The sequence below is a fragment of the Ctenocephalides felis genome, unplaced genomic scaffold, assembly GCF_003426905.1.
Source record: "Ctenocephalides felis isolate EL2017-DRISC unplaced genomic scaffold, ASM342690v1 CF-g0.4_SCAFFOLD_03572, whole genome shotgun sequence".
Taxonomy (NCBI): Eukaryota; Metazoa; Arthropoda; class Insecta; order Siphonaptera; family Pulicidae; genus Ctenocephalides; species Ctenocephalides felis.
The window spans coordinates 31,885,419-31,957,507 of NW_020539726.1; positions in this window are offsets into that span (position 1 = coordinate 31,885,419).

Genomic DNA, 72,089 nt, shown 5'->3' on the forward strand with positions numbered 1-72,089 from the left:
TTGTGATTGATTATTCAGAGTTTACAAACAAAACAACTATCTACATAATGTAGACATTAAATTCGTTAAATTTATTAAAGACAATAATCGTTTCCTCGGCGCTGACAACACGTACTGGCTGTTGAGTACGCAAATTGCGTACAAGCGTTTCCTATTTTCTTAGAAACTGCGACCAAATTCTCTTTCGAAATAGATACGGAGCTAGAAGTATAATTATTACAGTTTTTATTTATTTATTGCTGTATTTTTACGCCCAGTGGCGTGACTATAGGGTGGCGTGGGTGTCAAAATGCCACGGGCCCCCGACCGAAAGGGGCGCCGGCCCTGAAAACCGCGGACTCAGAAACACATTTTTACATTGTACATAAATTTTATTTCACTTGAAACTTATATTTCATATATTTCAAGTTCAAAGTCGGAGTTAATTATTCAACCAGGCTTGCATCGAACTTACATTCGGCCGAATATTTAGTTTGTTTAAACCAAAGGTGTCACCGCCGCACAGCGAAAGTATGGTGTTCTATCTTTTATGCGATAAAGAGCTGCGATGAATCTGCATTGGAAAATCTTTAGTTTATATAATATGATATCAAGAATGAATTAATGAATTTATTATTATATATATATATATAATAATTTATACTTTATCTAGCCTAGTTACGCCACTGTTTACACCCTAAGACAACATGAATCCACCAAAACGGTGATTACTGCTGAAAAATGTATGTAAATAAATTTATTTATTTCAAGTTTTATTTTTTAATCTAAACTTTTTAGAATTTTGTATATTAATATTATTCAAAAAATATTTTTATAGTACGTATTTTAGATATTGCACTTAGTCCACACGATTATTTTTTTCCTGGCTGATTAGCAAAAGAATTTCATATATATGAAAATTTTATGATGAACTAATGCAACTTGCTAATAAACAGGATTTCTCAACAAATTATGTAAATGTGTTTATACAATCACGTATTTCTTGAAAGACATCCAACTGGAAATCTTATTGAATAGTTTTTAGTGAAAACAAAAAAATAATTTTGAATTAATAGTTGATTATTTTACCCATATACCAGAATCTCAATTCTTGAGATTTCGTTTTTGAACATTTTCGCAAACATAAGAAAAAATGTATGTGTGTGTATACGTGTATGTGCATGTGTGTGTATGTATGTTCGGATACAATTTTTTGTCGACAATTTCAAGAACAAAGATCAACCGATTTGAATGATTCAAAAAGCTTTCGATTTCTATTAAGAAGGAAACGTGCTGATTAGTTTTTGGCAAAGGCAGGTCTAGCCGTTTAGAAGATACGGGGCTAAACTGGTAGTTGTTTTTTTTTAGGGAATGAAGCGCTTGATTTGTATCATTCAAAAAGCATTTCATTTGTATTGTTGAAATTTTTTGAAGGCAGGTCCAGCGGTTTCTGACATTCAGAGAAAAGTGAAAAATGCAAATCGGCAGTCAAAAATGATCATTAGACATATGCACATCAAATTATCAAATATTTCAATAATGAGTACTAATTTTGTTCGCATGGGTTCCAAAAGAATGTTTATTTGTTAGGCTGCAACGCGGCGCTGACGCGCTTCGATATTTTATTTCTAAAACAGCTACGCAGCGCGATTGCTTAAAAAAACAGTTAAAATTTTTCTAAAAACATCAATTTTTAAAAAAATATTTTTTTTTAAAAAAAAGTCCATTTTTCTAATGAAAATTTGAAATTCTCACAAATTTAATTTCTTCAAGGTTTTCAAAAAAAATTTAAAGCTTTTTTGAAAATTGAATTTTTTGGTACGGAAAGTCTCGGCAACTTGCTTCAATGCACGATGCCGTGCACTACTAATTTGTTTATGCTTTATATGCATTATGGAAGTTTATGCAACTTGCCTTAAGGTCAAATTTTACATACTATTTTTAATGGTTAAGTCTGAGGATAAAAGATTTAGATTTATTAAAGCGCCTCTAGTGATTCTCTTAAACCGCACGACTGTGCATCAATTAAACAACCTATTTAAGGTATCAAACTATTCCAAGTGGGTAATCTAAATAAGTTTTTTTATTGTTAATTTGTTGACTTTGTATACGCGTACATTAGTCTTATACAGTTTATAAGCTATCTTTGAATTTTTTTTTTATTTGAGTCTATATAATTATATAGCGCACCATATTTTTATTTGTCAATAATGTTATAAAATTGGTTGGTAGGTAGATTTTTGCTTTACTATCTCACATCATAGCTCTTTCTCACCCTTTTCCCATTTTTTGCACTTGTATGGCAAACATACGATACCAAGCTATGGCCTGATCGAGGTAGCAATGTTATGAGCATCCCATAAGAAAATACTGGAATTAGGACATTTTTTGAGAGTAATAAAGTTTTGGTAGAGTAATAAACGTTTCTCCTTTTTTTGTCCTTTTTATATGTCTGAAGTATTGTATGTATATATCGCTGAATGAATTGTTAAATTATAAATTTTTGAGTGAAATACCTGCGGTTAGAAAAATTCACATTATAAATTATAGTACATGAATCAATTGTAATTTATACTTTAAAATAAATCTTCTAGCTCTGTCTGTTTCTCTGTCATTTTTTGCACTCCATAATGGCGCGCTCAGCATCCGCCTTAGTCACTCCACCCAAACACTAGCAATTGAGATCGGTATTGATTCCAAATGAATAAAAGTTGAAATCATTTTAATATACTGGCAGTATTTTTCATGGAATGTATAAATGAAATTATAGAAGGTTCCAATTTTAAAATCCGAGACATGGGCCCTTTGTCTACTGTATCTAAGCAAGCAAGAAGAGAATAATACAAAGACATAAGAGAGTCTCCTTTCGCTGCTTTCTACATCTTGCTTGCCCGTGTGCCGTGGATGCTGCCCGTCTTTCAATTATGAGTTCCATTAACATTTTCCATCCCATTAGGACATGCGACATCATAATAATGCGCGACTTGAATAAATAAAGCAAACGACAACCGAACACAACTGAACCAACTGAACAACACCAGGCGTAGCGAGGCCAGAGGAGAGTCGAATAAGGCCATCGGAGCACTTTTTACACAATACACGATGTTGCGATATCTAAAAATCACACATTCATGTTTTTGTAATTATATATATATATGCATTTGTAATCTAGTGGCCCTAGTGATCCTAGTGGTCTAGTGATCTTACGGTTTAGATATTTCTGGAAAGAAAACATGTAAAGTATTATATATCGTTAGAAAGGTCTCAAAATTCTTAGTTTTTTCCCATATATTAAAACTTCGAATTCCGCACGGTGTGACCTACAGGCAAGTTGCTATCGATAAATTCCAATTTTTAAATGGGCCACCCTATATTGAATGAACGTAAATGGCACTGCCTAAGGCAACGAAACTATATGAAAGTGGCATTTTGCCTTAATACAAGTTTCAAAAACTTCTCTATAAGTATAATAATTGACTTCATAATTTAAAATGAGATTTAGAGATTTAGATAAAATTTTCAAAAGTTTATTTCAAAAATCAAGTTTTCGCTTTCAATTAAATCTAAACATTGCAATTTCCAGTTGAATCTTTTCAAACACATATAATATCTGTATTTACATTAAATATAGTGCACAAACATGTGATTTTATATTCTAATATTATAACTTATTATTTTAAATTTAATTTATATAATGCAACCGTAGGACTATTTAGTGCATGAACTCAAATATTCATAAACATAAATTTCATAAAAAAAACATCGAAACATGTTTTTTTAAGAAACTTGATAAATTGTTTTCTGGTATACTAATTAAATTAGCATTTTCTATAAGAAATTACTGGCACGATTACGTATATCGTTTTTTTTTTCTTTTTTCAACTCTGTTTTATTTCGCAATCAGAAATACATAATGATTCCTATGAGCTAAATTGACAATATTTGAGAGCGATGTAAGAAGAACTTAAGTTAATTAACAGTGACATTTTTACACAACTAAATAACACTTAGGTTCTCACTTACTTTTTTTGCTAATTCCAAACCCATTTCTAATAACTTGGCTCAAATTTTTGTATCAGAAATCGGGCTCTTCCTTATAGAATTTAATGCAATAGCTTTAGAATTTATGAAAATAAAATTTTGGCTTATCACAATAGCGACTTCTGATACAAATTTTGATTATAGTTTTTCAAACTTCGATTAATTTTTGAAATCAAATTTCCTGTCGTAGGTTCGTAATAATTTAGTATGTTCTTTTGGACCATGATATACGATATGTGATACATGATATACGATATGTGATACATGATATCGTATATCAACATAAATAGTTAAGTCGTTTTTTTTTCAAAAGTTAATTACCAAGGAAAAATAATCAGCACGATTAACAAATAATATCTTTCAAACAGTTTTGAAGTTTTGAAATCGATTCAGTATTTTTGGTTAAAACGTGGACACACAAACTAAAAAGTTTTCACATTCTTGCTAATTACAAACAAACAATCGGCCAATCATGTCACAAAACTGAGGACCAATAGTCCTTATCGAGATCTATCAAATGATTTTAGAATTTTTGTAATCTATTTAGAAGTTTTTGAGAAAACATCGATGAATGATGTAATTCTAATAAACGTCAGGAAAACTCTGGTCAATTTTTTCCAGCCTTTGATAAGTTTTTAAAATTGAACGAAATAACTTGATGTAGAGACGTAATATTTTAGTGTGTTTTAGAAGACCATGACGTCTATTGCCAAAAAAAGTTTGGTCAAACTTTAACAAAAACTAATCAGTATCTTTCCTAATCAATATTTTTCGAACAGTTTTTGAATTTTTTAAATCGATTCAGGAATGCGGCTAAAACGTAGTTTTCACTTTTCTGCTATTTACAAAGAAACGACTTGGCTGAACGTTGTGCAAAACTGACAAAACCACCCTAGTTCTAATCGAGTTTCATCGAATGGGTTTTAAAAATTTTAAATCGGTACAGGCGTTTTTGAGAAACCGTTGATGAAAAGTCAAAAATCGGCTCACATACACACACACATACTTTTTCTAAATTTCATCTCATTCGATTCAGAATGACTTAAAACGTCGAGAAAATATAAAATTAGCGAATCGGATTTTTTTGTGCGAACAAACTTTTCCTTCGGGAAGTTAATAATAAAAATTTTGATAGCCAAACATTTTGATTAAATTAGCAATTTTGATGAAAGAGGCTATAAGAGGTGAACAAGCTTATTTTCGACTTTAAAGAATGTTACGTTTTTTTTTTAAGAAATCATAAATATTTTTTCCTTGTTAGTGTACAAAGGGCCTTAGGACCTATACCAATACAGTCTCGTTAAAGTCGCTTGATCTCATTGTTGTTAAAATGATACGAGCAGGATGTCGCCGTAAACAGTTAACTAAAAATATAAAACGTTCAGTTTAAGGAAACGGAACGGAACGATAATGTTCCTCCGAAAACAGATAATGAGAAATAACCTACATCCCGTTTAAACAGCTTATTTCAAAATACTCCTTTATTATATGATATAAAGGCCAAAAATAGGTACATGAAATGGAGACATAATGTCGACGTTGATGCACTTAAGTGGGGAATGCAAATTTTAGGCGGTATTAATACTGATATTTATTTTGGAAATAGTTGTTGGCATGTTAATTGACACTTGATTAACAAAAATAAATTACAAAAATAATGTTACTTGAGATTAAGTTTCGCGAAACCATTCTAATTTTTAATCTAATAATCATTCAGAACAGATATTTCTTGAGGTCGTTTTATTGTTTAAACATGTATCAAAACATATTCTCGACTTGTCATTAAATTATTTCTAGCTTTCCCAAGGACTTTATATCATTTCTCAAGAAACTAGTGGGTCCATGGCATCGTGCTTTAAGGCAAATTGCTGGAACTTCCCGTACCAAAAAATATTTTTTTTTAAAAAAGATTAACATATTTTAAAAAAAATTACTCTGACAAAATTAGATTTTTGAAAAACTATACATTTTTGACAAAAATTTACTTTTTTTTTGAAAAAGACTTTTCAAAGAAAAATTTATTTTGAAATATTTTGTAAATTCTGAACTTTTTTCAGAACAATCGTACTGCCTTAACTGCATAGAGACGAAATATCGAAGCGCGTAAGCGTCGCGTCGCCGTCTAACGGATACAAATTGGTACGGAACACCGGAATGTAAACAAAATTTGTACTTATTGTTAAAATCTCTATAAAATATCTGATAATATTATGTGCGTATGTCTAATGATAATTTTTGACCGCCAAATGGCATTTTTTTACTGCTTTTATTAGATCTCCGAAACTGCTAGACCTGCCTTCATGAAAAAATGATCAGTTCTTCATCTTGTTAATAAGAGTAAAATGTTTTTTGAATTATTTAAATCGGACGCTCCGTTCTTTCAAAAACTTAATTATTGTTTTTGGCACTTTTTGCTCCGTATCTTCAAAACGGTTAGACCTGTCTTCGCCAAGAACTAATCAGCACGCCTCCTTATAAATACAAATCGAATGTTTTTTGAATTATTCAAATCGCTTCATCCGTGTTTCCGAAATCGTCGACGTAAATTTGTATCCGAACACACACAGATACACATACACACACATACATTAATTTTTTCTCAGGTATGCCAAAATGTTCAGAAGGTTTTGAAACGTAAATTCATATAAACATTTTCATTTTCGATTTTTTTACGATTACTATAACGGATGTTAATAAATTGAACCAATATTTAAGGATATTTATTTTATCCTATGTGGCGCCAAAACGTTTAACAGCTAAAAAGAATTGACGAAAAAATATCGTGCATCAAATATTTCTAAGACAGTTGTTTACTAAAATAATTTTAAAATAAAATTTAGATGTCGATTAGTTTTCCTTTAATTGTATTTTATCTACTCACCAATAGGTAAAACGTTCATCCTCTCTGATTTTTATCCATTTAGTTATTATACCGATCACCGGATAGAAGTTCCATTTAATAGGATTTTTCCTATATAGGAAAAAATCTAACAATCAAAACTTTTTCACCGTTGTATTACACAAACAAAAGAAAAAAACTCTTTGGATGAAATTGAGAAACAAACAAATGCGGAAATCGAGATTTTTTAACAACAAAAGTATTTTTTGTAACGAAACTTCACGTTTTTTGGGTCACGCGGAAAAATTCTTTGTTTTGCATGTGACATAGAGAGAACTTATTTATATATTTAATATATATATATATATATATATATATATATATATAATATTAATTTTACGTTAGATACATTTTGCAAAGATACAATTAAAATCTTGTTTAATCTTCTATCTATAATTTTTACTTTTTGATAATTCCGTAATTAAATTGCATTAGGTATTTTGATGTAATTAATTAGAATCATCAGTATATTTTGCCTATGTCTTCTCAAAAAAGCTAAATCTTAAAAAATCATTCCATTAATATATTTTTTAAACCCCTTTCCAAAACCATTTGAATTTTTTTCCAAACCGACATTAAAATGCCTCGCAGAAGACGTCTAATCTAAATATTTCTGTATCGATTGTAGGGTTTGCTTTAATCCGACCACTAATCCGATAAATTATCGTTTTTTTTTTCGTAAAAAAAGGTTTTAAGCGCCGCAAATGCCGCGCTCTGATCGCCCGAATAACTTTTCTGATAATCTCTGAAACGAAAAACGAACCCTATCGTTTTTCTGCCTCAGGTTGCCTTAGTCGATCTAACTTTGGATAACAAATGCTTTTTCAATGTAGGTATATATTATAAGAATTATACATATGTATTAAATTAAAATTAAATTGGAAATCATTCCGAATTTATTATTTATTTCACATATATTCAGGAAAATAATAATGTGAACAAGTGGATGATTGATACCAATCATATCAACTCGTTTCGAATGACCACATCGATGACCAATGATAAATCAGAATTTGTGGCGTAACGCATTTCTACAGCATTTTCTCTGAGTTAGGCCCTAGTCGTAACAAAGTCATATAAAAGTTTACTTTAAAAATTAACCACATTAACCAGAACGATGGTAGCAGCGCAGTTATAATTTTCTAATTGCTTCGGATAGATTTTTTATTTTTTTCTCGTGATAGTTAAAATTAATTCTATCATGTTATATTGTAGCGATCAAATCACTCGTGACACCCGGAGATAACAAAATAATAGTTAACGACATTTTATATTTTAGTAAACGATATTTTGTAGTACATTTTTTATCAGTTGCAAATAATTTCTAATCAATTAACACATTTCCACATTGGTGACTAACGAGCATAAACTTAAGATTGCAAATGAGCGTGGATCAAGAAATAGAAAATCTAGACAGTTATACAGTAATTGGATCATTACGCCAACTGAATGTGAAATAGATCAATTCTTGCGGCTTTGGAAATTTGTGATATTTACAAGCATATTTTTTTAGCCAGACCACTAGTCTTCCGTCGGCCTACTTGCCGAGTCTCCCAATCTTTGGGTCATATTTTCTATGACTGTCTACTACATTTGGTTTTTACTCAATTATATACAACGTATTTCCAATCACCTTCGAAAAGGTTTGACGTCAGCACTGAGCGCGGAGTGATGTGGCGATCAAGTCACCGCGCGTAAGGTTCACACGCGATTTATCAAAACTTTTTTGTTATCACAGTACAGCATTTCAATTGTAAATAATTACATCATATAACAATTTTGAATAATGTTTAAATAATTTATTAGTGTCGAACATTATACACATTTATATAATGATAAATTATAAGTTATATATTTATAATGGCAATAAAAATATGTATAATATTTAGAAACAATAATGTGATTAAAGTCATACTTCAAATGTGACATGATTGGTTTGTCATTGTAATTAGCATTTAGAAATGAACCTGCATTAGAGAAATGAAGTAATTGCTGATTAATAACTTCTATAATATTCGTTCATACAGTAGACATCTTTAATATAACCATTTTACATAATTTCATTAACACTAGCAATGAATAAACTGCATAGATGTCCATTAAAAAGTATATCTGTATATAAATGATACACAGCTACACAAACTATTGTTGTGCTTGATCTCTTGTTTAGAGTAATAAATCTGAATATCAATTTATACTTTGTTATTTATAAAAATATGCAACTTTGTAATACTTAATAGCCATCGTGAACGAAAAAGATGTAGATTTTCTCTAAACTTCCAAAAGTGTCTGAGATATAATTCTGAAAAAGATATATCTTCGGCATGTTAAAATAAAGCTGTACTGCTTTAATTTTTTTTATTATCTATAAAGATGCAGAGAATTATTATGTTAAACAATGCCTAAATAAATATTGTTTTCACAATTTCACTCGTCATGTAATTGTGTTTGAAGAAGTTTATGTAATTAAAATTAACATACATTCATTGATTGGTTGTTTTTTTTTTTCGCTGGCGATAAAGTTTCATTCTTTAAACAGTTGTAGTATCTGTGTTGTAATTACCATTTTAATAACCTCAAAAATATATAGTAACCACGAATAACACAAATTACTTCAATAAACTCACGTTTCTTACACGGCACAGATTTTTCATTTGCTTCATTATTTGCACTATAATAATTTTGGGGGACGGGATAAAATATTCTGATCCAGAGATTTTAACTCAAGATTTGTACTAATATTTAACCTTAAAATGTAATGACATCAAACACCGAATAATAGACAATATGCTTCACGCTTTCGGTGACATACGCACGTATAAAGTCACGCATACAAAGAAACCTCGCACAAATATGACGACCAATTAGAATCGACCCGTATAGAAACGATATCATGGAGAGCGAATGACGAAACATTGGCACTTGACTCTTATCTTATATTATACGCCGTAACTCACTTTCGTTGCATCTGTACGGATTTACACCCTAGTCGCGTCTAAAGAAGTTTTACTTCAATAATTAGAAATAATTTATTAACAATTAACACATTTCCATAATATTACCTAATGACATAGTAATAGGTACCAGCATATATGTATTCGAGTCGAATTCCCGATGACATATAACAGATAGTTTGTGCGATATTGCGATATTGCTCTGGCACTATCGTAGAACTATCAACGTTCGTCGGAGGACGTGTGCATAGTTCCGCGCGCTCAGTTACGCGATTAATGTTGAAATTAAATCCGGCGGTTCTGCGAAATACGATCTGATATCAGGTACGTCCGGCCACCGACCTACTACTGATCGCTTACATACAAATGGGTTGCTATTGATCTATTACATTACCGACTACCTAGCATTGATTAATACGTTCAAATCTATCAATGAATAATTTGTCTGTGCAACTTTATTTACAACTAGCTGACCCGCAAACGTTGTTCTGCTTGCTAAGTAAGGTATATCCTAAACAATTTCTAGAGAATCAAAAATATTAATACTTTAAGTGTATAAGAAAGTGCTGTTTGAATGCTATATACAATGAGGTATTATAAACCCCATTAGTTTGTCTATATTTTGTCACTGCAATCAAACTGGAAGTTTTATACACTTTCTATAGAAAACATGGTATAATCCAATTCAAGTCTTTTTTGGTCTTTCGACTTATTGATTACGTTTCAAGTTTTTCAGATTCTTTTTCGATTCTGGATTTTGTGTATACTTGTAAATAATAATACTGAGCTTATACAAAATTTTTGAATTTCTGCGAGGAGAGATAGAAAATGAATTAAGTATTTCTTCTTTGACCTGCTTTTTGAAAAGTTTCAAGTAACATTCGATGTATTAAAGTGAATTTAATAAAAATATATATGTAGAGCAGGTCGAAGTACAAAGGTCCAACTTGACTTTGAGCAAATTTAACCTATATTATGAACACCAAACCAATTATAACACAACAAATAACACATTTCAAACGAACAATTATCTGACTACGTTCAGTAAAACTGCCAGCTACTTCATCATTGAAAAGTGCTTTTTTGATGTCTTCAAAGAATTTGTTATCGAGACAATTTTTTTTGTTAGGTTTAATGTCTTATTTTAATTTTTAACGTATTTTATAAAATAATTACATTTTTAACTAAACTACCAAAGGAAGAAAATACTTCTATTATGGATTTGAAAGATTACCGTTTAATCTCCCGATAGCAAAGTCATAAGAATCAAGGTTATAGCTGGTTATATATCTTTTTTCCTCTACTTTCAAATATTGTTGTTAAACAATGCTAAACTTTACAGGTTTTTGACACATTTGTGGCGGATCTTTTTAACCCCGGACCTTCATATATTACTATCTATTCTGCGATAAATTCTGGGAAATTATAACTGGGAAAATGTTATTCGGCAAAATGTCCCTTTAATCGATACCAAATTTAGGTTCTGAATTTAAATAACATAAATAAAAAATAATATAACATAGAAATTTTTTTATAAATACTAATGAGTATATGATTATACAAATGAGATCTTTCAGAGCACCGTGTTTGAGAAATATATGATTTGCACAAAAAGAGTGCTACAACGCCAAAAAGTGCATTTTCATATTAACATTTCAAAAAAGTTGATATTTTGAGTTTCTAGTAACACTTGCGATCCGTTTAATAACGTTTTTGTGTATAAATAAAACTACAAACATAACTGCTTACTACAATTTAATCATTATTAAATAATATTTACGTAAAACATCCTATTAAACGTAATTGAACATCATCTGTCAAAAACGTTTGACATTTGACGTATTAGCCACCGTCCATTGTTTATTCAAATTACGCTTCTACTAAAATTTTCAAATTAAAAATGTAAAGTTTCTACGCGATTTTAAAATACCTCACATAACTGCTTACTACAATTTAATCATTATTAAATAATATTTACGTAAAACATCCTATTAAACGTAATTGAACGTCATCTGTCAAAAACGTTTGACATTTGACGTATTAGCCACCGTCCATTGTTTATTCAAATTACGCTTCTACTAAAATTTTCAAATTAAAAATGTAAAGTTTCTACGCGATTTTAAAATACCTCACCTTTCCGACAACCTACTGATTATCACGAATTTTTCAAGACTAAGGCTGGCCAAATCGGTTTAGCCGTTTTCTTGTTTTACCGAATCATTTGATCGAGAGCTCCATTTTTATATATAAGATAATAGTAAATAATGGAGTGCATCCGATAAATTCTGATATTATTTTGTCCTCTCGAAGTACCATCTTCGACTCCCTGACAACTTATTCCTCCAATTCGAACTGTTCATTTCTGACCGATCTTGCCATCGTCTGAATCAAACGGACAAAAAATTTGCATAAATCTACATTCGACTGCCGAATTTCACTTCATTCGGTTTTCTCGAACTTGGAAACGGAAAATGCTAATCAGAGGTTTCGAGTGAGAGGACTCTGATAATAAACTGTTGTGGGAACCGAATTTGATTTTGGGATGTGTAAATTAGTAAAAGGTATCGGGTTGTTCTTTGTTTTTGTAGGAAGAAATATGAACGAGATTGTGTTAATAATATAATATAATCTTTGGTTATATTATTGTTTACTTCAATTCATTATGCATGTACAAATAAGTGTGCAAGTTCCACCTAACATTTTTTTTATTTTCCAATTTCTTTTTACTCAAAATACCTGTAGAATATTTTCTATATCGATCCCATGAATTAATTTTATTTCAGCCATCATGCTCAATTTCTCATCCGATGCGAGTATTACTATTTTTTTCCGTCATATATAAAATATTCGAGCTTATTTTTATAAAACTCGTAAAAAGCGAAAAACGCATCGTCCTTCACGTTCGCAGAACAATGAAACATCAACGAGCGCACCAAATAGGATTTGAGGTCGAAAATTCAATATTTTTGCGGAGATTAATCTATTTTTCATTTAAATATCTGCAGCTTTATATAAATATAGACGAGGAGCTTACGATCCAGAAGTAGAAAGGAAAGTAAAGCAGAATTATTGTAGAACTATAAAATATTCAGCGCAAAATTCTCGGATAAAACAAGAAATGTTATGGTAACTCTATGTCACGGGTATATCTTTATATGATTTGATAATGCGATCAAGTTTTACACACAAAACCTAACTTCTAATATGTGTTATCAAAGAGACACCAGAACGTTACACTTCTGATAAAATTGTTATTTGACGTTCGTGCGTTTTGTAGGTTAGGATTTATGTGTAAAATGCCTCATGGCACAGAAAATATGTAGATCTTTGACAGTTCGTAACCACCAAATCATTATCCATTTTATACGAAATTTGCCCCATCGATTTTAGTTTTTTCGTCATTTTTTTCACCAAATTTCAACTTATATACACTGTAAATTTCAACAAAACGATTTAAGCTGTAGTTTAAATGGAATTATTTTCCAGCAGTAATTAGGATTAAAAGTATTTTTAGTTGCGTTACTGTATATAAATACATATAAAATTTTATCCAATTTGTATTTATTTAGTTAATTATTGGTATCTAAATTACATTAGTCTAAATAAAATAAGCCTGATAAATTACAAAATTCAAGGCAAGTTTTAAGTTATTTAAGCAAACAAACTATAAATTTTAATAATAAAATTTTCTACAATTTTTTTCTGATCTAGACTCATTTTTTACTTGAAATTTAGATGCTAGGTTTGTCCCAATATTTGTATCAACATTTATTCATTTTTATTTTGTGACACGTTTGTTTAATATATTACTGACACATTTTTTATATATTTACAAATATACTTGGGTTTATTTCTTACTTGATCAACTTTATACAAAACTCATGTACTAGCTATTTAATAATAGTTATAATAAAATTTTCAAAAATAAATTAAATTGTTAATGGGTCTGTAATGCAATCAGTAATGTTTAAATCTAATGATATTTTATAGATTAATTGTACACAATAAAAGTATCGTAATTGTACTACAAATTAAGTATTAACTATGTACTATAAATCTGCAAATCGTACAAACTCGCAAATTGAATGAACTTTAGTACACATGAAATATATATATATATATATATATATATATATATATATAATTTTATATGTAAAAAGGCTAAAACATCAACCACAGGTCTATTTTTGTTATATTCTGCAACAATTATTTTGTGGTCGTTATTCATTTTGCATAGCTCTCGTTCAACCTCGAGCTTTGGAAAAAAAGACCTGGGCAGCAATATATTGCATATTATATACACACGTTATATAAATATATATATATATATTTATACATATATACTAAAACAAGTGTATTGAGTCAGGCCATATCACCAAGTAAAAAAAACTGAATCAATTAGGAAATCAGCTTTATTAATCCATACGTTTCAGTTTTCATCGAGACCGTCATTCAGAGGAAAACTAAAAAAAAATTAAAATTTAGAAAAGAAAATTGATACAACATTAGACTCAAAGAAAGGTACTTACTGCAAAAACATTTTGACACTACACTACACAAATTAATACAATCGAGGAATATCTTGTAATCATCACAGAGCGAATAGCTGCCAAGTCTCGCTTTATTGTTCAACGATATTAGAGAATCCTCACTAAATCTTCATTTAAAATATTGGATTCAAATTGTAATATACTCAGGTTTAGGAAATCAATGTTATGCTGAAGGTTATTAATATGTTCTGAAAGCATTGTTTTATTTTGATTCTTATTTTTTAAATTATTTCTGTGTCTACTGATATCAACAGTTACCTCTAAAATCTTAATAGTAACATATTGCAATACAAATATTCATTTAAATAAGCCACTTCTTACACTTTGTCAGTTAAAATGCCTCAACCTATAGTAAGTAGTTTTGCAATAAAAATATCATTTTCCTCGATCGGATATTCTACAGTTTAGAAGAAAACCAATGAAAAGCCTTAAAAGCTATAAAGTATCACGAAAACGATACCTACTATTGCAATGTAAGATTCGATGGCAAATCCGGACTATCGAAATTATGTGGTCTACTGGACACGATCTCTCTCTCTCGACCGAATAAACGATCCGACACATTTTGCGAAAACCTCATTTTGCTTATTTTACTGTGCAGAAAAAGAGATTTTAACGATAAGAGGTATGTTTGGATAACGGGGAATAGTAAGAATTGGTAAAGGATAGGTTTATAGATTTTTTTCTATGATATACTTTGTATATAAATATATAAATACTATAAATACTCTATGATGATAAGTCGTAATAAAAAATAATTTTTGTAGAAAAATTATTATATGTTAAATGAAATTAGTACAAAAATGTCAAGTTAATTATCAACCGGTTGAAAGTGGCATTTAGCCTTAAGGCAAGTTGCACAAACTTCCCGAAATCTGTAATAATTGACTTAATAAACCGATATTGAGATTTAAATATTTAGATAAAATTTTCATCTCTCTATTTCATAAATAAAGATTTCGTTTTCAATTAAATCTAAACATTTAGATTTTCTAACTCTTAAATTTTCTGTAATTATATTCATAACTCAAATTTGAAGTTTATACTTCCAAATTTTGATGAATTGACAATGTTTGACTTATCACATCACAAAAGCTTCTGACACAAATTGTGTCTCTAATATTTTTCCAAAGTTCGATGAATTTCTGAAATTAAACTACTTGCCGTGGGGCTGTTGAATTTTAGTGTGTTCTTTAGGACCATGATATATGACAAAGTAAAAAGTTTCATTAAAATTTGTTTTTCAACAGTTAATTGGGCAGAAACAGCTTGGCCGATCTTTGTTCAAAATTATCAGCACTACTCCAAATATCTTTCAAATAGGTTTTGAACTTTTAAAATCGATTCAGAATTTTTGGCTAAAACGTGGACGAAAGCTTTTCATTTTTCTACTAATTACAAAAAAAAAAATGGCTCAGCCGTTCGTATAAAAAAACGAGTGCTTTTCAAGTTTTACCGAACGGTTTTTAAATTTTCAAAATCGTTTACTAGCTTATAAAGCCAATAAAAATAATAATAAAAAAAAAAGTCTAACAAACGTCAAGAAATGCTACTCATTTTGATGAATTTTTTAAAATTTCAATGACTTATCGTAAGGTCGTAATATTTTAGTATGTTCTAAAAGACCATGATATCAATCGTCAAAAAAAAATCATAAAAATCGTCCAAAAAATTTTCAGCAGTTAATTACAAAGACTTGTCTCCTGAATCTTTTCCAAAAACTAATCAGGTCGATTCCCAATTAATATCTTTTGAATACATTCTGAATTTTAAAATCGATTCAGAATTACGAGCTAAAACGTGATAAATTTTCATTTTGTTGCTATTTACGAAGAAACGGCTTGGCTGATCGTTGCACAAAACTGAGAAACGATAGTCTTTATCGAGATACATCAAATGGCTTTAAAATTTTTGCAATCGGTCTAGCTTAAATCTAGTTTTTTGAGAAAACGTCGATTTAAGGTAAAAAATCTGTTCATACATACAAACATACTTTTTCCAAATTTGGTCTCATTCGATTCAGAATGGCTTGAAACATAAAATTAACAAGTCAGATTTTTTATGGAAACAAACTTCTCCTTCGGGAAGTTGAAAATTACAACAACAAATACATTTTATTATTAAATTCCAAAACTAATAATTAATTGTCCAATTTTATAATTGAAAAACCAAGGACACATGAGTGCTTGTGCTCTGATTCGATATATAAATTCTAAGATACGATATCGTACAATATATGACAAATTCCCATAATATTTAATCCTATTTCTTGTCTTTTCGTCTTTTGGGTCCCTTGTTATTTACAAATCGATACCCATTGTAAATATCGTGTTGAACCAAACGACCAATGACGCTCGTGCATGACAGAACACTGTAAGCCAATTTGAGGAAGGCCCCAGACAGGGTTTCGAAACGTTGGAAAAAATAAAAATCATACTTGTACAAACACTTCTACTATTACATACTTTCTTACAATATTACAAAACACTGGTACTCTATATAGAAAATCATTATTCCTACTCGACAATTGTTTATGAAAGTTTATTCATCCTACTTTTTGACATTAAATACTAAGACTTCGAACTTTATTTGTGATGAGTACAGCTTTTTTATAGAAGTAGTTTTTATTCTTGTAATCAAATTAAAAACTTCGATAAAATTTACGTAGTTGAATACTATATTTCAATTCAACAAATAACAATAATCAAATTATAATCTTACTTTTTAATTTAGAAACTAATATTCGTACTTCTAATAGTAATATTTGGCCCATTACTTTTAATAAATTGCACTGTAGTATACAAATGTATAAAAAATAGAACAAAACATATGTGGTTATTTATTCGTAATTTGCTTCAACACTGACAAATATCTATTATTTGTTGTTGCAATATGTACTAATAATTTTCTAGAATCTATAGAAAATTTATTAGAATATTTTTCACAATATAAGTTTTCCAAGCCCTGTGCAAATAAGAATCAATGAAAAAGCTTACTCTTGAAATAAAAGAGCAAACAACTAGATCTGATATAAATTGGAACAAGTTTAAGACATTTGTTCAGCATTTTTAGTCTAGGCTTGTTTCAACAGCATAGATATGATACTGTGATATTATTTTACAAGCTTAGAGAAAACTCTGAAAAAAAAATAAAATCGAATGTCTCACAATCGCATTATATTCAATTATTTGAATAATATGAAAATCGTGAACATTCTAAAATATAAAATTTACAACAGTTAAATTCGAAAATATCAATCGATTTCCATTCGATGCCTTGTCTTTCAAACATATTTACAATATCTACAATTATATAAACTGAAATAATTAGTTAAACACTTTCCATTTAATCTTTTTAGTATTCTAAAAAATTGTTTTGAAAGTGGACGTCAATTGTAATTAGCCACTTCCAAATAAAGAATTTGAATATGCACGATGGCCTTGGTGATAAGAATCGTTTAAGCGCACTGAAAAATCTAAACTTTGATGTTTTTTTAAGTGAAACTTCTTTAGGCGCGACTAGGGTGTAAATCCGTACAAATTCATCCGAAGTGCGTTACGGCAAGGTCGAGTGCCAATGAATTGCCATTCGCTCTCGATGATATCATTTCTATACGGGTGTCGATTGTGATTAGTCGTCGCATTTGTGCGAGGCTTCTTTGTATGCGTGACTTTATACGTGCGTACGTCATCGAAAGCATGAAGCATATTGTTTATTTTTTGGCGTTTTTTGTCATTACATTTTAAGGTTATACGTATAAACGCACGTATAAATATTAGTATAAATCTTGAGATATTAAAAAATGTCTGGATCGAAAGAATATTTTATCCCGTCCCCCATAAATAATTCTAGTACAAATAATAAAGCAAATAAAAAAACTGTACAGTGTAAGAAACGTAAGTTCATTGAAGTAATTTGTATTATTCGTGGTTACTATATATTTTTGAGGTTATAAAAATGGAAATTATTTTTATATGCAAGACAGATACTACAACTGTCTAAAGAATAAAACTGTATCGCCAGCGAAAACCTAAAAAAAAACAAGCAATCAATGATTGTATGTTAATTTTAAATACATGAAGTTCTTCAAACGCAATTTCATGACAAGTAAAATTGTTAAAACAATATTTATTTAGGTGTTGTTTAACATATTAGTTCTCTGTATTTTTATAGATATTAAAAAATAAGAAAGCAGTACAGCTTTATTCTAACATTCCGAAGATATATCCTTTTCAGAATTATATCTCAGACACTTTTGAAAGTTTAGAGGCAGTCTACATGTTTTTCGTTTATGATAGCTATTAAGTATTACAAAGTTGCATATTTTTATAAATAATGAAGAATAAATTGATATTCAGATTTATTACTATAAACAAGAGATCAAGCACCACAATAGTTTGTGTTGCTGTGTATCATTTATATACAGATATACTTTATAATGAACATTTATGCAGTTTATTCATTGTTAGTGTTAATGAAATTATTCAAGATTACAGCTGTTCACTGTGTGAACAAATATTATATGAATTTATTAATCAGCAATTTATTTATTTCTCTGATAAAGTTTCAAGTCCTAAATGCTAATTCCAATGACAAAATTGTCGTATTTGAAGTATGACTTTAATTACATTATTGTTTTCATATATTATAAATATTTTTAATGCTGTTATAAATTTAAATTTATTAATGTATAAGTGAGTATAATGGTTGACATTAAAAAATGTGTGCATCGCGAGTGTTACCATTTTACTAATGAACATTATTCAAAATTATTATTTGATGTATTTATTTTTAACTTAAATGCAATCTCGTACAATAGCTAAAAGGTTTTACTTCAATTGCGTGTGAACCTTACGCGCACTCTTTTTTATGTGTTTACCGTGGACCTATAATATTTTATTATGTTATTTCAGTTTACGTACTACAATGCTATCAAAAATTTATCAAAATCGTCGAAAAATAAATTCAATAAATTATGTAATACACATTTCAAATTTATTTACTGGGTTATTTTCTTTATTTTATTACTTGTTGTTTATCTGTAAAGTAGAGTTTTGTCCACTTTTCTGCCATTATGTTATGTTACCAAACCATTACCCAGAAATATGTTCCGATCGTCCTTGAATGGCCACTGCCTACCTTTCTGTATCAGCCTCCTCAATCTTCACAAACAAAACAGGAAAACGGCAATTAATAAAATAGCGATTATTATGATGCTCGTGTATATCCGTTTAGCGGCAGATTCGCATTAGCAGTCCAGTGGAAACATTGAATAGAAACCGAAAACTATATTAACGGGCCGCCTGGGAAAACGCTATCAAACGAACCTCTAACTTAACTGGTTGGTAGGAGGAGAACGAGAACAGATCCGAGGCAATTGTTATCAGCGTTTTGGCTTCTGGCAACGTTCCAGTATTAATTACGTAACTCAGATATAAATTGAGAGAACTCTATAAATAAATATGTCCGGGTTTGCAGGATTAAATTGCAAAGTTAACAGATTTCAGTTTTTTTTTGCGATACGTCAAAAGGGCAAAGACCCTGATGAATCACTGGCAGCGATCAAATTTTGTTCTGAAGAAGGAGAACTGTCTGACAGTAGTTTCGGGTTTGATTCTAAACTTCGTCAGCTTGATATCCAGCAGTGTGAAACCAGATCGTTAACTTCCCGTAGGGCAAGTTACAGAAATTGCAAAAAAAATTAAAATACCTTACCTTACTAAAGTTGATGTATGAGTATGTGAGTGTAAACCCGTGCGAATACAACTTTTTATCTACAATTTCGGGAGCACATATCAACCAATTTGAATGATACAGGAAACATCCGATTCCTATTCACGCAGAGACTTCTCTATTTGTTTTTGGCAAGGGCAGGCCCAGTCATTTCTGAGATACGGAGCAAAAAGGCAAAGAACACATCATTCGATTCTAAAGGTTTTAAACAAAATTTGATGGAAAGAAAATTTATTATATTTTTGTGATGGTAGGTCCAGTCGTTTCCAGTTGGTTCGAGTTGTGGGAAAAACAGTTACAAAATCAACATTTGGTGGTCTGAATAATGATTCCAAATTATAATTATTGATTCCTATATATTTAAAAATAGTAATACACAGGTGACAGGTGTACAGATATACAGATAGACAGGTAAATAGCTTGACAGGTTCACAAATAGGAATGAAGACATGTAGACAGGTTGACAAATAGAAACGTAGACAGTAAGACAAATAGGAATGTAGACAGGTAAACAGGTTAACAAATAGGAATGTAGATAGGAGGACAGATTGACAATTAGGAATGTAGTCAGGTAGACAAATTCAACAGGTTGACAAAGATCAAGGTGGACAGGTAGACAGGTAAACAAATAGGAATGTAGACAGGTAGGCAGGTAGATAAATAAGAAGGTAGACTTTTTGACAAATAACAACATAGACAGGTACACAACTTGGCCAGTAGTAAAGTACAAGCAAAAGAATACTGATTGATAAATTGGAAAGTAAACAGTTTGAGGAATCAAAAGGTAGACAGGTAGACAGTTTGACAGATAAGATTGTTGACATATAACAATGGTTGTTGAACATGTCTACCTGTCTACCTGTTTACCTCTCAGGTTGATATAGACAGGTTGATGAATAAAAAATAGACATAGCCAGAGTGGCAAATAGGAAGTCACATAGACAGGTTCACAAATGGAATGAAAGATTTATAGACAGGTTGACAATTAGGATAACAGATATAGAGGCAGGCTGATTAATAGGAAGATAGACCGACAAAAACATTGACAAATAGGAATATAGTCATAAGATATTAAACATATAGAGGTGAACAAATAGGATGGTACACATGTAGAAAGTTTGATAAATAGAAAGATAGACATCATATAAAAGGTATTTTATCTATATGTTTATCTTCTTATTTGTTCACCTGTCAGGTTGATATAATCAGATTGTCAAATAAAAAATAGACATATGGCAATTTAAAAATTCAGGTAAAGACAGGTTGACAAATTAAAAAATAGAGATAAAGACAAGTTTAGAAATAGGATGATACGATGATCATATATGCAGATTCACAAATAGATATGTAGAAAAATTGACAAATATGATGATAGGCTTACAGACAGGTTGACAAATAGGAAATTGACATATAAATGGGCAGACTATTGATAAAAGGCAAATATGCAGGTTAACTAATAGAAAGATGGATATATAAAAAGGTTGACAAATAGGATAATAGACTTCTAGAAAGGTTGACAAATAAAAAAGTATATTTATAGACAGGTTAAAAGATAATGTCATAAATATATAGGCAGGTTGACCATCTAGAAAATAAATATAGACAGGTTGACAAGTAGACAAAGGGTCAAATCAATCGGTAGATATTATCACTTTAGACAGGTTAATACTTTTAATGTGATAGATAAACAAATACACTACAAAACTATGAATCATATATAAATTGAATATTTGTTAATTAAATCGATTAATTACACATTTTGAAAAGTTCATGCTACTTGCCTTAGGACAAAATAATGCTCACACCTAGTTAACAATAAATAGTAGAAAATGTTATTTAAATAACTAAATTTTAATTCTTATAAATTATATTTATAAAATGCTTACCTTATATATTAATAAACTCAAAAAAATTGAGCAGCTTGACATATTCAAATAAATTTTAAGTTATTTCAAAATTTTCAATTCAAATGGTAAATGACGAGTATACTCAAACTCAAACATTATTTTATATTATCAATCATTATTTATATTATCAACAATACAAAATTGATTGGAAATTGTAAGTGCATAATAATATTTTTTATCACGATATTAAGTACTGTACTTGAATCATTAATTAAATTGCAATTAATTTAAATTGAATTTTAATTTTCATATTAATTTTTGTCTATGTATTAAATCATTTAAAACTGAACTCTTAATTAATGACAAAAAGTGTTATTTCGATTAAATGAAATATTTATAACAAGTACAAAAATTGATCGTTTTTGTCAAGAGTTTATATTATTAAATAATTTTAATTGTGAACTGTATAATAATTTAAATCGATTTTAAATTATTTGATATCATTTGTATATTTTTAAACATAATTATTAATGATGCAAATATAATCGTCAATCACAGTTAATTGTTTAAAATAAAATTTAAAATTTTATATATAAGTGAAGAATATTGAAGTAAAATCACAATGCAATACAGAAAAATATCTAAATATCTAAACAAATATTATCGTGTTACTAAATGGATCATTTCCAATATAATTCTTGTTCAAAATAAGTAACTCACCCTGTCATTATAATAATATTTTCCCAAGTATTCAAATACTTCAACAATTCCTAAAACGCTTTTTGAATTTTGTTCGGCATGAGGAATGAGTATTGCGATATGAATAATAAAATCAGATTTTGAAAAGAAAATTAAATTAAAAAGGTTTTCAACCTTAACCGTCAAAAGGGCGAAAACATCCACATCTAATGGACCTACAGCCCGATTTTTTCATTTCATGAGGGTTGCAAAGTTTCATACAAAACAAACCCCATTCTAAAAAAAAATCGCACACAATATAACTGTACTTTTAGATTTTTGTTTCACAAAGCAATGGGCGTTTTTATCGTTTGTAAAATTATAAATATATATTTAATCGATATTTCTAAATGGACGAAACGATGATAAAAATAAGTTGAAACGATTTGTATTCATTATCGGAAATATAAATTTCAGAGGGTTGATCGTTAAAGTCTTTTCATGGGCTAAACGGTTATGATGTTTTGATATTTTATTGGAGATGTAAAAGATTTTTATATTATTGGTATAAATTTATATTTATGCCTATAAAATTTATTGGAAATTGGAAGTGGGTAGTAAAATTTTTATACAAACGACTGTTAGTACTGCACTCAAATTATTAGTGCAATTATTTTAAATTGAATTGTGATTTTTATAAGAATTTTTAGGTATATGAAATTTTTTTCTCGATCAGCGATTAAAGGTAGATTTTTACACTAATTTTTTGCCTTATTAAATTATTTATAAAAAAAATTATTTTGGTGCAATAACATCTTTTTTTAGAAAAGCTATGTGTCGTTGCATTTTTCTTTGACAGTTTTTATAATTAATTAAATATGAAAATAAAAGTCTTATAAAATTAATAATAAAATAATAAAATTTATTTTGATTTAATTACAAAACAATAAATTATTACGTTTTCCATTAACTTTTATTCTTTTAATTTTGTGTATTTCTATAATGATTTTAGTTAAATAAAAATTTATTCTGAATCAATGATAAAAAGTTAAAATTTATTCTGGTACAATTAATTTCTTTGTTATAAGCACAACTAATAATTGTTTAATTTCCATAATATTTAGCAATATGAATATTTTTGAAATATAAATCCTATTCACATTTCTGTTGATTTTACATATTATAAAATATCTTATAAATATATACGTATTTATGTAAATAATTATTTGCGAACATAGTGAGTTCAATATATATTTAAACTAATATTTTTAATAAAAATTAATTAAGGCTTCTTGAATTGTTTTATAATTATTTATATTATCAACATAATACAAATTTCATTGAAAACTCGAGGTGCATAATAAAATTTTCTATTATGATTTCAAGTACTCTACTTCAATAATTTAATTGCAATTATTCTGAATTAAATTTTAATTTTCATATTAATTTTGTCTATATATAAAATCATTTGAAACTGAACTTTTAATTAATGACGAAAAGTGTTATTTCGATAAAATTAAATATTTATAATAAGTACAAAAATAAATCGTTTTTGTCAAGAGTGTTTTATATTAATAAATGATTGAATTATGAACAATATAATAAATTGAATAGATTTTAAATTATTTGATGTCATTAATATGTTTTTCTACGTAAATATATAAATAATTCAATACAAATGATACAAGTTGGTTTAATTAATGTTAAAAATTAAATATACACTTATTAAAAATTTAAATTCATTTTTTGATATACATACATCGTTATAGAATTAATATAAATATAAATCATTATAGAACTCTTATATGATATATAAACATTTTTTAAAATTGTTTGCTATGTTCATTGTTCAGATAAATAGTTTTTTTTTAGAATTTCAAATTAATTTAAAGGATAAATTTTATATGGCAATTTTAAACAAAACAATTTTTTAAATTAACAGTTCTAATTTTTTTAAAATAATCCAAAAATCATGTTTTTAGCTCTAATTTATAACTAATAGCTCTAATTTTCTAAAATAATCCAAAATCATTTTAGTACTATTAATAATACTTATAATAATTTATATTTGGAAGAGTCTTATTTAAACTTGAAAAATATATTTACTAACCACAGTAGCCATTTTTAATGTCATTTATATATTTTTCTACGTAATTATATAAATAATTACATGCAAATGATACAAGTTTGTTTAATTAAAATTAAAAATTAAATGTACACTATATGAGAATTAAATTTTATGCTTTGATATATTGTTAAAATATAAATCATTGTAGAAGTTTTGTATAATAATTATACTACAATTTTAAATATTTGTTGCTATGTTCAATATTTAAGTAGTTTTTTTTTTCTAGAATTTTAAATTAATTTGAAGGATAGATTTCTTATGGCTAAATAAAAAATTGAAACTAATATATCTAATTTTTTTAAAATAGTCTAAGAATCATATTTTCAGTAATATTATTAGTGTTAATAATAATTTATATTGGGACTTGTCTATAAACTTCAAAAAAATATACTTACTAACCACAGTAGCAATTTTTAATGTCATTTATATATTTTTCTACGTAACTATATTAATAATACGAATAATTAAATACAAATGATACAAGTTCAATGTTAACAATTAAATGTATACTAATTGAAAATTAAATTTTATGGTTTAATATATTGCTAGAATATAAATCATTGTAGAAGTTTTATATAATAATTAAACTACAATTTTAAATCTTTGTTGCTATGTTCATTATTTAGATAAACAGTTTTATTTAGAATTACAAATTAATTTGTGGGATAAATTTCATATGGCAATTTTAAAATTGGATAAAAAATTGAAACTAACAGTTCTATTGTTTTAAAACAGTCCAAAAATCATGTTTTTAGTATTATCAATAATTCCTACAATAATTTTTTATTGAGAAGAGTCTTTAAACTTAAAAAATATATTTACTAACGACAGTAGCAATATTTAATGTCATTTATATATTTTTCTACGTAATTATATAAATATTTTAATACAAACGATACAAGTTAGTTTAATTAATATTAAAAATCAAATATAAAGTAATTGAAAATTAAATTTAATTTTTAGACATATTGTTGGAATATAAATCATTGTAGAATTTTTATAAAATAAACTACAATTTTAAATATTGGTTGCTTTGTTTATTATTTAGATATATAGTTTTTTTTAGAATATCATGTGAATTTGAAGGATAGTTTTCATATGGCTATATAAAAAAATGTAACAGATCTAATTTTTTAAAACAGTCTAAAAATCATGTTTTCAGTAATATTTTTAATTTTAATAATAATTTATATTGAGACTTGTATATGAACTTAAAAATATATATCTACTAACCACAGTAACAATTTTATACTAATATATTAAACAATTCATATTTATATAAAATTTATTAGAAATTGGAAACGAAAGACATTTTTTTATATCATGATTTTAAGTAATACACTTCAATTATAGAACTATAAAAGTATTAAGGTTAACTTTTGTTTGAGTTTATTCTGTTAATTCATTATCATATAATAATTATATCAGCCAAAAATAAAGAGTATAAATAAATTTTAATTGAATTATTTATATAATACATGCAAGAAATAGATCGTTGTATGAACAATTTCCATAATCAGTTATATAATTGAAAAATATAGTTAATTTTCATTACGATCAATAATTAAAACTGCAACAGTCTCAAAAAAATTAAAAAAATCAATAATTTTATATGAAATAAAACAAAAAAATAAAGAAAGCACGAAGTTTACAAAAATAAGAATAACATATAGAAAATTGTTGGGTTAATGTACAAACATAAAAATACATTAAAAATATGTGATTTGCTACATACAATAATATTATAAATACAATACTTCATTTACTATAACTTTTATTATTCTTTCATCGACAAACGTGTACTCCAACTTTTAACTCATACAGTGTTTCCCTTATGTTTTGCAGATGGAAAGAGAGAGAATCTCGGTTGGCAATTGTCGTTGAAGGCAGAGGTTTTAATCGACTTGTTGGCGAACTGCTGTTAAACTTTAAATGAAGCCAATTACAATGAACACCTATATGATTGCGATTGCTCTGCGAGCGGAATTCTCTCGCGCGTTATATGGGAATGTAGTACGGTGGAGACGCCGGTAGAAACGACCATGGTTGCAGGTGAGCGAAACTGTTGAATAAAATTGAAATTCTAAAAAACAATGCATGATAATTTTATATTTTGTTATCTTATATATAAAAATGGAGCTCTCGATAGAATGATCCGCTAAAACTCAAAAACGTCTAAACCGATTTGGCCAGTCTTAGTCTTGAAAAATTCGTGCTAATCAGTAGGTTGTCGAAAAGGTGAGATATTATTTCAAAATCGCGTAGAAACTTTACATTTTTAATTAGAAAATTTATGTAGAAGCGTAATTTGAATAAAACAATGGACGGTGGCTAATATGTCAAATGTCAAACGTTTTTTACAGATGATGTTCAACTACGTTTAATACGATATTTTACGTGAATATTATTTAATTATAATTAAATTGTAGTAAGTAGTTTTGTTTGTAGTTTTATTTATACACAAAAACGATATTAAACGAGCCGCAAATGTTACTGGAAACTCAAAATATCAACTTTTTTAAAATGTTAATATGAAAATCCCTTTTTTGGCGATGTGACTCTCTTTTCTTGCAAATCATACTTTTCTCAAACGCGGTGCTCTAAAATATCTCATTTGAATAATTATACACTCATTGATATTTACAAAACATTTTCTAGTTTATATTATTTTTTATTTAATAATATATGAAGGTCCGAGGTTAAAAAGGGCCACCACCGATGTGCCAAAAACCAGTAAAGTTAAGCATTGTTTAACAACAATATTTGAAAGTAGAGGGAAAAAGATGTATAACCATCTATAACCTTGATTGTTATGACTTTGCTATCGCGAGATAAACGGTAATCTTTGAAAATCTATAATAAAAGTATTTTCTTCCGTTGGTAGTTTTTTAGCATCAGTTAAAAATGTAATTATTTTGTAAAATACCTTTATAATTTAAATAAGGCATTAAACCTGTTTGCCACCTGGCTGTTCCAAATTACCCCGTCTATGGGGTAAAAAGGTCTAGATAACAAATTTTCGAAAGATATCAAAAAAGCGCATTTCTACAATGATGAAGTATCTGGCAGTTTTACTGAACCTAGTATATTATTAAAAAAAAAAACAAGAAATACTTAATTCATTTTCTATCTCTCCCAACAGAAATTTGAAAATTTTGTATGAGCTCAGTAGTATTATTTACAATTATACTCAAAATTCAGAATCCAAAGAAAATATGAAAAACTTGAAACGTAATCAATAAGTCAAAAAAACCAAAAACACTTGAGTTGGATTATACCATGTTTTCTATAGAAAGTGTATTCCAGTTTGATTGTTTTGACAAAATATAGACAAACTAATAGGGTTTATTGTTTTTATACCTCATCGTATATAGCATTCAAACAACACATTCTTATACACTTGAAGTATTAATTTTTTTGATTCTCTAGAAATTATTTAGAACATACCTTACTTAGCAAAACAACGTTTGCCGGGTCAGCTAGTATTTTATATATCTCTATGAATTAAGCTTTTATTTTTTCCTACTAATAATTTTTTATCTGTAACCACTGTCGCAAATTCTGACTTGCAATATTGTGTTTCTGAGAAACGTTTTGAAACATCGAAAGAAAATATCAAAAATCTTTTGTTTCGACTTGATTATAAATCTTTATTACTTTTAATCGCCTAAGTTGGATATAAATGCATATAACGAGCTAATAAAATTTGAAATCAGTTCAGTAGTTTAACATATATAAATAATTCTTTATGTATATGAGCAAAAGCATTTAAGCCTATTTTCAAATGCATTATTTATTCAAACCTACATAAGTAGGTAACAAATTTTATACAATTATTTTTTGCAATACGAATAACTTAATATTTCGATTCCAATTTGATTTTTCGAGATTTTTTGCAACCTTTACTTTCCTGCAAATCGATAGTATTTTACAAGCAAAAGTAAAGTACAAAGCATAAGACTAATAAGTACAAAGCATAAGGACTCTGAAATTGTGGGATAAAATTCTTGAACTTGACAAATTATAATTTATTAGCCAGAAATTGAAATCTTTAACACAACAAATTTTAAATAGTAAAAACATTATCCGCAAGCAAGTATCATCAGAAATATAAAATATTTCTGAACTTTTTTTCAAATAATAATGTTGTTAATGTTAATAAACATAATATTCTACAATATATTTGTAGGGTTTATTTAGTATGAGAAGAACCATGTATTTTTCTTAAATAAATTTAATTATCTATTAAGGCATCATTTTCTCTTAATTTCTCTACTTGGTAAATTTAACAAATTATTGCAATTGAGAAAAATTGACGCATAAAAAATTGTCTTTTAATTGGAAATCAGATATGTGTGAAAAAATTATTAATACTTAATATTTTATTTGCATGATTTCGATTGAAAGTCCCAATAAATAAATGAAATATGCATTCAAAAACCTATTATCAAACAATATTTTAAATTATCAAAGTTAGACTTTTAATACTATTTATAGGTACTACATAAAGTCATGTTATTTTTTTATACATAAGTAACATTCCAAATTGAAATGAATACTTGCAATTTAAAAATATACATTAAGTTCCCATAATCTTGAAATTTTGACAATTATTATTTTAAGATGACTAAATACCTATTTTAATGAATAGATTATTCATTATTATTTGATATAGATTTGAACTAAAAAAAACAATACTTTTCAGTATATAAATATTTTACTACCCAATCTCTCAGAAAATTTTTGGCAAAACACATTTTATTTTTTTTTTCAAGCCAATATACTTAATCAGTGTTGATAAGGTGATAAGTAAGTTAAAAAAATACTAATACTCGATTTGATATAATAAAATATTGAGAAATATGGGTATTTCCTGCACATTATTTTTTTTTAAACATGATAATGTACCTATTAGACACGAAAAATAGCCATAACTTATTTTCTTAAATAGTTCAACTAAAAAGATGCAACATATCCTAATTCTTTCTATTTAACTGTATTGAACTTAATTTTATTTATCAATCAACTATTTTGTAACAAATAGTTATTTATATCTAAATATTATTTTCAACAAATGTGATAGTTTTCAATATTAGATTCATTTCAATTCTTGAGACATTTTTGAGGAACAAAGTACATACTTTTCTGAAAGTGAAAATACAAATTATTTGACAATAATGTGATTACATTTATAACAACTTAGTATACTAAACAAGAGTAACTAGCTTTGTAATATATGCACGTCAACAAATAAAATTTTATAAATTACATGGAATTACATGAAATCGGAAATCTTTTTTTTTCAAATTTAATGACTAATAAATAATAAAAAAATAACAAATACGTAATAAGAAGAAATACCTAAGTTTGATTTTTAGTATTATTCATAATGTGTATGAAAAATTCTCTGTCATTAATGTTTTCATAATTCATATTGCGTTATAATTAATATTTATAAAAAAATTAAAAAATTCAAATGGTTTTGAAAATTCACTAATTTACTCTATTTCAAAATATCTTGCTATTTGATTGTGCAATTTCAAATTCACTTTATTAATTTTATTAGCATAATTTTTCGAGTTAAAACTAAAAATTCGAGCATTTTTTGCCATATGTTATAATATATTTGCATATATTTTCATCATTCATTCTAAGTAACTAATGATTGTGAAATGAAATGAAATAATATAAAATTATTACTTTATTATAAGTTACAGAAAATCATTTTAGATACCCAAGAAATACCATTCAAACAAAAATGCAAGTTAATTCATAGTATTGTATGTACAGCTCATGTTTGCAATGTAATTGAAATTCATTTTTTGAACAAGTCTAAATTTTCAGAATTTGTAAAACAAAAATTTCCAAAAATAAATAATTTTATTAATATATTAATATTAAGACTATTACGAAATTATTCTATTTTTGCTGAAAAATTGTAAAGTAGTTACAATTGGTCAAAGTAACCATTATGCAATACAATTAGAAAATGGATTTTATTCTTTTTTCATAAATTAATATTTCGAGTTATTATACTTTCGCCCTGGTTTCCTCTATATCTAAAGTTTGCTCGATTCGACATATAGTTAGACTACTAGTGCATAACATACAAGAGAGCATCATCCTTTGGATTTATGACGGTTTGCAATTAACTAGAATGATGTTGAATCTGAATAGATCTCGTGTAATTATGATTATTATAATTAACCCTGAGAGCAATGCCCAATTTCAAAGGACATACTTGAAGACAACTATTGCAGAATGTGACGGAATTGTACTCTGACAAAATTAATAGGTGTTGTTGAACTAACTACCGAAATAGTTTTGAAATCAATAGAAATATTAAGAAAACTAAAGATGTTTTATATAATTGGATAATATAAAAAATGGAACATACTTTTTTTCAATTTCTTCATATTGTGCAAATCATTGCGCATTAGGAAAAAGGAAAACCAATTCTAAATTATTAACTTTCCTAAGGGAATTTTGTGTTTTCGGCACCTAATGAGACCAAATTTAAAAAAAGTTTGTATGTTATGTGATTTTACACCTCAAATCGACGTTTTTCAAGAACGGCGAAAATTTAAAATCCATTCGATGTGTCTCGATGAGGATTAACATTTCTCAGTTTCGTGCGACGATCGTTCAAGCCTTTTCTGTGTAATTTGAAAAAAAGTGTTAAACTTTTTGTCCACATTTTAACTCAATATCCGGTTGTGAATGATACTGACTAGTTTTAAGTAAAGATCTACCAAGCCGTTTTCTTGTAATTAACTGTTGAAAAATATTTTTGCCGATTTTTATGAATTTTTTTTACGATAGATACCATGGTCTTATAGAACTTACTGAAATATTGCTGCCTTACGACAGATAGTTGAGTTTTTAAAATTCATCAAAGTTCAAAAAAATATTATAGTCAGAATTTATATCAAAAGTCGCTTTTGTTATGTCATAAGCCAATCTAGTAAATGAGAAATGGCTTTGGAATTACCAAAAAACTCAATGAACTTTTCTACTAAACTTTTCAGTTTTGTAAAAAATGTTACTATTTATTCAAATCATCATATAATATCTAGGACTACGTACATGAGTTACGTAATATTACAACTATACTTTCATATAGCTTATGATATAATATTTTAAAAAATAATTTATTAACTTTTTTAAAAAATTTATTCGCCATTTTTCATAAAATTTAACACTGCTTTGAAGTTCATTTACTAAACACTCCGACGAAAATGTATTAAATTATATAAATTAAATAAAATTTAGAACTAGTTGGTATTGGTATTTTGCCTTGACGCAGGTTACATGAACTTTCCGATATGTGTTAATAATCGACTTAATCAATAAAATATAAATTAATGTATGAGTGATTAAGAATATTTCGAGTAAATTTATTACACATAATTGAAAACGTACAAGCACATTAACTCGGAGTATTTTCTAAGAGCAAATTTTCAAAAATCAATAATTTTTATAATTGAACCGGTTTCCGTAAAACTTTAATGGTTCAATATGTTCATTAAGACCAAGTACTCTATCATTATACCAAGTAAATCGTCTAATTTTAATTTTAATAAACGTCAAAAAAACTACTCATTTTCTCAAGCTTTGATGAATTTTTAAAATTAAACTACTTATTGGAAGGCCATAATATTTCAGTAAGTTCTATGAGACCATGATATATATATCGCCAAAAAAAGTTCCATAAAAATCGGCTTAATTTTTCTTAACAGTTGTTTACGAGAAAACGGCTCGGTGGATTTTTACATAAAACTAATCAGTACCATTCCCAACTAATATCTTTCGAACAGTTTTTGATTTTTTTAAATCGGTTCGGTAGGATAAACTTAAATGTGGACGAAAAGTTTAACTTTTTTTTTCAAATTACACAGAGACGTTAATCCTCATCGAGATATATCAAATGGTTTTTAAATTTCTGAAATCGGTTCAAGCGTTTTTGAGCAAACGTCGATGAAAGTTCTAATTTTGACAAATGCCAAAAAGACCATACTATTTTGTAGGGCCGTAATATTTTAGTATGATCTAGAAAACTATGGTATCTACCGTCAAAAAAATAACAAAAATCGACGAAAAATTTTTTTAACACCTTGCAAGAAAACGGGCCGGTCGATCTCTACCAAAAACTAATCAGCACGATTCCCAACCAATATCTTTTGAACGGTTTTTGAATCTTCAAAATCGATCCAGAATTGCGGGCTGAAACGTAGACAATTTTTTTTTTTACTTTTCTGCGATTTAAAAAGAAACGGCTTGGCCAATCGTCGCACAAACAACAGTCTTCATTAAGATACGTTGAATGGCTTTTAAATTATTGTAATTCCAGCCGTTTTTGAGAAAACGTTGATTTACGACAAAAAATCTTTTCACACACACACACACATACTTTTTAGAAATTTGGTCTCATTCAATTCAAAATGGCTTGAAACGTCGAGAAAACATAAAATTAGCGAACTGGATTTTTTGATGAGAATAAACTTCTCCTTCGGAAAGTTAATTATATAGAATTGATAGATATTATAAAACTAAAGAATTAAAGGGGTAATCAATATAAATTTGAACAATTATTAAACCAATTGTGCCCGAAAATCATATGCTTAATTCTTCTATGATCATTTGGAATTAGCATCTTATTATTGATACACTTACTTACGCGCTCTGGTACATTATAATAATTCAAATTTACATATTAACAATAGTTGTTCATAACTAAGGTGGTGTGGTTGATGAATCGCTCTGAATCTGAATAATTTTCGCATCCAGTCCTGAGACCTGAGCGAAAACTGACGCATATATAATTACGTCACATAACGCGAACGTAAATCAGGCGAGCGCGCCGCCCGAACACCGCGTTTGTCCCAGTCGCCCCACCTGCACACTATAGTAAATCACAGAGGTATGAATATCAAAGCTCATCCCGTTCCTATACATCATCATGCGAAATAGACGGAAAGCTGAGAATGTTGCTGAAATATTATTATAATTAGATGCGTACTGCGACTTGTAAATTTGCCGACAACTGTGTAAAATTTATTGGAAAATTACATCCATAAGTGCGAGGTGTCAGTGATTTTCATAGAGACAAATAAAACATACAATTCATGAGGTCAAGATATAATTTCATTAATTTTCATTAACTTCTCGAATGAGTTGTTTATGTTTTCATGAAAAAATCCGATTCGCTAATTTTATGTTTTCTCAACGTTTCAAGCCATTCTGAATCGAATGAGACCAAATTTGAAAAAAGTATGTGTGTGTGTGCGTGTGTGTGAATAGATTTTTTACCGTGAATTGACGATTTCTCAAAACGCCCGAACCGATGTCAAAAATGTATCGATGTATCTCTATTGTTCGTCAGTTTTGTGCGATGATCGGCCAAACCGTTTCTTTATAATTAGCAAAAAAGTTAAACATTTTTGACCACGTTTTAGCCCGCAATTTTAAATTGATTTTGAAAATTCATAAACCCTTCGAAAAATATTGGGCGGGAATCGTACTGATTACGACCCTACGACAAGTCGTTTAATTTTAAAAATTTGTCAAAGTTTGCAAAAATTAGTATCGTTTTTTGGCGTTTGTCAAAATTAAAACCTGGACGTTTTCTTAAAAACGCCTGAACCAATTTCAAAATTTTAAAAATGTAATTAGATGTTGATTATCTTTTCTCTGTTTCTTTATAAATAGCAAAATAGTGAAAAAAAATATCCGCGTTTTAGATCTCAATTCTGAATTGATTTTAGAAAATCAAACTGTTTGATGATATTGGTTGGTATGATATTGATTAAATTTTCAAATCTACCGAGTCGTTGTCTTGAAATTAACTGTTGAAAAAAATGCCGATTTTCATGAACTTTTTTTTGGCAATATATATCATGGGCTTATAAAACATACTAGAATATGACGGCCCTCCGACAATTAGTTTAATGTTAAAATTTCATCAAAGTTTGAGAAAATATTGTTGTTTTTGTGATGTGATGAGTCGAACATTATCAATTCATTAAAATTGATAATAAACAACATCAAATTTTGAAATCGCAATGTTTAGATTTAGTTGAAAGCGATAACTTTATTTTTGAAATAAACAGTTGAAAATTTTATCGAGATATCTAAATTTTTATTTCGATTGATTAAGTCAATTCTTACACATTTCGGGATGTTCATGCAACTTGCGTTAAGGCAAAATGCCACTTTCAACTAGTATTGTTTTAAACTCAAAAAAAATAATTCTAATTACCTTACCGTAGGATAAATTATAGCAGTCGTCCGAAAATCAAAGTTTATGATTTTGGCATATCTTTATGTTTCAGAGGTTTCTGAACATTTCGGCATACCTTGAAACAAATTGGTATGTATGTATGTTTTGTGTGTTTACAATTTTTTTGCGATTTTGGACGCACAGATCAACCGATTTGGATATCTCCTAAAACATTTGATTTCTACTGATGGTTAAACGTGCTGATTAGTTTTTTGCAAAAGCAGGTCCAATCGTTACGAAGCTTTTTGAAAGACATCAAAGCATTTATTTGTATTGACGATTTATGAGAAAGCAATCTAATTTTCAACTTCCCGTAGGGTAAGTTATTGTAATGGGCCGAAAATCGGAATTGAAAATTTTTACATTTCTCGACGTTTTGAAGGTTTCTGAACGTTTTGGCATACCTCAGAAAAAATGGATGTGTGTGTGTGTGTGTGTGTGTATGTATGTGTGGATACAAATTTCCAGTCACGTTTTAGGGCGCACGGATCAACCGATTTGAATGGTTCGAAAAACATTCGATTTCTATTGATAGGGAAAAGAGCTGATTAGTTTTTGGCAAAGGCAGGTCCAGCCGTTTCGAAGATACGGAGCAAAGAGTGCAGAAAATAGAAATCGAATTTTAGAGAGAACGGAGTATCCGATTTGAATGATCTAAAAAACATTCAATTAGTAATGATTGGAAGTGTTTATTAGTTTTTGGCAAAGGCAGGCCCAGCCATTTTGAAGATACGAAGCTAAATATGTAAAAAATAGCAGTTTTTGAGAGAACTAAGCGTCCGATTTAAATGATTCACAGAACTTTCTGCTTGTTTTAACAAAATAATTGATTTTGGAAAAAAAAAATTGTTCCATTTTTTTTTTTCTTTTTTTTTAGTTGTTCGTATATCGAAAATATTTCAGATTTTATTTTATTATTTTATATTAGACAATGATACAATATTTATAATAATTTATTTGAAAACATTCAGTATTCAACGGGAAGTTCCAGCAATTTGCCTTAAGGCACGATGCCATAATAGCCTCAAGACAGAATTCCACTTACAGCTAGTTTTTTCTTTCATTATCAAAAAAAAATTTTTTTGAATGTCAAAGATAACTTAAATTTTAATTTTAATCCTAGCATATATTTTACAGCTCACTTATAAACTTGAAATAAATAATTTTAACTTCGCAATTCAGTTCATATAATTCGTAGGAATATAAGACAAGATCATTCATTCTAACACCTTTTCATTAAGCTCTGTTTCATGTGAATTAATATAAAGGTCATCGTCTAATTTATAAAGTCAAAGATATCACGTGACAAAACATTCTCAACCAATCACGTCAACTCGTTTCAAATGACCGCGTCGATCTGTATTTGTGGCGTAACGGATTTCCGTTGCATTTTTTATCGGTCACCTCCTAGTTTTTACTTCCGTACAAGTTTTTATTCTGTATTATGGCTAGAGCGTAGAAAAAAAATTTACTACAAATAAAAAATGTTCTACTAGTTCTAAAGAAATCGATCTTAGCTCAAAATTGACACGCTTGTGTTTTTCATCAAATTGCAACGAATGTTTTATTAGTTTCTTACATTAGTTCAGTCATTATTTGAGAAATCGTCGAAAAGCTGAAATTACCACTAAGTAAAAGAAAGCATATTCTAATAATATACAGATTTTATACATTAACTTTGTTTGAAAATATGATTGGATGCGCGGTGAAAACATTGCACTATAATTTTTTAAACTTTCGAAATAAAACTCCAATAAAATTTAATTGTTTAAAACTAAAATCCGACAGTAAAACATGTTTGTCATTCTCCAGTTTTATATCATTCGGAATTTCATAAGTAATAAAACTATTTTCTGCGGTTTTATTAGAGACGACGGCGATCGTACAACGTCTGGTACCTGGCCGTCAAATTATATTTCTAAAATGCAACATATCTTATTGCTGGTCATAACCCCAGGAAAGCAAATGTAAAATTATCTACCTTATTTGAAAATATATCACATTTTTAATATGAACCTCATATCTATGTGAAACTGGCTCAAATATAGTAGAGACGAATCTGGAGGTAGTTTCATCAATATGTTCGATAAATAATTTTAAATATTTAAATCTGCCGATTTTTAAAAAAAGTAGCATGTTATGATTAAAAAAGTAAATCACGTATAGTGAATATTTTTCTCCAGCTTGTTGCTCAAATAATAATTCTAGAATTAACTTCAATTAAAACTAGTACATATATGAACCATTTTATAAGTAAACTAGTGGTGTATGGCATCGTGCCTTTAGGCAAATTGCTGAAACTTCCCGTACCGTAACGAAATGATCGAGAAATATCAAATGTTTTAAAATAGATTATAAATGCTGTAACATTGTCTAATATTTATAAGAATTATATAAACTGAATTATAAAGTTGAAATTATCTGTTTAAGAATTGAAATGAAAATCTGAATTATTTTTGATATACAAAAAAAAAATTCTGAAAAAAAAAATTTTGAAAAAAAAAGTAAAACAATTTTTTTTCCGAAATCAATTATTTTGGTAAAACAAGCAAAAACTTCTTTGAATCATTCAATTCGGACGCTTAGATCTCTCAAAAACTACCGTTTTTTGCACATTTAGCTCTGTATCTCTGAAATCGCTGGATCTGCCTTTGCTATAAAGTATAAACTAATCACCACTTCTCCACATCATTACAAATTGAATGTTTTTTTAAATCATTCAAATCGGATGCTCCGTTCTCTCAAAAACTCGATTTTTATTTTTTGCACTCTTTGCTCTTTATCTCCGTAGCTGCTAGACCTGCCTTTGCTAAAAACTAATTAGCACATCTCCCTATCGATAGGAATCAAATGTTTTTTGCACCATTCAAATCGGTTGATCCGTGCGCCCGAAAACGTGGACGAAAAAATCCGGACATACAAAACACACACACATCCATTTTTTCTTAGGTATGCCAAAATGTTCAAAAACTTTCAAAACGCCGAGAAATGTAAAAATTTTCGATTTCGATTTTTGGACGATTACAATAACTTACCCTACGGGAAGTTAACAAGATCACCTATATTATAGTTAATATTGTTTGTTTTGATAAAAAATGTAACCTCTACGTTACATTTATTTTAAAATTATTATCGAAACTTAGTTATAACTAATGTTGGAACGTTATAATAAGATAGTCGTATAGTTATATGAATGAATAATAGCTACATTATTAAATCAAAGCGATGCAAATTAAGTACTAAGTTGAACATCAAATTGTATGTATGGGTATTAATATAAATTATTTTATTGATTTAATATAAAATTCCCTACTAATTTATTTTACTTCTTAATTTTATTTGCTATTTTCTTTTTCAGTATAAAGCTTAAGTTGATTCGTTTTACTCGCTTCTGAGCTTATATTGAGTTTATATCATAATGCTGCGTAAAATTAACAACGATACTTCCAAAACTATAATAAATTATTATAAAACAATATGTACCGAGATTTCAATCATAATATCCATTACATAGAGAAAGGAGACCGGTTTTAGTTGCTGTCTATAAATACCACGTCGTTTAGAAGTGAAAATATTATTTGAACGAATTTATTAGCCATTGGTATCCATAAAGTGTATAATTTTACAAAAAGCGATAATATGAAATCGCACGTAGACTCGTCTTTCACTTATTTTTCGCTTGAATTCCCATAATATCCTCCCCAAAGAGAAGGAATAGGAACTCCTCATAGGATGTAGTATGGATGCAGCAGTATGTAGCCATCAGTGCATAAATATTGGATATTAGTATCGTTTATTTTTGCACATCGTGCTGGCGGCTGTGGAAGTCGATTGCAAAATATTATACGTGAAGTGAAGTAAAACGTGGAAAGGAATTCTGTTTAATTTATTAATGTAAAGGGACGAAAATAAAATATTATAAATTACAAATTTCGATTATGCTATTGATAAATTTTGTTTCAAATTAATGACGATAAAATACAAACTTTCGTCGACGATTTCGTGAGCACGGATCAACCAATTTTTTTCTTATTGAAAAATACTATTTACGGGAAGACGAGATTAGTTTTTAGAAAACAGAGGTCCAGATATAAATCAAAAAGTGCAAAATAAAAATCCTTTATTTGTATCATAAAAGTAAAAAGAATAAAGACGGTTTGGTGGCCAAAAAAAATCATTACAAAACATTACTGCAATCTTATGAGTGCTTTTTAAATTAGGCGATGAGCTTATTCTTCTATGAAACAAAATTGTGAATGTTTATAAGTTTGTTCATTTTTTTAAATTAGATTTTTTTGGAAATTTAAATTTTTTTCCGAAATTTTTTAGAAGTTTGAAATGTTTTGGATTTAAAAAAAAAAACGTTTTTTTTAATTCTTAGAGAATTTGAAAATTTTTGAAAATTTCATTAATTTTTTAAAAAAGTTTTTTTTTAATTTTTCAAAATTTGTTTAGAATGATGCAAAATTTAGAAAGTTTAAATTTTCTGAAACTTTGAATTTTTTTACACAAAATGTTACACATTATTAAAATATCTGATAATTTTACTGCCAAATGTCATTTTTTTAACTTATTTTTATCGAGAGTTCATAACCGCTGGACCTGCTACCCCAAAAATTCCATCAGTTCTTCGTCTTGTCAATACAAGTAAAATGTTGTTTGAATTATTCAAATCGGACGGTCTGTTCTCTTAAAAACTGAGTTACAGTTTGTGGCACTTTTGCCCTGTATCTTCGGAATAGCTAGACCTGCCTTTGCCAAAAAACTAATCAGCACGTCTCCTTATCAACAGCAATCGAATGTTTTTAAATTATTCAAATCGGCTGATCGGTATTCGCGAAATCGTTGACAAAAATTTGTATCCGCACACACACATACACACACTCACATAGATCCATTTTTGCTAAGTTATGCCAAGATATTCAGAAACCTTTGAAACGTAAAGATATGAAAAAATTTTCATTTTCTATTTTTTGCGATTACTTTAACTTATCCTACGAGAAGTTAATAAATAATTAATTCTTACACCTAATAAAATCTAGTTAAGACAATTTCACGCTTAATACGCGTGTATATTCTGTAATGCATTGTGAACATACTCTCCCTAGCATTTCTTTCTCGCTTAAGACATGTTTTTCTGTCCTTTCCTAAGAAAATCGTCTCACCGAGGTTTTATTGCATGTGTATTCCTGTCTTTTTTTCTTCATTTATATAACAATAAAAATAATGATTTTTGATATTTTATTATGTTTTAGTTATAAGTACATTTTCGAATTTTCTTGCTCCCAAGGGCTCAAATGGTTCCACATTGATGAAAAACAATTCTAAAAGTTTTAGCTCTTAATATTGTCTTTTAGATAGAGCACAATTTAATCAAACTTCGTATGGAAATAGCATGGAAAAATTTTGAAAAAATGTTTTTAGATATAATTCAGCAAATAAATGAATGAGTTTTATTCAAAATTTGTCGCTAAGTTATACCTTATTTTTTTTTTTAATTTTCAAAAATTTTTTAATGCTATTTCCATACGAAATTTGATTGAATTGCGCATTATCTAAAAGTTAATATTAAGAGCTAAAACTTTCAGAGAATTGTTTTTTATCAATTTGGAACGAATTGAGCTCTTGGGAGCAAGTAAATTTGAAAATGCCCATATTAAGGACCACCCTAATATATATATATATACATATATATATATATATATATATATATATATATATATATATTGGAAATATAGGAAATATTATTAAATTAATTAGCTATATGCCAGAAATGTGTATAGACCTAAAACAGTAGTTAATATTATTAATCACGGTTTATTTATATCGATACAATACAAACAACCTTGTCAATAGCTAGTCATTAAAATCTAAATTACCAGAAATACGCAAACTCTCACATATATCGTCGATGACTAAATTACCAATCATAGTACGAATTTCATTGAACAATACAATAAATTTACCACATTTAACTCTTTCACCTGAATTCGACCAATTTGAAACCGAATTCAAAGAGTATTATTGATTGATAGTCTATTAATCAATATTCAGAAACATCAGATATTATACATGTATTATACATTGTATTTGAATGTTGCACATGTGTTTTTGAATAATACAAACAGATAGTTTTGGCATCAAATAGAAACCCATCACTTAAACTGAACTAAAATTTCACTATGGTGGAATGATCAAAGGGCCACTTGTTTATTCAATAAGTACGCAGAGTTTTGCTCTGAATTAATTTTGTGTAATTTGAATTACTTTATTTGTTGATAGAGGTATTCAGATGAATCGTGTTACATTGTACCAATATAAATAAAACTATTCTATAATTGATATTTCCATCGGTTTTTATTTTTCCATTATCCGCCCGATGGAAAATTGACCTCTTGATACCAAATTCATTTTTCACAATCGACATTTATTTCATTTCCGACGAGGGACATGAAATCATAAAATCTCTCATTGATAGCTGAATAGTAGAGTTGTCAATTTCGATGACATCGAACAAAAAAATGTAGTTTCAGTCAGGGATATATTTTCATCACGGGCTATTATGAGAATGACGTGGGCGAATGTGATATTTAAACATTGAAGGACAGAGGAATTATTTTGATCCTGTTTTTTTATATTCATATTTCAGAAGACAATAATAGTAGCTAGATACTATTGCTAACTAGTTGTAAGTAGCAGCTTTGCCTAAAGCAAATTGCGAAAACTTTCCTATATATGTAAATAGTCTGTAAATAATAGTGTAAATAGTCTTTATCAATAAGACTTTAGATTTGGCAACGTTTATATTCGTGAAGATAGACAGCTAAAATTGTTACGGCATATTAATCCAAATTTTTATCATTTTTTTATAATTGTGTACTACACTTTTCGTGGGCCTATACTATTTAGGATGTTTGTAGAGACCATGTACTCTACATCTTTGCAAAGTTTCTTTAAAGCCTTCAATTTTTTTTTAATAATTAATTATGAAGTAACGGTCTGATCTTTTTCAACCAAAACCTAATCAGTATGATTCCAAACAAGCATTTTTCAAACGGTTTTAAAAATCTCAAAACAGGTTCAATTTAGCAACTATTTGCATCCCAAATCAGTATTAGTTCTTATAAATTTTCATCAAATGGTTTTAAATTATATTTGTTTTTTTTTCTCGAAAATAGTGATGTAAGATTAAATTTTAGCTCACATGAGTTTTGGTAATTTTTGTTGTTAGACGATTCAGAATGACTTAAAATGATAAGAAAACATAAAATTAAATAGTTTTTCATAAGAACGGATTTTTTTACAAGAATATAACTTTTACCTTTTTGGGAAAGTTGAAAAGGATTTTATTACTAATAATTTCTATCCAATTGTGCATATAAATAAGGTTTGCATTAAGATTTTATTTGTTACATTTAATACTTTTGCACTATCTCAATATTTGGAAACTTTTTTTGGCATGTTATGAATAATTTTGTATAAAGTATTTTGATATAGTAAAATTTTATAGTGTTCTGATAAATCCTGTGTCTCAATTCTCACACATATATTCACCATTTTTTAAGAACATGCATTTTTGGACAAATTTGAATTAATTTCAAGTTCAATGCCTTTATTAATTTTTCAGTTTATTTGCCGTTGTTTCTAATATAAACAAAAATAATGTTATTATTATAGTAATTTTTTAAATTATCGCATTAAAGATTGTTTGGTATCCTCATATTAAACACATGTAAACAAAGTAATCTTTTTTTTTAAAAAAACAATAAGAGATTTTGTCAACGAAAAAAAATTAGCAAGGAAAGCCAAATTTGGTTAATAAAAAGATTTTTTAGTTATTTAAGAAATTCACATTTTACAAAATCCATTTAGATCTCTTTACTTTGTTGGTGTTAATATGGCTTACAATATCTTAGAGCATTTTTTATCTATCTCAAATATAGTTTTAGATAGAAATAATAAATTCATAATAATGAAAATTCAGCCTTATAACTCGGACATAAAATTAGTAAATATACCATCAAATTATTTCACCTAAATTTATTTTATAAATTTTTGAAAATTAGTTTAACCAGTTAACTCTGATTGACGAGTATACTCGTCATGCAGAATTGTGCGTATAAAACAGTATCCGTTAGCTATTTAACCTGAAATTTTTGGGAAGAATAAACTATTATTTAATTCTAAATTGTTCAGAATATTTTGAAATCATGCCGGTTTAAATTAATTAGATGGGAATAAAATTTCTGCAAGTTTTGTGATTTAGATATTTAAATAAAATTTCCAAATATTCATCACGCCAGTGAAGTTTTCGCTTTTTACCAAATGCAATTATCCAATGATTTTAAATCATCCAAATTGCAATGCCTTTACAATGAATTTCATACATGGAATATGAAATTAACAAAATGGAGTAAAATAACTTAATTTTATATTAGTCTAACTTAATGTCAAAAAACTATGGATATTTTATTTATAAGTGCAACGTTTCAGTACTTATTATTTTGAACTTCTTAAGGGGCATAACTAGTGTAACCGCCTAAAAAAAGGTGATTTTTGGGAACTTAAATTAAAAAAAAAAAACTCTATCAATCATTTCAAATTTTAGGAATATATTTACACATGTTTTAAGAATACATAGTAAAATTTTTGGAGAAAAAAATTAAATATTTTTCAAGTTATCGTCGATCTCCAACGGCGCGAAAAAAGGCCCAGTGATTCCGGCGATTCTAGGTGGATGAAATTAAAAAACAAATTTTCATTAAACTAGATAATATTATCTGTAAATTTACCTACAATAAAAAAATCAAAAATTGACAAAATAGCGGCGTTTTAAAAATAAGTCGAATTTTACCCAAAATTTTGGTCGTTTTTGGGACTGCGAAAATTCGATTTTCGATCCAATCAAAAAATAGATAGTTCATTTGTCGGAGAACTATATATAGCACTTGCAAAAAAAAATTAATAGTGATTGTTTGTTTTTGAGTAATCGCTGCAGCAAATTCGGAAAATGCTGTTTCGAGAAAAACGCGTTTAAAGATAAAATGATTGTTAATATATATACTACATGTACATATATACTATATATATATACTCTTTAAATAAATGTAACTCAAAAACTATGTAAGATATCAATTTAAAAAATATAAATATAAAAAGGTTTAACCTTTCGAAATATGGAAAAATTGAAAATTCGATTTTTTGAAAATTTCACACTAGTTGTGCCCCTTAAATAGCTATTGCCATGCTATTTCCTTATGTAATATTTTGAACAAAAAAAATTTAAGTAATACGTGAAGCTGCAACATTTTAGCTTAAGTAATTGTATTTTTTCACAAGATGTGTAGCCGAGTGTGGGTACTTAAATTAGAGCAGACTCCTGTCAATTATTATGCGCCGGACACTAATTAGTATCAGATTATATAGTATTAGATTATAATAGAAGATATCAAATATTTTGAAGCATATCTATTACAAAATCGGGTTGTCCATCAATGATAAAATATTCAACTCAGCTATGGGTGACCATGTCGGTTTGTCATCGGTAGTAATTAAAGAGTGTCATAGTGGCGCTTTTATGGCCATGGAACAATTCCACCCGACCAGCAGAAACCGACCCTCGTTATATATATATATCCAAATATTTCTATATATGATACATAACATATATATATATATATATATATATATATATATATATATATATATATATATATATATATATATATATATATATATATATATATATATATATATATATATACGACATAGGTTTAGGTCTGACGGTCGTTAGTCATTCATCAAACGCACAAAACCATATTGTGGTTGAAAATGTTTTATATTTAATCCGGAAGATATACGCATTTGTATATATATAAATATAGATATATATATATATACATATATATAATCTAATAAAATGTATCTACTTCATTTATTACTTTTATAATAATTTATTTTCTTGATTATCCCAATTGTAAATTGATTACAATTCATTCGGTAATCACAAATTCAAGTCTTCTTCCTTAAAAACGAAAGAAACAAATAGAAAACTATTGAAACTGGATCTTTCAAATCCTTAGAGAGATTGAATTCGTACACTCGAACATAATTGAATTTTTTTAACGAGTCATCTAATGCATTACTTTGAAGCTATGCAGAAATAAATTGGAGGATTTTTAATTTGATTGTTTGTAAATTGAGCATCAAATGTTGCGTTATATATATATATATATATATATATATATATATATATATATATATACTAGATGACCCGATAGACGTTGTCCGGTTCCCACGTCTACAATTTTTCAATATCCTATACTAATATTTACCATTTACCTAAAACTTATAATTATTGTTTTTTAAATTACTCTTCACACCAAAATACATAATAATTATTTATTTTAGTTTATATTTATATTTATACATTTATACAATACAATTATATTTATATTTATGCAATGATAATAATACATACTATATTAAATGAAATATAATTAAAAAAAGAAAATGTTCACTCAAAATCTTATTCTAAGTTTTACAGAATAATTTACTGGAAGTTATAACTCAAATACTCATCAATAGAGTAAAAAAATGGCTCTTTAAAAAATGTGTTGAGTAATTTATACAATTTCCTATTTCCAACTTCTCTAATACTTAGTGGCCTAATACATCAATATGAGCGATGTTAAATGTAGAACTGCTTTAAATAAAATGATGAATCTCAATTTTCTCACTAAGATGGAAATTGAAGTCTTTTAAACGATACAACAAATTCAGAAAAAATTAATATATAGTATCCACGGTAAGAAAACAATAACACCGTGGATTTTTCCACCCAAAATGATTGTTTCAATTATATTGTCTATAATTATTATAATCTCGTATCATATTTCAACTTATTTTTAGTAATTATATTATCTAAATTACATTTTTTTTCAGTTTAATATTTGATAATTTAATATACATTATTACCATTTTTTTCTACCCCCCCCCCATTATTTAACCAGTTTTAACAGTTTATTATTAAAATTATTATTAAATAATATTCGGCTTTTGAAACATTTTACTTATTTATTTTGGGCATTTGATGCGATTTATTTTATTGAGCAAATCATAGAGACCAAAAAAATTTTAGCCGTTCATTATTAAACCTAACCATAATATAACACTGGTATTTCATGTTGGATTATTTTAATTCAATTTTTTATTAACCAAAATTGCATTTTAAACTTCTCCCAATTGATATCGTAAGGACCGAATTGTATGTATTCAGCCTTACTTTCCCATTTGTTGTTTTAAAGGGAATTTTTTAACGTATTTAAAAAATTATGCAAAGATTAGTAAAAGATGCAGAGAAATTATATATTTCTTGAATTATATTGAAAAAAATCTATATTGAAAATTTCAAATCCGAATCTTGTGTTGGCGCCCCCTAAGGCGTGCGCCCGTATTTTTCGCATGTGTCGCATTTAAGGTAGGACAAGCCCTGATTAATAGTTAATATCATATTTTAAGTGAATTAATTTGTCATATCCTGTTCATATGTGTATCATTCAATCTGCCATACATATACTGTACATACATATACTGTATCTTATATTATTTTAATTTCTGGCACATCTCAGCTGGTTTTTGGCAATAATGATGTAAACATCTCATTTTTCAAATTCATAATCATAAATTTATTATATATTCTAATATTGTCTAGTTTTATAAGTAAATTGAAACTTTTGGCAGATGATAGTTTTTATTTGTTTTCAATGCAAACAATGACATGTCGTTTTTGCAATTTTTTCCCAGTACTTTATAATCACATACATCCTAGAAAATTTCCTTAACAAACTTCAGAAATATGCATCAGAATCCAAATAATAGTTCAGGAGGAGTATACAGTGAGCTTGTTATTTAATATGAATTTTACATAATCGCAATAAAGCTCAAATTGAAAAGTGAAAAAGAAAAAGGCTGTTTCTTAGGGTTTTCTCGGCAATTATTCGATATTTTCTCGCCGTAAAAACCATTCTTGGACTTCAACAAACATTTTAAAAAATGAATGAGCCAAATTGGTCCAGGCGTTGTTGAGTTATGCGCTTACCAACACATTTTGCTATTCATTTATATATATATATATATATATATATATATATATTTGTGTGTATTCACATGTATGTAGGTAGTATTAAATCTTTCATAGACTACCATAGAGCGAAGGAACGTTGGGTGGGTTGCCCATAATGAAAATACCTTGCATAGGGATATGTTACGTGACTCAAAGCATTTTCTTGAGCATTCTACTAGAGAAATAGAAATTGAACACGACAGTCATACCTATAACTATATTATAAATATACGAAAATCATTTTATATAAATTATTTTACCACCAGGAACCATTTTCCTAGACTAATGTTGATATTTATTAGGTAATTTCCTATTTAAAAAGTCTTCAGAAATGTTTATTGGAAGTATATACCATATTAAATTGAATCGATTGTTGTAAAATATTTAGCAGCTCTGACTTAATCCAATAAACAACGATACGTATAAACCCACATGAGATTCTAAATATATTTCATACAGACAATGTCCATTTTGTTGGTTTCAGAGATTTCTGCACTGGCGATTAGTTGCATCTTACGGTGCATTACACTCGGACATTTTCTCTTTTGCAAGTGTTCATATGATTGTGTGTATTGTTTTTGAGGGTAGAGGATACCGGAGATTCGGGCATACAATGGCTAAATGTATAACTATCTGTGGGATCAAAGTAAACTGAATATCAAATCGGAATAAATGAAAAGGACATATCATAATATTTAGTCAAACAAATATTTTATAATACATTTTTAATATAGTTGAAAATTATTAATTACAAACTATAACATATCAATCTGCTTGTGTAATTACGTGTTACTGTTTTTAAGAATATATGAAAATGTCAGGAAAATAGCAAATAAAATTTATAGATTTATAAGCTTTTGCTTCCTACACTTACTTATCGTGAAAGAAATTACTTCATCATATTATACAATTAATTTTTTATGCAAGATTTTTATGTAAGAGTATTTTATAAAATAAAGTGGGTCAGCTACATTACATAATGATTTGTGACAAAATCATTTTGTTTGCTAATAGAATGTCAATATAAAGGTAAATTAGGTCAATATAATAAGATTTAATAACTTTCCGTGAATATTGTAAACTCGTGTACAAATGGAAAGTTTTTTACATAAGAAAATGCTTGCACGTGCAATTGACATTTGTGTCAATAATAAATGTTCATATCTGAATATAATTTTAATTATGAAATATGAATTCATTTTTAGAATATTTCTGGTTATATGTATTAAAATATCAAATATATCATTGTCAGAAAAATAAACGTATTATGTGCTAGTAAATTTTATATATTTTTATGGAAAATTTGATATGGAAAATTTCCATATCTTTACGTTTTAGCGGTTTCTGAACATTTTATCATATCTCACAAAAAGTGTATGTGTGTGTATGTGTGTGTATTTTGCTTTATTTGTATGTATGGATATAATTTCTCTCATCGAAGTTTTTGAGGGCACCGATTAGTCTATTTGAATTATCAAAAAAAAAACTATGAATAAGCAAGTTCGAAAAACAGATATTTTGTATTTCGAACGAACCAATATAATTGGGTATCAAAAACGTTCATGAAAGTTTCAATATTTCAGAAAAAAAATCAAAAAATGTCATTTTCAAAAAATATCAGTATCTTCAAATAGGCATTTTTATTATAATATTCAAACCCTTCAAATGTTTTCAACATTTTCAAAAATGTTCAAAATTCAAAATTCAAAATTCTCAAAATTTAATTTTGCTTTTCAGAGAAGTTTCAGCAAATATAAAATGTATGACTATTTTTTTATTACTAAAACTAGCTAGCAAACAAATTGCACGATTGAACAAAATATCAATAAAATTTGTTTCAATTTATAATTACTTACAATTGTAGGACTCAGTTCCATTAAGAATATTTTTTTTATTGTAAAAATTAGCTTTTAATTGTGCAAAATAAAATCGAAAATAATAGTTGCTTCTAGAAAAATAATAAATATATGCAGACAATTTAATGAGAAATTAAATTTCACCTAATAATCAAATGAAAATTGGTATGATAGAGATGTTTGATGTATTAGCCCAAATTACTCAAATACTCCATAAAGTAATTTATAATTTTATTTTGAGATTTTTGAATAATTTTTTTACTTGAACTATTTACACAACATCACAGTTTAAAAATGTCGAAGTTGTGAATTATTGCCTAAATATAGTATGGTTGTGAATAAACATTTTTAAGTAGATTAATCACTAAATGGTCTAACAAGTCCTCGTTTTCTATTTTCCTCTAAATCCTTATATGTGTTCATATGTGTAAGTACTCATGTGTCTGAATATTTGTTTCATACTCTTAACACTAAATGTGCTGCCGTCATGTGTAAAACAGGGGTGGAGTGTGTGTGTGTGTGTGTGTCGGAAGTATCGGAGCGGAAGTCCGTTTGCTCAGAACGCTGCATCACTACAATGCACGCCTGAATTACTCGTTACGATCTAGGAGCAAGCACTTGTGCACAAAGTGCGTTCGAAACATAAAAAAATGTTTTTTGTTGAAGTAAAACTTCTTCAGGCGCGACTAGGGAGTAAATCTGTGAGAATGCAACGGAAGTTGCGTTACGCCCGAACTGTTCGTCATTCGCTTTCGAAAAAATCATTTCTATACAAGTCGATTGTGATTAGTCGTCGTGCCAAGTATATATACCGGCGTACGTTGTATGCGTCGCCGAGGAGCATTATATCAGAATGTCATTAGATTTTAAGGTTACGTCGTAGTACAAATCTTGATTTAATAAAAAATGCTTGAATCAGAAGAATTTTTTACCCTGTCTCCCGTCATTAATTATAATGACAATTATAAAACAAATGAGACATTTTTACCGTGTACGAAAAGTGAGTTTATTGAAATAATTTCTACATTATTCGTAGTTTCTATAAATTTTTGAAGTTATTAAAATCAAAAATATTTTTAAGCAAGACAGATATTACAGCTACTCAAAGAATTAGATTATATCGCCAGCAAAAAAGTTAAAACAATACAAGCAGTCAATGAATGTGTGTTAATTTTAATTACATGAAGTTTCTCAAACACAATTACATGATGAGTAGTGTTGCGAAAACAATATTTTTAGGCGTTGTAACATAATCCACTGTGTGAACGAATATTATAGAATTTATTAATCAGCAATTATTTTATTTCTCTAATGAAGGTCCTAAATGCTAATTACAATGACAAGCCTATCATGTCATATTTGAAGTATTTTATTGTACAAATATGTATAATGTTTGGCATTAATCAATCTTTGCATTAGGGTTTGTGCAACTAGTTTTTTGACGAAAATTATGGAATTCGAAAACCGGGTTTTAGTAGAAAAAGTAGGTTTTTACTATATAAATAGAAAATGGCAAATATAGCCAAATATAAAAGATAGCTTTAAGCGTTTTGATTCTTGGAATCATATCGATTCAATAGCATTTTAAATCTTATCAGTCTGCTATAGTTCCCAAAAAAGTTATGTCATTTTTTGTCTAATGTATATATTAATTTAGATTTTCATACCGGTGTATATATTAATTTAAATCAGTGTCACTTCTTCTTGAAGAAGTAACTTTCTCTAATCCAATTTAAAAAAAAAAGATATTTCAGACCTAGAAGCCAAAAATAAAATAACAAAAACATCATTATATTAGGCTATAAAAAAATTAAGCCTAGTTCGGTCGCAAGTAAGAGAGTATTTTCTATTTCGGAAAATTTTGTGAGTAAACAACGGACACGTCTAGTAACAAATCGATAGACATTCAGAGTTTTAATAACATTTTATTAAACAAAAAAACTTATATGTAAAAATGATGCATGAATAACGAATAATTATTTTCAAAGTTATTTAATCCAGATAAACTATTATCTTGTTGTTCCACTAATTAACATTTAAATAATTTTGTTTACTGTCCATAAAAATGAACAATAAATAAATTCAGTCAAATACTGCTTTAAATCGTACGAAATTTACGGATAATTTTTTGTTATTATAGAATATTCGAGCAAAAACCGGTTAAAACCAGTTCTCTAGTAAAATTAAAATACGAAAACCGGTTTTCTAAAATGTCGGTTTTTGTATGAACCCTAGTATGCATCTATGGGCGTTACCATATTACTAATAAATATCATACAAAATTGTTATATGTTGTGTTTATTTTTAACTTTAATGCCATTTCGTACAATAGCAAAAAAGTTTAACTCGAATTGCGTGTGATCCTTACTCGCACTCTTTTTAACTTATCTCTTAAAAATGTATGTTAATCACGATTCACTATGCTAGAGAAAATATTATTACTAATTCAAAATTTTGATATTAAGAAACAGCAAATAGATTGTAAAATGTACTATTTTCTTTTTTGCATCATCCTTCTTTACCTATCTTGTCTTCGTAACTTGGACAATATTAATTGGTATAATCACCCCCATGTATCAATAATTGCTTTTTATGAGATTTCTATTTGTGTTGCTTATAAAAATATTTTTGATTATAATTACTTCAATGATATACGAGTATAACAATATTTACTACTAAAATAGTAATTTATTCTATATGTAATAGTATGACTATTTTCTTTTATCTCATTTTCTATGAATGTTGGCCACCGAATAAAATGTCATACGTGAGTCAGTCGTAGCCAGTGAGTAGTTCGGGAGTAGTATTACCGCCGAATATAACTGCTACTGCAGATATTAACCGAAATGCACTCTGATTGCATCTCTTGTACCTCGTTGCGACGGCGACGGCGACGCAGAATACGCTTTATTCCACTTGGGTCATCCGCCCCGCTAATCAGCGTTACTTGCAACTTCAACACCAACACCGACGCCAACTAACTAATCTAACCGCATTTATGTAAGTGTCGAAATTAAATAAACCACTAACTACATCATATTAAACATTTTACCTGATATATCACCTTATCAAGAAAAATTTAGAGAGTGTTTGTATATCTTGTAGTGTATCACAAATTGTGGATTTTACCGTATTGATTTTTGGACATTTTCGAAAATAGTGGTGCATGGCATCGCGGGAAAAATTGCAGGAACTTTCTGCACCGAATATTAAAATTTTTAAAAAACTTTCAAAAGTTTTTGAAAACCTTTTAAGAAATGGCATTTTTGAGAATTTTGAACTTTTTGAAAAAAATTGACTGTTTTGAAAAAAAAAAAAGATTTTTTTTATATTCTGAATTTTTTCATACTTCGAACTTTTCTGAAAATGTTGAACTTTTTTTCAAAGCATAGAGACTGCATAGAGACTGCATAGAGACGAAGCGCTTAAGCGCCGCGTCGCCGTCTACTTATCGTAATGTAAACGAAATTTATACTTATTATTAAAATCTTTGAAATATCTGATAAATGCTGTGCATATTTTTAAAATAATTTTTTTAATATCAAATGGCGATTTTCATACTGTTTCATTGGATCTCCGGAACCGCTGATCCTGCTTTTATAAAAATGTAATAAAATCTTTACTTTCTCAATACAAGTAAAACATTTTTTGAATTTTTCAAATTGGACGCTCTGTTCTCTCAAAAACTAAAATACCATTTTCAACTCTTTTAGCCACATATCTCCAAAACGGCTAGACCTGCCTTTGCCAAAAACTAATTAGCACGTCTACATATCAATACGAATCAAATGTTATTTGAATTATTCGAATAGGTTGGTCCGTGTTCCCGAAATCGTCGATCAAAATTTGTATCCGCAAACACACACGCACACACGCACATACACAGACATCATTTTTTTCTAAGGAATGCAAAAATGTTCAGAAAGCTCTAAAACGTGAAGATATATAAAAATTTTCATTTTCGATTTTTTTGCAATTGATATAACTTAACCTAAGGGAAGTTAGAAAAAATCGACTACATTTTAAAAATAAAAATACAAAAAAAATTTTTTTTTGTATTTTTTTTTTAATTTATATTTTTTTCAAAGCAATCGCACTGGGCATCTGTTTTACTGAACGACATATAAAAGTTCTTCATTTTGTAATGCAAGTAATATGTACATACACACACACATCCATTTTTTCTAAAGGTATGCGAAAAAGTTCAGTAGGTTTTGAAATTTAAAGAAAAAAAAATCATTTCCATTTGATCATATTGGAAAATACTTTAGCTTTCCTATATTTTGTGCAATAGTCGGTCTAGACATTTTTTTGTTCCAACCGATTTTGAAAACTTAAAAACGATTCGTAAAATATTAGTTAGGAATCACATTAATTAGTTGTGGGCAACGATATTGTAATTTTCATGATCATTTTAAATCATTCTAAATTTGTGTCCAATCTTCTTAATGTCATATTAAAAAAAATTAGTTAAAAGAGTGTAAACTTTGCTCCAACTTTTAACACACAAAAATATAAACGTAATAGTTATTTTAATATTTAACTATGAATCAACAAAGTCTACTTGAAGTTAATAGTTAAAAGTAATATTTATTTAATTTTAATAAATTAGACCTACTTTTTTAACGCACAAATTAGTTTACAAAGTGTACGTTTTTTACTAAACATTGGAAGTTTGTAAAGTTTACTTTTATATTTAAAAGTGCAATTTTTTGTTTGTTCTCCTAGCTAAGCTGTTTTCTTTAAAATATATTGGAAAATTTCTAATTGCAAAAAGTAGAAATTTGAACTACAAAATTGTCACTATTTATTGTGTATAAAAAATAATTATATTTACAAATAGAATATTAAAAAAAAAAATTAGATTTGTAATCATGTATCTTCACAAAAACGTATTTTATGTTTGAAACAATTTCGAAATAATTTGAAAATTGCTGTAAATTTATCAATATGATTCAAAAATACCCTATTTAACTGATCTTCAAAATTTGAACAAAATACAAACTACCCACAAAAAATATTTTGTGTTTTGTGGAATTACATTTTATATCTATCTATCTATTCGCTGTTGTTTTCTCCAAACAAAACTATCACTTTGACTATGATAGAAAATATCGTTATTTACATTTTTCAGCTTCATGAATACGTAAATAAAATACGTATTGATTTTCAATAACATTCTATATATGCACTGTTTTTTTTTTCAACAAAAATTTAACTAAAGCTGTTTGTGCAAAAATATTGCTTCGATAATAGACACAGAGTTGAAGGACCAAATATTAAACAATATTTGAACACTCCTCAAATTAAAATTAATTTAAATAAATAATTATCTCAATGAATTACATATAATACATTACAAGTTTTCTGTGATTTTCCAAATTTATAATAACAATTTTGCGAAGTAAAATATTTACTAGATATAATTTGTTCATAATTTGTCAGGCCAAAGTTAAAGATATTTAAAAAATAAATTAGGTATTTCTGTTGTATGAAAGATATTACATATTCTTAAAATTTCTAATAGTTTTAAACCACTTATTTTCTTATTTTTTCATTAATCCAACTTGGAATAGGAGTGAGTTCAACACGACATATCTTCAAGCCAAAAAATCTAAATTCTAAGAAATTCTAAGAAATTCAGAAAAACTTTAAAAACTTTGGTAACTCCTTAAATGCGCTTGTCAGCTAGCTCTTCCGCTATGATATAAAAGTTTATATTTTGATAATACTTTCCACGTTGTGAAAATGGAGTGATTTACATGCTAGTTTTATAACAAGTTCATAAATCTATTTCTCTGCAAAATATCATAAGCTAAAAGGATTATATAGAGCGTGCATAAAATGCTTGTATTCACATCGACGTTGTCGTTCAAAATATTAATAGATATAAAAAACTTGTTGAGCTTTTTTATAACAGGATTTTAAATGAAATCTAAAGATTCAAAAAAAGAGTAGACGTTAGGTAAAAACGCAAGGCGAATGGATCGGGACGATGGCATCACTTAGTGAACGAGCGTTGCCGACAATTGTGGAACACCCTCCCGATTAGTTAAAGTAAATATTCTATGCTCGATTTGCATAAACAATAGTGGATTATAATATAAAATGACATTTAATTAAACAGGAGTGTTCCACAATTGTCGGCAACGCTCGTTCACTATGTGATGTCACAGTCCCTTTCCATCTTTTATCTATTGTTGCTTGGTAATATAGTAACACTATTAATACTCACATAATAATGTCAACAACTATACTAATATTTTTGAACAATAAATTTTTTACCATCGTACTTTAAATATAGGTTATATGATTGGTTTGAGATAACTGATAAATTCTGTTAGCAAATTGTCTAAATTTCTTGAGAAATGTGCATCAGTAATGTTGCCAATTAATTTTTTCTGATATTTATTGCCATCTAAAAACATTAATCAATGTTCGCGATTCTGTCAAATAAATCTTGATATTAAAATATTCTGCAACAAATAATAGTATCTCATTGTAGTTGGTATTTAAGAAATTTAAATCTTTATTAGAAAAATTACGAATTTGCTGGTAAATAAGTTTATAATATTCTATATTGTTTTATATTTATGTTATAACATAACACAGTAATATCCCTTGATATCAATTTGTTCATTATTTACCCAAATGCACACATTTGTAATACTTTATTTAAAAAAATTATTTGCTACTGTACAATTTGGCATTCAAGTAAAAATAAATACATCTTATAACAAATTTGAATAATGTTTATTAGTAATATGTGGTATCACTTGTGATGCACACATTCATTAGTGTCAACCATTATACACATTTATATAATGATAAATTATAAATGATATATTTATAATAGCATTAAAAATATGTATATTATTTAAAAACAATAATGCAATTAAAGCCATGCTTCAAATATGACTTGATCGGTTTGTCATTGTAATTAGCATTTAGAAATGAACTTTAATTAGAGACATGAAGTAATTGCTGATTAATAATTTCTATAATATTCGTTCACACAGTGGATTATGTTTAACAACGCCTAAACAAATATTGTTTTCGCAACTTCACCCATCATGTAATTGTGTTGGAAGAACTTCATGTAATTAAAATTAGCATGCATTCATTGAGTGCTTGTATTTTTTTTTATTTTTTCGCTGGCGATATAATCTCAATCTTTAAACAGCTATAATATCTGACTTGCCTAAAAAATATTTTCCATTTTAATAACTTCAAAAATTTATAGAAACTACGAATAATATAGAAATAATTTCTAATCAAAAAACTTACGTTTAGTACACGGCACAAGTGTTTAATTTGTTTCATTACTTTCAAGGAACAGGGTAAAATATTCCTTTGATTCAGGCATTTTTCATTAAATCAAGAATCGTACTACGATGTAATTTTAAAATGTTTATTTATCTATGCCGATTTCCTTGTTGATATCGGTACGCATACAACGAGAGATCTCTATTCACATACACCACGACTAATCACAATCGACCTGTATAGAAATGAATTCATCGAAGGCGAATGCCGTACAGTTTGGGCGTAACGCTATTTCCGTTGCATTTGTACGGATTTACACCCTAGTCGCGTCTAATGAAGTTTTACTGAAAAAAGTCACGTGTTATATCACGTGACAAGATAATTTTGACCAATCATATCAACTTGTTTTGAATGATGGCCAATGACGAATCAGCACACGTAGCGTAACGCATTTCCGTCCGGATTTTGTTGAGATACTTCCTAAATAATTTTTTCTTAAAAATAGTTCTTTTCTCGTAGTTTCAAAAAAAATTCCCTTATCATTTTCCCATCTAGTTTTATTTTTCATTACTCCAGGTGTGTGAGTCCCGCTTTGCTTTGCGGTTAACCTGCTAAATCGTATAGTTAGGTTTATGGGTTTTCCCGTTTAGCGTTGCAATTAAGAAAATGCTCAATTCTATCTATTCCTCTACCTATCTATTTCAACCTATTTCAACCTATTTCTCTACTCTATCGTATCGTATCGTATTGGCGAATAGAGAGGGCGCGTATCTCAAATACTAACGCACTAGCGCTTTGCCAAAGATTCGATTAAAGGGAACGATTGCTTTGGCGATATTGAGATTCTCAACATTTGGAGAAATAAAAAAATAGTAATAAAAGTATTGGAGTAGAATTTGTTTAGTCACGACAGCACTAGACTTGCTACCATATAAAACTAAAAATAGTACGGAAGTTGCTTACGTCTGACTAGCGTAAATTCTCATGCCTTATTAGCCGATGACATTATTTGTATAGAGTTGACGGGATTGGTCGTTCAATATTTGTATGACATTTTTCATTATTAACTATCCAAAGGAGAAGTTTATGTTTTCATCAAAAAATCCGATTCGCTAATTTTATGTTTTCTTGACCTTTCAAGGCATTCTGAATCGAATGAGACCAAATTTGGAAAAGTATGTGTGTGTGTGTTTGTATGTAAACAGATTTTTGGCCGTAAATCGACGTTCATTCGATATATCTCGATGAGGAGTTTTGCGCTACGATCGGCCGAGCCGTTTGTTTGTAAATCGCAGAGAAATGAAAAAAATTTTGTCCACGTTTTAGCCTGCAATTCTGAATAGATTTCGAAAATTCAGAAGTCGTTCGAAAGATATTGGTTGGGAATCGTGCTGATTAGTTTTTGGTAATGATCGGCCGGGCCGTTCTCTTGTAATAAAGTGTTAAAAAAAATTTCTCGACGATTTTTAACTTTCCGTAGGGTAAGTTATTGTAATCGTCCAAAAATCAAAATTGAAAATTTTTGAATTTCTTGACGTTTTGAAGATTTCTAAACATTTTGGCATACCTCAGAAAAAATGGATGTGTGTGTGTGTTTTGTGTGTCTGCATTTTTTCGTTCACGTTTTCGGGCGCACGGATCAACCGATTTGAATGGTTAAAAAAATATTCGATTCCTATTGATAGGGAGATGCGCTGATTAGTTTTTGGCAAAGGCAGGTTCAGCAGTTACGGATATACGCAACAAAGAGTGCAGGAAATACAAATAGAATATTTGAGAAAACGAAGTATCCGATTGAATGATCTAACAAACATTCAATTAGTAATGATTGGGAAAAGTGGTTATTAGTTTTCGTCAAATGCAGGTGCTGCGGTTTCGGAGATACAGAGCTTAATGTGCAAAAAATTGCAATTTTTGAGAGAAATAAGCGTTCGATTTGAATGATTCAAAGAACTTTCTGCTTTTTTCTCAAAATAATTGCTTTCGGGGAAAAAAATTTTTGTTTCAATTTTTTTTTAATTTTTTTTTTTGAAAAAAAAAATTTTTTGTATATCGAAAATAATTCAGATTTTAATTTCAATTCTGACTAAAGTTCTAATATACTTTAAAGAAATAACTTCAACTATACAATTCAATTTATATAATTCTTATAAATATTAGACAATGATACAATGTTTATAATAATCTATTTGAAAACATTTAATATTGCTCGAATATTTTGTTACGGTAAGGAAAGTTCGAGCAATTTGCCTTAAGGCACAATGCTATACATGCCACTAGTAATTATTATTTATTTGACGATAATTACCATAGTCTTCTAGATCATACTAAAATATTACGGCCCTACGTCAACTTCTTTAACTTTAAAAATTCCTCAACGTTTGCAAAAATTGGTTTCGTTTTTTTTTGGCATTTGTCAAAATTAGACCTTTCATCGACGGTTGCTCAAAAACGCCTGAACCGATTTTAGGAATTTAAAAGTCATTTGATGTATTTCGGTGAGGACTATCGTTTGTCAGTTTTGTGCGACGATCTGCCAAGCCGTTTCTTTGCAATTTGAAAAAAAAGTGTTAAACTTTTTGTCCACATTTAAGCTCATCCTACCGAACCGATTTTAAAAAATCAAAAACTGTTTGGAAGATATTAGTTGGAAATGATACTGATTAGTTTTAGGTGAAAATCTATCGAGCCGTTTTCTTGTAACTAACTGTTGAAACAAAAAAATTAAGTCGATTTTTATGGAACTTTTTTTGGCGATATATAACATGGTCTTATAGAACTTACTAAAATATTACGGCCTTACAACAAGTAGTTTAATTTTAAAAATTCATCAAAGTTGGAAAGAATATCATAATCAAAATTTGTGTCAAAATTTGCACTTCTGATGTGATAAGACAAAAATTGTCAATTCATTAAAATTTAGCATAAGAAGCTACGATTTTAGAACATACACGTGTCTGTGCAATATAATGAACATAATTACAACTAATTTAAATGTGTTTGAAAAATTTCAATTGGAAATGGCATTGTTTAGATTTAATTGAAATCAAAAACTTGATTTCCTAAATAAACAGTTAAAATTTCTAGCTAAATATCTAAATCCCATTTTCGGTTGATTTAGTCAATTATTACACCTGTCGGAAAGTTTTGCAACTTGCCTCAAGGCAAAACGCCACTTTCAACTAGTTTTATTTCTATTACCTATATTTTGGGAACAAGTGTGATCAAATTAGCGCTGCCAGAATTTCCGTGCTGCGGGTGCCAAATAAATCTCAATTCGGTTCTAATTGAAAGAAGCGCCACAACCGACTCTTCGGTATTCGGTATATTCGGTATTCTATCGGTAAACGCGACTGATTGTATAAAACACACGAGATTCTGCACTTTTATAGCACAATTCGAACAAACGACCACTGAACATTCATTATTTAGTTCAGGTGAAGGTTTTCACATAAACAAGGACATTACTTGGAAATAAAGTTCATTGCGATAAAATACAAACTGTTTGTACAATTGCTAATGTGTATATTAGGATGGTCCTTAATATGGATATTTATGAATTTTTGTGTTTGCAGAAGTTCAAATGCTTTCATATTCATAAAAAATAAATTTCTGAAAGTTTTAGCTTCCAATATTAACTTTAAAAAAATCTTAATTTGTATTGTTGTCATATTTTTGTACGTTTTTGTCTTGATTCCACGAAACCTAGTTTTATTCTTTAGTGGGCTACTGAGGTGGTCTTTAATATGGATGTTTTCGATTTTTTTTCACTCCCAGAGGCTCAAATGCTTCCAAATTGATAAAAAATTCTCTAAAAGTTTTAGCTCTTAATATTAACTTTAAGGAAGTCCGCACTCCAATCCATCTCCAATCTAAGTTTCTTATAAAAATAACATGAGTAAAATTCCATTTGTTTTTTTATAATTTTATAACTTAGCGGCAACTGAGTCAAAATTTTGAGAATTACATTGTATTTGCTTATTTTGACCATAAACAAAAAAAAATACAACAAAAATTTGATATATTTTATAAAATGAGTATTTATTTAGGAAGAAAATTCAAGAAACTTTGGTTGGAGTGCGGACTATCTTAAAGGTAATAATGAGAACTTCGACTTTTAGATATATTTTTTTATCAATTTGGGAGCGTTTGAGCATCTGGGAGTAAAAAAAAAATCCAAAACATCCATATTAAGGACCACCCTAATAGTTCACTTAAGAATAAATCTAGGTGTTGACAAACATATGACACAGCAATACGAATTAAGATTGCTATAATGACAAATTTTAATTATGATACGAATTAAGATTATTATCATGATACATTTTTATTATGATACAAATTAGGATTATTATTATGATACATTTTGAATTTACCAATTTTTTTTTCATTTTTCAGACAACAAATTGGTAATCGGGATGTTGCAGAAGAATCGGTGATTTTAAACAAAGGTCAGTGCATTTTAATTTCTAGGCATGATTTATAAGAATACGGCTACACGCCTAAATTCAGTTTTGTCGAATTCTATCAATTTTGTTAGATATTTTCGATGTTAATTTATTGTTCTATGTTTATCGATATTTCCGGATTATGTTGACTCTCTTCGAAATTCATCGTTTTTCATAAAACATTATCGTATTTCTTAAAAATATTATCTGCTATTTTTTCCTATTAACAGCAACTTGCCAATAGGCGTAAAATTTTGTGACTTCACTTTCATGATGAACGATTCATTATTTATTAATTAATCTGTGGAGAATCAAGCAAGCTTGGAATCGAGACGGAAAAAAAATCATTTGTCATTTTCATATCATAAAATTTTATAATCAATATATTTTTTATATTTTTATAGAAATTGAATTTATATTTTTATATACATAACTATTTTCCATACTGGTATCACGTCGGGATCACCAGTATGAAAAATAGTTATGTATATAAAAATATAAATTCCATTTGTATAAATCTATTTATTGGTGACCCCGCAAAAAAAAACAAAATTATTATTTTGTTTATGTTTAGAATATAGTAATTAACTCTTTAGTAAAGGATATGATAATTTTACATTATATAAATTAAATTAATTAATTAAAGAGGTATAAATTGAATCACAGTTTCTCAAAGTGTTTTTACAAAGTCATCAATAAATAGTATTAATATCGAGTGTAAAACGATAATTTTGTTCTAACCGTAAACTTTGTTTTAATTGTCACATAATCATTTAATAAATTCATTATATAAATAATATTTATTTATATTTTATTGTAACTATAACCCCTTACTAATCGACAAGTACTCTTACAACTTTTTTTAGCTGATTATTTTTTTTTTATAAATTAGGGAAAGAAAACAGAACCGCTAAACCTGACATTCTAGAAATATAAACAATATTTCATTCCATCAATATAAATGCTTTTTGAATCATTCTAATCGGAAACTCCGTCCTTTCAAAATTGTATGTAGCCCCCGTATCTACGAAACGACTAAACCTGCCTTTGCCAAAAACTAATCAACCCGTTTTCCTATCAATAGGAATTAAATTTTTTTTAATCGTTCGAATCAGTTGATCCGTGAGCCCGAAATCGTAGATAAAAAAATTGTATCCAAAAATACATACACACGCACTATCTAAACAAAACTTTTTGCTTGTATTGACAAAACAATTGCTTTTGATAATAAAAAATTATATCTTTTTTTATTTTCCATAAAATAGTTTCGTAATTTTGGATTAAAAATTCAAAAAATTACCCAGGCTAAGCACTGTTCAAGCGCCACTATGGTGCAAATGTTTACCCAAGTGCGTTTAGAATGTTTATGTAATGGAACACTTTTCCAATTTTGTGAAAACAAAACTATTGAAAAATGTGAAAATGCCGCCAAGCTAGACACAGTATAAGTGAAAATGTCGCACAGAATTATTTGCAAATGCAAATTAGACTGTGACTATACGGGAGCATCTTTTAAGTTTTGTGTAAATTAGGCAACTATTTTTTTGAAATTGAATTCGAAATGAAATGACAATTGTTAATGTTCTTGAGATAAATTGATTTATGATTTACATTGGATTTACTCAGATATAACAAGATAACAAAAATAATGAAAGTTACAGTAATAATATATTTAAAAACATTTAAAATTTCTCTATTATTTTATTACGGTACGGGAAGTTCCAGCAATTTGTTTTAAGACACGATGCCATACACCACTTGTTACATTTTTTTGTGGCAACTATAACTCACCCTATGGCAAGTCAAAAATTATTTAATAAATCTTGTAACAATTATTACTATTCAAAGTTTTACAAATACGTCTTTATTCTAGATACTTACATATGTATCAAAACACGATTTATCTAAAAAGAAAACTATTACATACTCCTCTAATGCTATAAAACTTTTTAAATTCATCATAATGGATTATACCATACATTTTTCTATAATATTTCTTATTCGCCTCACAGTGCAATATTTCCGGAATAAAAAACTAGAGAAAATGTTCGTATAGAGAAGCAAACCTATGTGTATGTATTTTATTCTATTTCTACTCTGCAACACTAAGTGCAAAAGTTCTTCTGGACTTATATTATAAGTTGCTAGAAAGAAGAATGTTTTCCTTTTCATTATATTCAATGTAAGTTTCTCAAAGGAACAGACCGAGTTATAGTTTTTTTTACTAAAAGGAATAAATTTGTTTTAAACTGCATTATTTAATGAAGTGAGTTTTGAATTGGAATGATGACTGCGGTTAATTAACCATATTTTATAAGATGTTACAGAAAAATCTATTTCAACCAATTTATGTAAATCGTAAAGCTTTGGTCAAACTGTTATCATATTTTGGTTATGTGGTTATTTTTACTATTTTTGTATATTTGAACTTTAGAACAGTAACCCTAATATAACATTTTTACAACCACAGTCCGAAATAATGACAAAATTGCTAAGAATTTAAAATTTTTAAAATTTTGCCATCCAATTTGAAAAGGGCATCTCTTTTCCAAAAAGTGTTTTAGCAAGTGTCAATAAAATGTCGAATCTAATCTAATTAAAATCTAATCTAATTAAAAATAAATAAACATTTCCATACAAAACTTCGATTGAATTGCGCTCTATCTAAAAGTTAATATTAAGAGCTAAAACTTTCAGAGAATTGTTTTTTATCAATTTCGAACCATTTGAGCCCTTGAGAGCAAGGAAATTCGAAAATGTCCGTATTAAGGACCACCCTATTATATTAGGTTGTCAAATATCTCCCTTCCGCTTTTTTTGCTCTTGGTTTATAATACAAAAAGGCGGAAGGGAGATATTCCTAATACAACTTCAACCATAATTGTTGTCTAACGATATAATAACTGGTAACAATCTTTATCTTTTACAAATTTTATATTTTCAATACAAACACAATTTCATCATATTCATTTACTAAAAAATCTAATTACTCCTGGTTTCTCTATGAAGACTTTGTAACTTTACCATAAATTCTACCGCCTTTGTTTCATACTTTATATTTTATGCTTTTATAAACTATTCAACCGGTTAAACACGTTCTAGACTAGCTTATAATATTTCATACGAGGGCAGTTAAAAATTCTTCAAATGATTTACCTCGTGGCAACTTTGCTACTAATATATTTTAAACGTTTTGAATTTCTCGCCATAATATTTAACGTGTGTGCATTTAAGAGCAAATATAATGCAGAGAAAAGCGTTCATCATGTGATCATAGACGGGGCGCTAGTGGAAGAATCACTCGAGTAGTAAAATGATTTCAAAATAAAATTGATGGTAATGGTGATGAATATCTTGACTGTGCAAAAAAGTTGAAATTGGTGGTGTGGTAAGACCATGAAAATGATGTCTGCTATGACCACATATTGATGGGGGGAGTAATGTGGCAACACGAGTTGGTCATAAGCTCGGAGTTGGTTTTGGTGGTAGTAAACCAAATATGTTTGTCATAACAATCCATTGAACGGGAGTGATGTGGCAACACGACGCGGCCATGTGTTTTCAGTTGGTTTTGTAGGCAAATAAAATGTTTGTCACGCAATCTATTGAAGGGGAGTGATATGGCAACACAAGGAAGCCATGTGTTCTGAGTTCCTTTTGAAGGCAAAATACAAAATAATATTTTTGTTTCTTTTGAAGGCAAAATACAAAATATTACTTTGGTCATTACAATCTATTGAAGGGGAGTGATGTGGCAACACGAGGAGGCCATATGTTCTGAGTTAGTTTTGGAAGCAGAATACAAAATATGTTTGTCATTACAATCTGTTGAAGAGGAGTGATGTAGCAACACGAGGAGAGCACGTATTCTGGTTTGGTTTTGGAGGCAGGAAACAAAATAAAATGTTTGTCACGACAATCTATTGAAGGGGAGTGATGTGGCAAAACGAGGAGGCCATGTGTTTCGAGTTGGTTTTGGAGGCGGATTAAAAAATATGTTTGTCAATACAATCTATTGAAGGGGAGTGATGTGGCAACACGAAGAGGCCATGTGTTCTCAGTTGGTTCTCGAAGTAGGAAACAAAATAATAAGTTTGTCATGACAATCTGTTGAAGGAAAGTGATGAGGCGACACGAGGAACACATTTGTTCTGAGTTGGTTTTGGAGACAGGAAACAAAATAATGTTTTTCATGGTAATCTATTGAAGAGGGGGATTGATGTGGCAACACCAATTGGTGATGAGCTCGAAGTTGCTTCTGAAGACAGAAACCAGAATTCTATGGTTATGATAAGCTATTGAACGGGAGTGATGTGGCAACATAAGGAGGCCATGTGTTCCGAGTTGGTTTTGGAGGCAGAAAACAAAATATGTTTGTCAAGAGAATCTATTAAAGGGGAGTGATGTGGGAACGTGAATTGGCAATTAGTTCGGAGTTGGTTTTGTAGACAAGAAACAAAATAGGTTTGACTTGACAATCTATTAAGGGGGGGAGTGATGTGGCAACACAAGTTGGTGATGAGCTCGGAGTTGCTTCTGAAGACAGAAAACTGATTACCGTGATCAAGACATTCTATTGAAGAGGGGAGTGATGTGGCAACAATTACAGGTGGAGGGCATGTGATCTGAATTGGTTTTGGAGACGGAAAACAAAATATGCTTGTCATGTCAATCTATAGAAAAGAAGTGAGGCCATGTGATCTGAGTTGGTTTAGCAGACAGGAAACAAAATAATATGTATGACTTGACAATCAATTAAAGGTAGAAGGTAATGTGGCAATTAAAGGTCACGTCTGAGTTGTTTTTTTTTTTGCAGATAGAAAAGAAAATATGTTTGTCATGACAATCAATGGAAAGGTTGGAGGGTAAAAATTTAGGGTTGCACATATTTTTAACTACGCAATATAATACACTTGAAGTGATTTCAAGTGTTTCAAACTTAATTAAAATTAAGTGAAAAATATTCAATGACCAAAAAAAGATGAAATATTATTTATTCGCTTATTCGCTATGATAATGATTTACTATGACGAAATAGGAATTTCTTGTGAAAGAGTGAAAAGTTAAGGTTGCATCATTTTTTTAATCATAGATCAAAACAGAAAAATGCTAAAAAATTACAAACAAATTTTAGGGTAAACACTTCGCGTAAATTCACCAAAAGCCCCTCATCTATCTTCTCCATATCATAGACTGAGAAATATATAAAATGCAAAGCTCAAATATGAAAAAAATAAAAGTGCGTAAAACCAGCAGTCGACTCAGTCGGTAATTCGTCTTACCAACTTCAAACATTTATATAACTTTTCATATACTATTTTTTTGCTTGCAAGAGTTATGGGAATTGACGGTTGACTCAAATATTTGACGTTTGAGTAATCGATGAGAGAGATATTTGATTTTGCCCAGAAACCGGGGATGAAAAATATAGTTTAATCACGGTTTAGTCTTATATGGACACAGTAATTCTGTATAAAAATATTTATTAAAAGATTACATAAGAGCAGCCTTTTCTAAATACGTCATACCCACGAAATATAGATGGTTTCGAACCAAAAGTATGTAGACTATCTAGTTTCCATCTGAAGTATTCCCAAGCTGTCTTGACAATTTTAAATTATGATCCAGTTATGCAAAATTGCTTTTAAAAATATTGCGTATCGGCTGAAAGCTTCGATATATTACTTATAGATAAAAAATCGATAATTCGTTGACCGATTTCGTTAACCTAACCATTTGTATCACTTGACGAACACAATGATGGATGTTCCACGGTTACACATGTTTAACTCAGACGAAACGAATTTATCTTAAATATATACGAGGGAATGAATTATAGGTGAAGATGAATAAGATGATACTTCACACACTTTGGTAATAGCAAAATACAGTCAAGTGCTGACACAGTTGCAATTTCTTGATTGAAGGATGTGAAATTCAAATTATTGCTAGGCTACGAATAATGTCAAAAAATAGGTTAACAATTTTTGAAAAAGTATTTTTTCTTATCTTCTTATATATAAAAATGGAGCTCTCGATCAAATGATCCGCTAAAACTCGAAAACTGCTAAACCGATTTGGCCAGTCTTAGTCTTGAAAATTTCGTGCTAATCAGTAGGTTGTCGGATAGGTAAGATATTATTTCAAAATCGCGTAAAAACTTTAGATTTTTATTTTGAAATTTTTTGTAGAAGCGTAATTTGAATAAAACAATGAACGGTGGCTAATACGTCAAACGTCAAAATGTTTTGACAGATGATGTTCAATTAAGTTTAATAAGATGTTTTACGTGAACATTATTTAATTATGATTATACTGTAGTAAGTAGTTTTGTTTGTAGTTTTATGTTTACACAAAAACGTTATTAAACGAGCCGCAAGTGTTACTAGAAACTCTAAATATCAACTTTTTTGAAATGTTAATATAAAAATGCACTTTTTGACATATTTTTCTCAAACACGGTGCTCTGAAAGATCTCATTTGTATAATTATATACTCATTGGTATTTATAAAACATTTTATAGGTTATATTATTTTTTATTTATGTTATTTAAATAAATTTGGTATCGATCAAAGAGACGTTTTGTCGAATAACATTTTTGCAGTTATAATTTCCTAGAATTTATCGAAGATTTGATAGTAATATATGGAGGTCCGAAGTTAAAAAGGTCCAATATCGATGTGTCAAATCAATAAAGTTAAGCATTGTTTGACAACAATATTTGAAAGTAGAGGGCAAAAGATGTATAACCTGCTATAACTTTGATTCTTATGACTTTGCTATCGGGAAATAAACAGTAATTTTTGAAAATCCATATGAAAGTATTTTCTTCCGTTGATAGCTTTTTAGCATTAGTTAAAAGTGTAATTATTTTGTATAATACCTTTAAAATTAAAAGTAGCACATTTCTACAATGATGAAGTAGCTGGCAGTTTTACTGAACGTAGTCAGATAATTGTTCGTTTGAAATGCGTTATTTGTTGTGATATAATTGTTATGGTTTTCACAATGTAGTTTATATTTGCACAAAGTCAAATGGACCCTTTGTGCCTCGCCCTGCTCTACATATATACGTTTTATTAAATTTACTTTAATTCATCGAATGTTACTTGAAATTTTTCAAAAAGCAGGTCAAATGAAGGTAAGATGAAATGCTTAATTCATTTTCTATCTCTCTTCGCAGAAATTTGAAAAAATTGTATAAGCTCAGTAGTATTATTTACAATTACACAAAATCCAGAATTCAAAAAGAATCTGAAAAAAATACTTGGATTGAATTATACCATGTTTTCTATAGAAAGTGTACAAAAGTTTGATTGTATTGACAAAATATAAACAAACTAATGGCGATTATTGTTTTTATAATACCTCATTGTTTATAGCATTCAAACAACTCATCCTTATACACTTAAAGTATTAATTTTTTTGATTTCCTAGAAATTGTTTAGAATTTATCATCCTTAGCAAACAACGTTTGCCGGATCAGCTAGTTTTATATAATTTAGTTATCATGTTAAATTTAAACCAAACTCGAAAACAAACAGTTTCACATAGAATAACGTGTGTGCGATTATTTAGTGGTTTATTTTAATTAAAGGGCACAGAGTGCCCGCAGTTTATCCTGTTAAAGAATAATGACACCGAAAAACCGCAGAATATTTTCGGTCTGGTACCCACTCTCATATATTATTTATGTGGATCACTTTGTGGTAGGAATATTTTCATACATACTAACATACACCCACAATAAAACACAGTTGTGATTAAAATGAACAATTAAAAACCGCATATTTGGATATATATATTGTAATTACGTCTATTTTTGTCCTCAGTATCTATAATTAATTTCATAAGTCTGATTTCAATTTTTAAAAAATGTTTGTTCAAACTATTGTTTTTTGAGCTCTACTTATATAATTAGCAGTAATATTAATATTGTATTTATCATTAAATAAGTTAGTCAGTATATCTATTTTATAGTCTACGAAAGAAATTTAGTACTTTTACCATCAATCTGTTAGTTGATACAAATTTGTATTAATGCTAAAAATTTTCCAAAAATATTTTTCCAGCATCTGTTACTTGGGAGATATTACTTGTTTATGCAAATATTTAACTAATTATAAAGATTGTTATATCACTTTTATACGTTTTTTATTTTTAACTTATTGAAGGAGAATGTTTTCTCAAAGTTTTAAGCCATTCTGAATTGAATGAGACCAAATTTGGAAAAGGATGTGTATGTGTGTGTATGTGAGCAGATTTTTTACCTAAAATCAACGTTTTCTCGAAAACGGCTGGACCGATTTTGTAAAATTTAAAAGCAATTCGATGTATCTCGATGAGAACTAGCGTTTATCAATTTTGCGCGACGATCAGCCAAATCGTTTCTTTATAAATAGCAGAAAAATGAAAAAAAATTCGTCTACGTTTTAGACCGCAATTCTGAATCAACTTTGAAAATTCAAAAACCGTTCGAAAGATATTGGCTAGGAGTCGTGCTTATTAGTTTTTGGTAAAGATCGGCCGGGCCGTTTTCTTGTAATGAAGCATTTAAAAAAAATTTCAACGCTAGTTACCATAGTCTTATAGATGATTCTAAAATATTCCGGCCTTACGACAATTCATTTAATTTTAAAAATTCGTCAAAGTTTGCAAACATCAGTATCGTTTTTTGGCGTTTGTCAAAATTAGAACTTTCATAGACGTTTGCCTGAAAACGTATGAATCGATTTCAAAAATTTAAAAGCTAGTCGATGTTTTTCGATGTGGATTATCTGTTCTCGGTTTTTATGCGATGATCGGCTGAGCCGTTTCTTTGTAATTTGCAAAAAAAGTGTAAATTTTTTCGTTCACGTTTTTGCTCACAAAATTGATTTGAGTTTAAAAACTCAAAAAATGTTTGAAAGATATTGGTTGAGAATTATACTGATTACCTTTAGGTTAAGATCGACTAAGCCGTTTCTTTGTAATTACCTGTTGAAAATAAAATTGCCGGTTTTTATGAAACTTTTTTCCGCGATAGATATCATGGTCTTATAGAACATACTGAAATATTGCGCCCCTACGGCAAGTAGTTTAATTTTGAAAATTCATCAAAGTTTGAAAAAATATTGTAGTCAGAAGTCAAATTTGTGTCAGAAGTCGCTTTTGTGATGTGAAAAGTCAACCAAGTGAAAATTAACAATAAACTGCAATTCTAGGACATACGGATACGGGTCTGTTCACCATAAGTAATGCTGTGTTTGAGAAAATTCATTAAGTAATGGCAATGTTTAGATTTAAGTAACCAAAACTTGATTTACGGAACAAACAGTTAAAAAAATTTGATTGATTAAGTCATTTATTACATCAAAATGCCACTTTCAACTAGTCGAGCTATTACGTTTATTCAATAATTTCTGAGTGGGTTAGCACAATTCTTTCTCCATAGTGCATTCGCCTAAAACTAATCAGTACGATCAATACCCTTTCCTAAGCGTCTATAGTTACTTATGCAACTGCCCCATTGTTTTTATTCAGTTATTTAAAAACTAAATCTTTCTGAGTATGTTTTTCCCATTGCCCTTCGTCTCTATGACGGAGTTGTAACTTATCCCTAGGGACATTTGATATACTGTTACAATATTCAGCTCGTATTCTCTCCCAGAGTAAGGATTTGCGGTCGCTTTCCAGAACGTCCCATCATCCAATTCACCAACACCAACACCACCATTGTGGTGCGGTGGAACGCAAGTGCTCTAAAGTTTCATCGGAGGCTAACGATTAGAATATTCATTCCTTTTTTTATAAGATATGATTTATAAATAGTCGAGTGGTGCATGGCTTCGTGCTTTAAAGCAAATTGCTGGAATTTCTCGTATCGATTTTTTTTAACTAGTGTGGTGCATGGCATCGTACTTTAACGCAAATTGCTGGAACTCTCCATACCGTAATTGAAAATCTTGGTACGGAACCAAAAAAAGTTACATAAAATGTGTACACCTCTAAAATATCTGATAAGTTGATGTACATATGTCCAATAAACATTTTTGACCGCCAAATAACTTTTTTTTTATTGAGAGTCCATAACCGCTGCTCCTGCCTCCCAAAAAGTCTTTCAGCCTCCCTAATCAGCTCTTCACTACAAGTAAAATGTTTTTTGAATTATTAAAATCGGACGCTTCGTTCTCTTAAAAACTGGGTTAACTTTTTTGGCACTTTTTGCCCCGTATCTTCAAAACGGCTAGACCTGCCTTCGCCAAAACTAATCACCACGTCTAATTATTAATACGAATTGAATGTTCTGTTTAATTATTCAAATCGGTTGATCGGTGTTCCCGAAATCGTCGACAATGTATCCGCACACATACATCCATTTTTTCTAAGCTGTGCCACAATATTCAGAAACCTTTGAAACGTAAAGATATATAAAAAAAACTATTTTCGATTTGTTTGCGATTACTATAACTTATCCTACGGGAAGTTCAAAAAGTTCTAAAATGTTTTGAAAACTTTGCAAAAATTTGATTTTTGAGAATTTTCCAGTTTTTGAAAATAATTTACTTTTTTGAATAATTTGAATTGTTTTACACTAATTTTTTTTTTCAATTTTTTCAACTTTTTAAAGAAATAGTGCGCTTAGATGTTTTCGAGATAATATATCGAAGCGTGTAATGAAAAGAAAACTTGTACTTCTTATTAAAATCTCTAAAATATTTTTGACCACTAAATATTATTTTTTAAATTATTTTATCTCTGAAAGCGCTGGACCTGCCTTTCGAAAAATGTAAATAAATCTTTGTCTCACTAATATGATTAAAGTGTTTTTTGAATGATTCAAATCGACGCTCCTTCATCTGAAAAACTGAATTGTCATTTTTAATACTTTCTTTTGTATCTTCAAATTGGCTGGACCTTCCTTTGACAAAAACTAATCGGAACGTCGTTCCATCAATAGGAATCGATTGTTTTTTGAAACATTTAGATCGTTTAATACGTGTTCTCGAAATCGTCGACAAAAATCCACACACATGCACACATACATATTCTAAGATATGCCAAAATGTTGGAAAACCATTGAAACGTAGAGATTTATATAAAAATAGTTCGATTTTTTTGCCAATAATTTTGGTTTGTGTTCAAAGTATTAAAAATATTTGTTTAGAACGTTCAATTTTAGCTAGATTTGGCTATTTTCTATTTGATTCTAAATTTTATCAAGTTACTTATGAAAATTGCAATTGATGGACGAAAACGCCTATAACTAAAAAATATAAAACAAATGAAACCATAAGGTTAAGTATTAATGAAGAAATCATATTTAT